Source organism: Pinus tabuliformis, chromosome 3_2, assembly GCF_031772625.1.
Source record: "Pinus tabuliformis cultivar Carrire ecotype Pingquan chromosome 3_2, CPIR1, whole genome shotgun sequence".
NCBI classification, from domain to species: Eukaryota; Viridiplantae; Streptophyta; class Pinopsida; order Pinales; family Pinaceae; genus Pinus; species Pinus tabuliformis.
Genome location: NC_142302.1, coordinates 1,255,610,382 through 1,255,682,470, shown reverse-complemented (window position 1 = coordinate 1,255,682,470; position 72,089 = coordinate 1,255,610,382). Strand labels below are relative to the sequence as shown.

The 72,089-nt window shown below is 39.2% G+C and overlaps 1 pseudogene; it reads left to right on the top strand.

Moving 5' to 3' along the window:
- The first annotated feature begins 23,377 nt into the window (after nucleotides 1-23,377).
- LOC149185292 (uncharacterized) lies at nucleotides 23,378-24,597 on the top strand (annotated as a pseudogene).
- The last annotated feature ends 47,492 nt before the right edge of the window (nucleotides 24,598-72,089 follow it).

The window sequence follows — 72,089 nt, the reverse complement described above, 5'->3', positions numbered from 1 at the left end:
AACAATTCTTGTTCTCCCTTGTTCAATGGCCTACCACAATCAAAGATGCACATCAATAGGCTTCACACTACTTCTTAGTAGCTCCACAACATTGTTCTTCCACTTCATTGGCTACTCATTCCAACTATCCACGACCTTATTCTAGTTGCACACTGGGTTTCCACTATTCCACTGTCTTCTAGAATTCAATCTTTGATTATAGATTACCACCCAATATATTTGCAAACTCCTCAATAATAAATAACGAGCATTATTACAATGCTTAAACTGCAACTCAAAATTGGTCTACGATCTCTCTTCATTATGACCCTCCATTTGCAAGGTGAACAATGTCATTACAAGAACTACCATTCTTATACTTGAAAGTGTGTTTGTTTACACCTCATATACGAATAACATAGTCATCAATAACAAATGTAAACATGTGGATTCATAGGATTCACATAGTTTACTATATCGAAGTGACTAGGCAAAAACAATTAAAAATTTTCCATTACCTTGGTGCCAAATGTATACATGTGAACCTTCACAACGAAAGAAAAATTGGCCTCTTACAGGACTCGACCTTGGGTCTCCAATAGAGCTATAACTTAGCCTTTAACTAGGGTTGCAACTCGACTTAACTAGCCGCAACTCCGCCTAACCAAGTTTGTAACATGGTCTAACCAGGTTTGTAACTCGAGTTAACCAAGTCTGAAACTCAGCCTAACAAGATCTACAACTCGCTCTGACCAGGTATTTAATTACCCCATAATTTGTGCTAGAAAAATGGGCCTCCAATATTGCTAGGGCATAGCCTCCTTAACTACATTCATCCTAAACAAAGTTACACCTCAAACAAGGATGGAAACTTGGCCTGAAACTCAACCTCAAAAAAGATCTGAACTTGGTCTTTCATCACACCAAAACTCGACAACCTCTGCATCCTAATTTTGGTCTTCAACAAGGGTTGAACTTAGCCTCAATAGAAGCAAAACCCTTCCCAAACAAATATGTGAAAAACTCTCCTTAACTAAGCTTCCTTCCTCAGTTTGAATCTATGGTCAGTCTCAGACACACATGTGTTTCCTTGCCTTCAAATGAGCCACACATGTGGCATATTTATAGTGTTTTTACGTCATCTTTTTGGGTCCAATTTCTCTTAGTGTTGCCTTGACAATGGCTGGGCCAACTTGGTCTCTGGTAGGGAAATTAATATATAAATTTTAAAAAATCATATCTCCTCAACTTTGAGGATTTAGAAGGAATGCCATATACTGTTGGAAAGTATCAAAATGTACTACTTGATTATGTGATATTTTCCTTCACTTGGACAACCTTTGACATCAATAACAACCATTTTCAACAATCTTCCCCTTTATTATTGATGGTGTTAGAATCCTATAAATATAGTGATCAATTGATGATTATCTAGATATTTATCCAATGGGATATTGTAATTTATTTTTCTTAACTCAAATTATTTTTAGTATTAAAAATGAAAAAGAAAAAAATGAAAAAATTGAAAGAGAAAAAAAATAATAATAAAGTGGAATAAAGAAAAAAATATTAAAAAAATAAATAAAAGCCCAAAGGGGTGCGCTAGTTCAAATGCCGCCAATTGTCAAATTATATTAAATTTTGTTTTGGAATAAAGGTGACTTGATGTTTTGTCGCTTTCCATAAAGCACTTTCATTTTTGAAGGGCTGATATCGTCCCTACTCGGATCAATGGTGGGGGACGATGTTCAGACTCCCTCAACCTTTCGGGGACTTAATGGGGGGCGGTCTCCGAAATGTTGTTTACAAAAAAACCACCCAAGATAACGTGGTGGCTCCACATTCATTTTGGGGGGTCCCTTTCCTTTACCGCCAAGCACTCCTACCCCCCCCCACCCCCCCCCCCCAAAAAAAGGAAGAAAACAACTGTTATTCGACGCTCTTTTCACCCGTTTTCTCCCGCTCCATCCTCGCCACCCGTCATCCATCGCTCCGTCCACGTCACCCATCCTCCACGTCATATAGTTTTTAGCTTTCAAATCCCTCGCCAACAGTCATGTAGTTGTTGGGCATTAAATTTTATCCTGCCAACGTATAAAATTCATAAATGCTACGCTCCAAAACGGTAACAATTTCATTAATCGCCCTCAATTCCTGTATAAAAATCATGTATCAACCTACATTATCCCGTTTTGCTAGTTATTTCATCCACGTATGCTCAGTTTGAAGATTTCTAAGTTCGTCAGTGCCCTCTGTAAAGTTTTCCCCTTCTGCAAACCAATCAAATTATGACCTGGTAACTTTGTTTTTCCAATTTTTCATTGAAATTAAAAATGTATTCTCACAAAGGAAAGGGAAAAATGACTGATGAGAATCCTATGGTAACTCTTGTCCCTGATTTAGATAGGTCCCCTTTGGTTGATACTGAGTACAAGATAGCAGAAACCTAATGCGAATTTGATTTGTATGAGCTTCAAAATTGGGCAAATAAAAAATTCTTGGATAAAAATGATGATCTGAGTATCTGGGAATTGCTCTTGCCTCAATTTATCTTTCCCCATATTCATTTTTTCCCATAATTCTCTACCTGGTGTCATCTCAGGTACCTCCCCAGCCAAAAAGCAGTAATTGCTCAAAACAATGAAATCCTATTCTCAATTACTCCAGAAGTTATTTGTCAAGTCCTTCAGATTAATACTCAAACCCATTTACATCCATTTTCTATTGATGCACTCATGGAGACATACAAAAATCTTACCTTCCCCCAATGAGCCCATATTTTTGAATGTTTTCTACTTGAAAATTCTGAATTGCCTAGAACAAATCCCCCTTACTCTGCTTCTATTTTTCCCAAGATGTCAAGGCAAGTCATCTCCATGGTTACTTGTCTATTAGGTTATCACAGACCAGGGGGTAGATGAGGTAGTGTTAGGGTTTTTATTAGTATTTTCAGTTGGTCAGAAGCCATCACTAATTTCCAATTTTAGTCAATACTTGTAAGATATTATTCGTGAGCAATTTCTGAAATTCAAGGCTGAAGGTGCATTCAAACGCCAACCAGTCTTAGTATATTTGATGTTATTTTATCAAGCAGACATGTTCAAGTTCCAGTTACAGAAGATGGATGATCAGGGAAGGCCATTATCAGTAATTCACTAGACTTCTTTAGTCAGAAGGAATTCATAAGATTATTCATTCAGTGATTTTGTGGATCAATTTTTACATACATCTTTGTGTTTTCTTAATAGCGTTGTTATACCTAGGATTTCACCAGAGATCAAGAAGGTTTTGCATCTTACATAACCGGCTAAAGTTGTAGATTGGTATCTCTACCAGAATTATATAGAGATTAAAATCTATGGGTGTGATATTCCTCCCTATAAATTGCTAGTGTGTGTGCCGGTGAGGATTTTTTCCTTGGAATACATTAGACAGATGCTAAACATGGATGACTTACATTTTGTATCAAGCAAAAATAAGGCACAATTCAAATTGAAATCACATATTGGGCCATACATTGTGAATACCAGAGCAACAACCAAGGAAGTGGATGAATTACTGAAACAAATGAAGTTTAAGCTCAACTTCACATGGTATTATGATCCATTTGGGATAATTTCAAAGCTGAGAGTTGAGAAGAAGACTACTCCATATGCACATACACCTAGACCGAAGATAAAGCAGTATGCCAATCAGGAGCAGTGGACAGAGAACACACTACAGGAGGCTGAAGAACAAATTTTTAGTCAATCATCTCTACAAACTCCTATTCCAAAGGACAAAGAAATCAAGAGACCAAGGGAAAGTATGTCCCCTATAGATTCAGAAGCTCAAGTTGCAGACTTTTGTGTTTTCAAGAGGAGAAAGAAGGATCCAAAGACTAATACTAAAAGTGATGATCAGATAATAAACATTCAAGAAGAATCATCAGAAGAGAAGGAGTCACAAGATCAAGCTACAATTGTTCTAACAGGTTTTCCAGTCACTCCTTTTTCAAATGTTGAAGATATAACACAATCACCTGCATCTTCTACATCTCAGATGGGAACACAACAGAATATTTTTTCCAGATACAAGGAGATCAAGAAGAAGAATGAAGCATTGAAGGCTTCAACATATTCAGAATTATGGAAACAGACTGCTACCACTCAACACAGGTTGTTGTCTGCATTTGACACAGAAAAGGGACAGTTTCAATTAGCTTTCCTAGAACCTATAGTTCCAGTCCCCAGAAGTGCAGAAGACTACAAAGCTTCAATATTTTCTATTGATACCAAAAAGGTTCATGCAATCGATCAAATCGATTTGCATAAGCAAGCAGGTGAGATGATTTATTCAACACTGACCAGTTCAGCCATGGATGCCTCAAAGTTACAAGCCTCTCTCAATAATATGCATTCACAACTGAAGATAGAACGAATGTCTTCTCTGGCGGAAGATACTAGAACTAAAGGTTTAGAAGATTTAATAATTAAAATAGGATATGCTCCTAGTAATGTCAAGGCAGTCGAGGAGATAATTAAGAATAAAAATGCAGATATTCAAGCCCTCGTGAAACAACTTAAGCTTCCAACCACAGAGCACCCTCAGGCCAAAGAAGTAACCAATCTGGAAATAGAGAAAGAAAATTTGTTCAAATTAATAGTTGAACAAAATGTTCAAATCCAAAAGATGGAACAAGACATGGAAGCAATGTTGAAGGAAAAGGAACAATTGGCAGCAACAGGAACATTAGCACAATAAGAAGTATGACAAACAACGCAAGCATCAACCTTAGATTCTTCTCAGAAGCTAGTCCAAGCTTTGGGAGAATTATCATTAACAAATAAGGAAAATGAGAAGTTAATAGTAGCACTCAAAGATGGAGGAAAACAAGATAAAAGCAGATAATGCATACCTAGCAGAGGTGCAAAAGAACTTCAAACTGACACAGCAAATTCAAAAGTATGAGAATCTGTCTCTAACAGGACAGATGTTGGCAGAGGCCAAAAGGAGTATATGGAATAATGTAAATGCAAATATCACAGAATTATGGTCATCCATTCAGATCATATTTGAGCAGGAGTTTGTGCAGAATGTCAAGGCAACAATTGAACAAACTAACATTGAAATAGAGCACAAGCCAGCAGAAGCAAATAGAATTATTAAAATGTTATATTCTAAAACTAAGGAAGAGCTTGAAGAACTCCAGACTCAAGACATAACAGACACAATGATGGAAGTAAAAAGAGTATTAACAAGAAGGACGTCATGATATAGTTGGAGACCAAGTGAAAAGAATTGGAGTTATAGGTAAAAAGATTTAACAAAAAATTTAATGTATTGTAGGAAAAGGGACTTCCAGCGCTAAAAGCCTCTAATGGAAAATTGGTTCCATTAGAGAACTATCAAGACCAGTTATGCAACATAGCTACAGATACTTCCAAATTCACCAAGGTTCGAGGGATGATAATTGAAGAGGCTTTCTTGGAAGGATGACAACACAACCTTTACATTCAGCATGAGGTCCACCGTCTATTTCTCAATAAGCCAACTTTTCAAACATATACAAAGGTAGATGAGAAATTTTGGAGCATGATAAATTTCTCCATTCCTAGTGAAGAGTGGTGGGATAAATTGTTGGAGCTAGTTGAATAAAGACAAACATAAATCCTACAGTTTTGGGAATAGACAAACAGAAGGAGCAGAAAAGTAGCTACAATCAGCAACAACTTTCCTCAAAAGTGTCAACAAAACAACCAAATTTGTCCATAATTCCTATTTCTTAGTTCTATTTTAGAAATATCTACATCTCCAGATAGATATTATTTTGTAATTGATTTCTTTTTGAGATATGAAGTTAGTTCCATGAGAATTCTATAAATATTTTGTAAAAATACTTAGTAAGGGTTGGATTATGTATGAAAAAAGAGCTCTACCTTGTTGTAAGTTGTGGATTTTACTTGAAGTAATCAATTTAAAAAATGCAGAGGCAGTTTTGTTCGGGGATTCTTGTGTCACATAAATGGTGATGTTTATCCTCATGTTGACTTGTTCTTCTTTCTAAGTTTTCATATGGATTTCCCTTCTTGATTGGTGCAAGAAGATTAAGAGTTGAATTTACTTATTGTAGTATGCTCTGGCTTGTTTAAATAGTCTTAATATTTTTCTTCATAGATTAAATATAAAATTCATTTGAGTATGCTTTATATTTAGTTGATCATCTGCTTTATCATCTTAGCCACACCATAAAATATCTTAAGATCCAGGAGTTTGCCTACCTCGCCTTGTTTTAGCTACTATGTTAAATTGTGATTGATTACCGATAATTTTAAATGACTCCATGCCCAATGGACTTTTCCTACATTTTACAACCAAAAGTTTGAAAAATATATCTCGAACATTAATATCTAGCCTAAGACCTTGAAAGCATAAATTAAATCATATAGAGAGAGCCCTTTATGAAGATGGAAGGGCTAGATCCGAGCTTTGAAAGTGGTTTTTGGTTACCTCTATAGTTTCTTCTTAAGCTAGGAAAACTACGGAGTGCTAACAGATGGCAACACTTAGATATTTTCTTCTTCCAATAGTTACTCTCCCTGTCTACATTCTCTTCATACTTATTGTAAGTTGCTCCCCTGTCTGCATTCTCTCCCCCTTTGACATCAATAAGAAAGGGTTCTCCCCTTGCCTACATCTTTTCAATGCTTCTTGACAAGCGCTCCCCCATATTTGTAACTTCTCCTCTATATTTGTCATATATCTTTTCAATGCTTATTGACAAGCGCTCCCCCTATTTGTAACTTCTCCTCTATATCCGTCATAAATGACTGCTTGTGCTCAAACCTAATGTCAAATGTGGAAGTTTAGCTCCATGGATCAAAACATTATATGAGTAAATTAGATGTAACCAACTTTACTACTATAATGAAATCCATGATTCCTTTGTTGTATAAATAAGTGAATTAGTTGTTTTGTCCTTTGTGATTTTGTGTGATGCAGCGAGGGTATCAGTGGTTAGAAATACCTTTGAAGGTAGAAATTGAATGGTGTCTAAAAATTATTGATATTGTGTGGGAGAAAAATTTCATACACGATTGTCATAAGTATGTAACTAAAGAATGGGGCATACTCTCGCGAACGAGGGTTTGGTGGTCTAACGGGGGTTTACGAATAAAATCCTGAAGCAAGATGATATGGTGGTGCACCGCAACCTTTAGCTAAGCGGGGCGGTGGTGGGTATGTAGGAGGTTTTGGGCCTACGAGGTATGTTGGGACTCCTGGCAGTTATGTGGTTGGCAGCCTTGGTGGCAAGTATGGTATGGGTGGGTTTGTTGGGGTCCCGGTGCCTCCTCTTAGTGGAGGTTATGGGGGTGGGAAGGCCCCGTTTTTGGCAGTTGGATTTGGTTATTCGCATGCTTCATGTCCCTAGAGCCAATGGGGGGGAGCCATAGTGGGTGTCATTGGTGTCAGGATGTATTTTGTCGAATTTGGCCCAAAGGGCCTAATGGGTACTGGTTGTGGTGGGCAAAGTCCCAATGGAGTGTCTAGTTGTGGAAATGGACCTGTGACGTCATATCCATTTGGCAATTGGGGTTTCAACTCTTGTGCCCCTGGTGGTTTCAGTGCAACATAAGATGCATCGGTCACGTCTTATAAAATGGGGTTGGATGTGTTAGGTTTTTATGGATATGGTAGCATCAGACAGGTGTTCTAGTCTATAAGGTGTCAGAGAAGATAAGGAACATGAGATCTTAAACCAAGAAAAGGTTTCAAAAGAAAACACTTGCAAACCTCTCAATTAAAATAATTGATCAAGAATGAAAAAGTTCCTAAGTCTAACTTTGGAAAATTGATTAATTAATGGATATTAATTGAGGGAATCAGTTTTGCTTTAGAGGCATCCGGAAAAGTAATTTGACATAGTCTAAGATGATTTGAGCCATCGATCATGATTAGATATTGGTTGTTCATGTTCCAATGATAGATTATAAGAGCAGGTCGAAGGTATTGGAGAAGACATAGTTTTACATCGAGTGAGCAAGGAAGTTTGAATCACCCAGTTGCAGGTATTCAACAGGGTATAGTTCGAGCCAAGGGAGAGATAGCAACAGGGGTTTGCAGCAACGAGAATTTCCGGAGAAATTCTTAGGAGGTTTTCCAGTGATCTAGAGTTAGGATATGAGGTTGAATTATCTAGCAAGGGAGGTTGTGTTATGCAATGTGATTTGCCCAAATTGCGAGTGTGAGTTTCTAGACGGAGGATCGATTCAATAGCTAGTGCCTGAATATAGTCCCAGGAGGTTGAGCGAATTGTTTCCAGAGGTAAAGGGAGGCAGGATAACTTAACTAGAAGGGTTTCCAAGGCATAATGAAATTCCCGGAAGGATGCAGTGTGCGTTTTTGGCCACTAGTGCAATTATTAGGGAGGAGTGTGAATGGCCAAGGAGAGGCTAGATCGATTTGCTAAGAGGGAAAATAATTTTCCCAATACATTTCCAGTTGAGATATATTGCGAGAGCTAAGACAAGAAGGCTCATAATTGTAATTCTCTATTTTTGTTGCATAAAATAAAACCCTCATCTATTGCACTGGTTTACAGGGACTATTGCCCAAAAACAACGATGTCATTTTATTGTGTTTGTGCATCTATTTCTCAGGTGCAGTTTTTATATTTCCATAATGTAATTTTTGTTGTGAAGAATTGCAGTGCGAATTACGTTATTTGCCATCATAATAATTACAAAAGAAAAATAAATTGTTATAGTTAGAAGAATAATATCTAGTTTTTGTAGTTGAAGGAATTTTCATAGGGTGGAGCCTTTAGAGCCTCTCTTGGGGCTCCTGGTAGGTTCCCAGTTTCAGTATGGAAAGATGGGGGGGGGTGATGCTTCCGGCGGTGCACCTATGGGCAGATATGCGATAATAAAGGCACTTACTAGATATGGAGGAGGTATCTTTGTCACAACTGAGCAATTAGGCCATATAGGTCCAAAATTGGTAACTTATTAACCTGATTTGTTGTGATGGGCCTATCGAAGCATCTCCATGCATTTTGCTAGTCAGAGTATCTTTCGACGTTGTTGTTTTCCTTTCCAGTCAAAGTAACTTCCATTTTATTTCTTGTCATTCAAAGTATCTTCCAACAATAACTTTGTAATGGGTGGGTTCCCATTGTTGGGCTATTTATGGTGATCCCTATGGGGTGCTTTGATGGGTTTGCATGCCTTGTTTCTTGTTTTTTTACAAAGTTTTGGTGCCTTAGGGCTCGTTGTTCTTAGGTTTTATGTATGATGTTGATTATTAGTCATATGTTATGGGGATATATTAGCACATATGTTATATGCATGATATATGTAAACAACTTTTTATTTAATAGAAAGTTGTTAGTTTTTTCTTTCTTTAAAAAAGAAATATTCCTTAGATCAAACTTACTACATTGATACCTATAGCATTTTATTCGATTTGCCACAAGGTTCTTTCACCTAAAATTTTCCAAAACCAGGAAAGGCTTTTGTTTTAGATCATTCTTCCATAATCCATAGATAAGAACTTAGGCACATTAGTATATTGGCATATAAATCCAACTTTGACTTCAACACTCATACTATTAGACCATATTTTTAATGCCATGATAACTTATGCATTCACATTTAGCTTTTTATTGTAGAAATTATATGTGCATCCTTGATCAGACAATAAGTTCACGGTTCACCATCATTTTGCCTTCCTGGAAAATAACCCTCTTGAGTTAAACAACCTATTATTTGAAGCCTTTCATAGTTCATGTTAAATCCGTTAGCATGCCCTTTATCTTTGATGTATATTCTCAATCCCAATATTGCTTTAACTTCGACAATGTACTCTATTCGTTCTCTTCAGTGGCACTAGTATCAAACAAAAGTCTGTGAATTAGTTTTTTACTATAAATTTCAACCATTAGATCTTTATCATTCACACACACAAAATTTTTATGAAGAACATTAGGGCAATATGCAACAAGCAATTTTGCACTTATGCTTCCTGCAACTCCAATGTTGTAGAATAACCAAAATGCATTATGTAGAACCCAATTGAAACACACATTCTCCATGTATTTCGAGTATTTTTCATGTAATCCAATAATCTAAATTCCAACTGTTCTTCCTACCCACATATATTTCCTCCTTCGTCTGTCTTTTGGCTTAAGGCTTTCTATTGTTGTTTAACTAGTGTTGTCCCTTCCATAGTTACATGTTCACCAAGGCTATTTGCTATGGGTTCCAAAGTTGAAGGTATTTTACAGAACATCCTAGACAATGTAGAAATATCATCTACCTTTTCTTCCTTCAACAAGCCATGGCAACTTGAACACTCTTTTTTCAAAATTTGTATCCCAAACTTAGAAGGGAGTGGATGTTGTATTTTCTTTAAGAGTTTCTTGCAGTTATATTGTGAGTATGGGTATAGAAATATTTGGGTAACTACATTCCTTCTCATGTTTCAAACATGAATCCACCTTAATCATATTAAATGGACAAGAATACTCCATAGATGATCCAAACTTAAACAAGAACACAAAAAAATACAGATATAACCATAAATACAAACATGTAGCAGAAATAACACTTCATTCATTAATATCAAATACTGAAATATTCTTACAAATAGAATGGAAATAAGACTAGCTCGGGCAATGGTAGCTTATCCCTGAGAAGAGATGTGGCAGCTACATGCCTAGGAACTATGTTATAATGAGGCTCAGACGCCTATTTATTATTGAGAAACAATGGAAAACCCTAAATATCCAAAAACCTAACCATAGGAGATGAAGTGCCAAAACTATGGGCCCTATTTAGGTAAATTGGTACATCAACTTCCTGAGGTCGTAACTTTGGTGAAGGGTCGCAAGATGTCATCCATCATCCTCATGAAGGTTGCGATGGCATTCGTCAATCCGAAAGGCATGACCATCCATTCATAAAGACCCTCCTTGGATTTGAAGGCAATCTTCCACACATCATAGGGTTCGATCAGTACCTAGTGATAACCAGACTTAAAGTAAATCTTGCTAAAATATTTAGCCATCTTAAGTTGGTCCAGAAGGTCATTAATCTATGGGATTGGATACCTATTCCATACAATGATCTTTTTCAACGCCCGATAGTCAATGCAAAGTCTCCAGGTCCCGTCCATCTTTTGTACCAACACGATTGGGCTCCCACAAGGTGATGAACTTGGCCTGATGTGCCCTTTTTGCAACAACTCTTGAATCTACCTCTTGATTTCATCATTCTCTAGAACAGAGCATCGATAGATCGATCCATTGGGTAACAACACACCCGTGGTGAGATCGATGGAGTGATTGACCTGATAGTTGTAGAAATTCCCACTATAGATCAACAGATTATGCAATATACTAAAGCAAAATACATGATCTACTTCTACAACAAACTTGTGGAAGCTTAATCGAATATGAGCAAGATCAATTAGAACACATATAACTGAGAATGAGAAATCAATCACACATGAACATAGAAGAATACTCTAGGGAAAGCCTCAACCAAAAAACCTGATCTCTGTATTATCATACAAGTGGAAATATGTCCGGATTACACAAATCTTTAGCTCACAAGCTATCTAGATCTCAGTACAATCCCTCTGTTGCTCATAGACAGTCAAAGGCTTCTCACAAACCTTCTCCTCTACCCTTCAAACCTCCTATTTCATTGCGTAGTTTTTCTTGGGGTCCAGTGCTTCCACTTGTGTGAATTCCCACCTCACACTACTCACTTGGCTCAGTAGTAACTGCGCAATCTTGAAGGAGATAATTCCTTTTGCATGGATGAGTTTCCTATATAGGAAAATTCCTCCAACTGATAGTACACTGTCCCTTCCTCTAATCTCAACTGGGTCTTTGACTGAACTGATATGCATGAGTTATTTATGACAGAATATTCAGTTATCTGAAGTGCAGCAGTTACATGCATGCATGCATTAACTAACTGAATTCACAATTAGTTCAACAAAATATTTGAACTAATATAACTGGACTTAACTCTGTTAACTGAGCTAACTAATTACAACTCAAAGTACAACTCATCCTGATCTCTTTTAATCAAGGGATAACTTCCTCAATCAATGGAGAAACTGTTGCATGTCTTCACATAGACTTCATGTTTGATTTTCTACAACTAATTAACTCAAGATGAATTAATTAATTATTTTACAAACAATTGCTAAGATCAAATTTGAATTTTACTTCTCAATTTTAGTTCAGGGACTAACTAAAACTGGAATTCATCCTGAAATGCTATTTATAGCAATGCTATTTTTAGCACTTCCATTTTTCATTCCTTGTTTCTATGTCCAACATTGGTACCTGAAATGCTATTTATAGCAATGCTATTTTTAGCATTTCTTGTTGCTATTTTCAACAATAGTCTAGAGGTACCCCTGTGGGTGAGGTGAATATGTTCCTATACTCCTCCACAACCTTTTCCATTTGTTGCTGTAATGCGGAGTAACCCTGTTGGAGGCCATGGCCACAATCCTCTTCTTTCCTTGAGGGAGAGTCATAAGGAAAACAAATTTCCCGGTCTAGGAAATGATCTTACTACATTGTTTTGCGATGATTAAAGAAATGACGGTAGGCAGTGCTACCTCCGGTATCGTGTAAAACTTATCACCCAAAGTAATAATAATAGTGCAAGGCCTAGACTCATACACTACATGTCGCTTCCACAAGTATGGTTGGCCTAATAATACATCACAAACTTCAAGAGGAGCAACATCAAATAATGACTCATCCGTGAAGTGCTTGATGTTGTAGGGGAGGCAACACTGTTGGATGATGCAAAGATCTCGCCCTTGGTGAAGCCACCCAATGGTGTACGACTGTGGATGTGGTGTGGTCGGTAGGACCAACTGCTTCGTGACCTCTACTGAAATGAGGTTCTTTTGGCTCTCGCTGTTGACAATGAACTGCAACAGAGAACTCTTCAACCACATCTATGAGTGGAAGAGTCACTCCCCCTTCTCTGGATCTTTGGGCTCATCCTTTTGGATCTTGGTGGTGGCAATGGTGGCACTAGGCTCTGCATCGATAATCTGCTTCCCTTTGTCATTCCCCTTGTCAGTTTCTGACTCAGAGTCAGAGCATGCATCTAATTCTAAAGCCCTCTGCTCGACCACTAGTGACTACTTGGCTCGACACTCACTTGTGTTGTGAGTGGGGCTCTTATGGAACTCACACCATTTCCCCATGTCCTTCTTTGTCTTCATGGTGTTTTCCTTCACTTGCAGCTTTGGTGGGTTGTCTTGGGTCACCCCATCTTGGCGTTGTCCTTTGTTCTGTGACATGGGGGCACCTTTCCCTTTCTTCGAATTCGAAGATCCAAAGTCTCACTTCTTCTGTTTAAATTTATGTTCGTTCTTTACAACACATCAATAAGCGGGGCCAAGCAAGGATATGTCTAGGAACTACATCACGTCCTTGATGTACTTATGTAGATAGTCGTTGTACTTGAGTACCAAATTGCGCTCAATATCCTTGATACCCAACTTCCTACAAAGGGTATGGAAAGCATTTGTGAACTCCGGCACATCTTGGTCCCTTCCCTGTCTCAGCGTGGTCCAATTTATGTATTTATCTTCATAGCTCCCAACAGGGTAATATTGTTCCTTGATGGCATCTCAGAAATAATTCCAAGTGGGTGCGACTAAAAACAATGAGGATTCCCTCTCGTCCTTTTATTCACAGTAGGTTTCCCACTAGTCCTTGACGTGTGGGGCGGTTTTGAGAAGTGTAAAAGTAATGTTTTCTTGATTGGAAAAGTCGTGAACTGAAAAATATCCTTCCAACAAATCTAACCATCTATCTACGATGTCTGCATCTACATGGCCCTCAAATATGGGAATATCAAAGTTAACTTGTATCTTAAAAGGAGTGGTGCCTCCAGAGTGGCTACTGAATGAAAATGCGTCACCTGTGGGTAGCCGTCAAAGGATCTGGGCAAAGTTATCCATCATCATGTTCCTCTGTCGCTCGAGGGCTTCCTCGAGCAATATTTTGAAAGAATCTCCTGCCTCCTAGTCTTTCATTTCTTCCACCATGGGAGGTTGTTGGGATTTGTGAGCCTGGTCTTGCAAATGTTCAACCAATTTGAGCCCTAATTCCTTATACCCTTACCTCATTAGGGACATGCAAAGAAAGATAATACCACTTTGATACCACTAATCCAGACTTATGCAGGAACACAACAAAATACATAAATACACATATACATAGAGATGCAATAGAAATAAAACTCCATTTCATTAATATCAAAGAACTGAAATATGCTTACATACAGAAATAGAAATAAACTAGCTCGGACGATGGTAGCTTATCTCTGAGAAGAGATATGGCAGCTACATGTCTCTGAACTATGTTACAATGAGGCTTGAAGGCCTATTTATTATTGACAAACAATGGAAAACCCTAAACATACAAAAACCTAACCCTAGGAGATGAAGCACCAAAACTATGGGCCCTGTTTGGGTAAATTGGTACATCAAGTTTTAAGGGTTGTAACTTTGGCATACGATCTTTGTTTGACACGCACAATACCTCATTAGAAACATCTATCATAGGAATACATCTTTTGATTAGCCAAAACTAGTCCATAAACATTGTTGGCCCCGATTTTCCCAAAAAACGTCGTTTAGGGCCTCAAAAGGGCTCCAGAAGTTCAGGAACAGAAAAATTGCCAAAAATAGTAAATTGTGCTACAATTAATGAAACTAAAAACTGAAAGAGACAGTGGTGGGGTGTCCTAGTGGAATAGGAAGGTAGCCACCAACATACACCTGGACCAGTCCTCCCCTCTTAGGAAGCAATGGTCCCCATTGTGTTGAGTGCGTCCATGAGATGGGGAAACTTTTGTTGAACTTGGTCCTTGGTGAGCCACCTGCCTTGGTGCAAGATTTGGCCATCTTTGACAACCCGATATAGTTGGATCTTCTGCTGGCGAATGTCCTTGACCTGTGTGTCCATAGTTCGATTAGTTGTGGCCTGTTGGTGTGAGTTGTTCTACAATGTTTGATATGTTCAATAATGGTGGGAAGTATGGTCAAAGTTAGTCCACATTGAACATTGGGTGCAGGCCAAGGAATGGGGGAATGCTGAGCTTAAAAGCATCATCTCTCGTAGCCGTGGTAATGGTGTAAGGACCATATCTGAGTGGTTTGAGCTTTTGATGGGCTCCAGTAAGGTGTTCTTTCTGCAAATGCAACCAAACTTTGTCGCCCACCTGAAACTTGTGTGGCACCCGATGTTGATCATGTCGCTTCTTGTACTTGGCATTTTCCATAATGGAGTGGCGATACATTGGTTGGTTGGGTAGAGGTGCTATGATATTTAGATCGAATGAATGCTTGACCTGACAATGCAAGGGTACCCTTGTGGGTGAGGAGAAGATGTCCCTATATTTTTCCACAACCATATCCACCCACTTTTACTGCGTGGAGGAACCATTCCCAGGGTCATGGATGTGGCTACGATCTTCCCCTTACTTTGAGAGTGAATTAGAAAGAAAACAAATTTCCCAGTATGGGAGATGATATTACTGCATTGCTTAGTAGAGATGAAAGGGATGGTGGTAGGCGGGGCTACCTCCGGTATCCTGTATAATGTATTACCTAAAGAAATAATAACAAATTGAGGTCTTGAATCATATACAACATGTCGCTTCCACAAGTATGGTTGTCCTAATAATACATCATAAACGTCAAGAGGAGCAACATCACACAATACCTCATCTGTGAAGGGCTTGACATTGTAGGGGAGGTGACACTACTGGCTAACTCAAAGATCTCGCCCTTGGTTAAGCCACCTGATGTTGTATGGCTGCAGATGTGGTGTGGTCAGTAGGCCCAACTGCTTCATGACCTCTACTGAAATGAGGTTCTTTTGGCTCCCACTGTCGACAATGAATTACAGCGGTGAACCCTTCACCCACATTTGTGAGTAGAAGAGACGCTCCCCCTCCTTTGGATCTTTAGGCTCATTCTTCTGGATCTTGGTGGTGGCAACAATGGCGCTAGGCTCTGCATTAATAATATGCTTCCCTTTGTCATTCCTCTTGTTGGGTTCTAACTTAGAGTTAGAACATGCATCTTATTCTGAAGCATTCAACTCGACCACCAGCGACTGCTTGGACTGACATTCGCTTGTGTTGTGAGTGGGGATCTTATAGAACTCACACCACTTTCCTGTGTCCTTCTTTGTCTTCGTGGTGTTGTTCTTTCTTGCAGCTTTGACGGGTTGTCTTGGGTCACCCCACCTTGGCTTTTCCTTTTGCTCTACAGTTTGGGGGCGCCTTTCCCCTGCTTCGGATTCATAGATCCAAAGTCTTGCTTTTTATGTTTAAACTTATGCTCAATCTTGACAGTGTATCGGTATGCCGTGTCGAGCGAGGATATGTTCAGGAACTCCATCTCATCCTGGATGTACTTGTGTACGTAGTCATAGTACACGAGTACCAAATGTTTCTCAGAATCCTTGATACCCAACTTCATGCGAAGGGTATGAAAAACATTGGTAAATGTTGGCACGTCTTGGTCCCTTCCCTGCCACAGCATGACCCACTTTATGTATTTATCCTCATAGCTCCTGACAGGTTAGTACTGCTCATTGATGGTGTCATCGAACGAATTCCAAGTGGGTGCAACCAAAAATAGTGATGGCATACTTTTGTCCTTCTTCTCATAGTATGTTTCCCACCAGTCCTTGACGTGAGGGGTGGCTTTGAGATGTGCAAAAGTAATATTTTCCCGGTTGGAAAAATCATGAACAAAAAAATATCCTTCTAGCAAATTTAACCATTTATCTACGGTGTCCACATCTATCTAACCCTCAAATATGGGGATGTCAAAGTTAACTTGTACCTTAAAGGGTGTGGCGCTTCCAAAGTAGCTGCTGGAAGGAGATGCATCGCCCTTGGATAACCGCTAAAGGATCTGAGCAAAGTTGTCCATCATCGGGTTCCTCCGTCGCTTGAGGGCTTCTTCAAGAAATATTTTGGAAGGATCTCCTGCCCCATCATATTTCTTCTCTTCCACCATGGGAGGTCATCAGGATTTGTGAGGTTGGTCTTGCAAAGGTTTGACCAGTTCGAGCCCTAACTCTTTATATCTAGACCTTGTTGGGGACATGCAAAGAAAAATAGAGAAAGAGCAAACCGCTTTGATACCATTAATCTGAACTTAAATAGAAATGCAATAAATTATAGATATAACCATAAATAAAGAGATGCAGCAGAAATAACAATTCATTTCATTAATATCAAATATTGAGATATGCTTACAAACAAAATGGAAATAAGACTAGCTCGAGCTATGGTAGCTTACCTATGAGAAGAGATGTGGAGGTTACATGCCTCTGAACTATGTTACAATGAGGCTAGGAGGCATATTTATTATTGATAAACAATGGAAAACCCTAAACATCCAAAAACCTAACCCTAGGAGATGAAGTGCCAAAACTATGGGCCCCGTTTAGGTAAATTGGTACATCAATTTCTCGAGGTCATAACTTTGGTATATGATCTTCGTTTGTTGCGCACAATACCTTGTTAGAAAGATATATCTAAGGACTACAACTTTTAACCAGCCAACACTAGTTAGAAACAATTATTATCCCTGGTTTTCCAAAAAAAAAAACGTCGTTTAAGGCCTCAAAACGACTTCGGAAGTTCAAGACCCGAAAAATTGCTAAAAATAGTAAATTGTGCTACAATTGAGGAAACTAAAAAATTGAAAGAGACACTGGTGGGGGGTCCAGTGGAATAGGCGAGTGGACACCAACATCCACCTGGATCAATAGACTACGAAGCAGCCCTTCAAGTATGCTACAATAGCTTCCACACGGTTTCTTCATAATCCTTATTTCCCCAAAATAATTATAGATATTTGATACCACTTGTTGGAATCATAATTTTCGTTACACCAAAACCCACAGGTTTTATTTTTTAATAGGTCAAATGAGTATTCAAAGCTAGTTCATGTTGTTCAATATGTGACTCTTCTTGTTTTCTTCTCCAAATCTTGGTGTATTTTTCTGTATTACCGGTAGAAATATCTTCTTCTGTGATTTGTTTAGGAGACCGTCTCGAGTTTCTTCTACAGTCACAAGAAGTTGGTACATCAACTACTCGTGGGAACAACTTTTGAATACCATCTCTATTTGGGGAAGACAATACCTCGTTGGAAAGAACTATTCAAGGAACACAATTTTTGATTGGGACTAAGGCATGTCATGGCAACCCTTAGCTCACTAAATTGCTTAAAAAGCATCATTTAGAGCCTCAAAATAACCCTAGAAGTTTGGGACGTAAAAAATAATAGAAGAACTACCAAGAATATAGAGAACCATTGAGTTAGTGGAAGAGGTGGGTGCCCCCTAATATCCATCGTGATCAGTCCCCCCCCTCCCCAAGGAAGTAGTGGTCTCCATCAGGTCTATTTTTGTCGTCAAATGGGAAGCTTTTACTGAGTTTGGCTCTTGGTGAGCCACTTCCCTTCATTAAGAAGTTACGCTGTTTTGGCATTTTGGTAGAATTGTATGTGCTACTTGCGAGTATCCTTTATCTTGGTGTCCAAGATTCAATCCACTATAGCCTATTCAATGTAGTTAGGATTGATTTCTACAGGGTCTAATTAATCAACTACCTTTGAGGTGTCCAACAAAGGTGGAAAATATGGTTAAAGCATCTCCACGTTAAATATTTGGTGCAAGCCAAGGAAAGAGGGGATACTTAATTCAAAATAATTTTCACTCACATCCTTTATGATCGTATAAGGCCCATATCATTATGGTAGGAGCTTCTTATGTGGGCCTATGTGTTACTCTTTCTATAAATGCAACTGCACCTTATTGCTAACTTGAAACTTGTGTGGAACCTTATGCTAGTCATGTCGTTGATTGTATTTTCCATTAGCTTTCTACAGGATATCATGAACCTGTTGTTGGATTTGTTGGATTCATTTAAAAAAAATTGGCTACTCTATTTTCATCAACGTGAGCATGGGAGGGCTCTGCCAATGAAGATGTAATGGGCATAACTACATCAATTGTGGTCAATGGCTAAAACCCCAATGGCCAATAGAGTTGTGGAGAGATTTTTTATAACTATGAGCATATGGAAGGCTTTCATCCCATGTACATAGATGCTTGGAGTTGTACATGTGAAATATATGCTCAACCATGATGTTGACCACTTATGTTTATCCATCTGTTTTGGGATGAAAGGTGGTTGGTTTCATCAACTTCGTATCCATTAAAGACCACAAGTTGGACTAGAAGGTACCGAGAAACCCGCTATCCTTATCTGAAATAATGGATCGAGATAGCTAGAAATGAACCCAAACATGCTCAAAGAAAAGTTTAACAGTGAATTCGACTGTGATACTCTTCTTACATGATGTCAAAATTCCCATCTTAGAGATTCATTCAACAACTACAAATACACAATCATTACCATGCTTGGTGGAGGGTAAATCTAATATGTCATCCATGGAGACTAATTCCCAGGGCTTGTTTAGGGAAGTAGAGGAGTGTACAACCCATATTTCTTTATGGTTGGTTTAGCAATGGCACGAGCAATGCGTAGGTTAATATAAATACCTCTAAAATAATAATACTATCTTCTCCAAACAAAAGTGCCCCATAACTTGATTGTAATGCTCCTCCTAGATCAACTTGATATGCTCACTTGAAAGAACAAAAGGGTGGCTTAGGTAGCACAAGAGCACATCTGAAAGGTGGAAGTTTGGAACTTGTTTACCTGCAATCAACATATAGTATGTGGCAGTGAAGTCAGATTCATTATTTTATAATTATGGTCGCTTGGAGGTGTTTAGTTCACAAGAGTTAAGAATTGTGGTTAGTGCCACAACCGGGGGTGGATTGAGGAAATCTACAACATGATCGGTGATATTGTTCCTATATTTGATATTCAAGTGGAATTGTTGCTGGAATGCGAAGCATTATTTTATGGTTAGCCATATTTACTTTCCTCATGTCTGCATGAATTTCAAATGCCTGCAATCAATGTGGATGATCGCCCCTTCCCCATAATATGATGCTTCCATTATTAACATGCCCAAATGATGGAGTGCATCTCCTTGTCGTATGTGGGATATCTCCAAACAATATCAGAGAGTGCTTCACTATTAAAGGCCACGAGATGTCTTTGTTGAGTGAAGGCTACATTGATAGCATAATTAGAGGCATTTATCTCAATCTCAAATGGCTATTGTAGTTTTAGTAGGGTGAGGACTAGAGTGAAGCAAAGGTGATGCTGCAAATCCTCAAATGCTTTTTGTTTTGGCTTATATTAGGAAATAATTTATTTAGCTCCGCCCTTGGTCACTTGAATTAAGGGCTAAGTGATATGAGAGAACCCTATAATGAACCTTCGATAGAAGTTAGCAAGGCCCAAGAAGCTATAGAGCTTTGTTAGAGTCGTTGGGGTTGGCCAATCCTAAATGACTTGGATATTGGCTGGGTCCAAATGCACCACATGCTCATCCACAATGTTTCCAAAATATCGAATTCTTTGCATGTCAAATGAGTATTTCTCCATTTTAAGAAATAGAAAGCCCCAAGCAAGTTGTTGTCTTAAGCTGTGTAGTGTCAGAAAACGGATAGTTGTTCCCTTTATGAAATGAGACTTTTCTCTAATTAGTATAGATTACACCAAGTTGTTACTCTTATCACTTGCTTCAGTGTGACGACCTGACAGAGGAGTTTCTCTCTAGTTTAGGGGAGTAGTTGTTCTCTCTAACTAGACGACCGATAGGGTGGAGTGTTATTTCCTATCCTGAGATTATTGAAAGGATAGGTTGAAGCTGAGCGTAAGCGTGTCAAAGCGTGAACAGGAAGCAAAGCGTTAGATGGCTTAAGCTAGCGTCAGCGATATGTACAGTTTTTTTTGCTGGGTCTAGCCAGCTCCCCGCACTCACCTAAGAGTATTGTATATTGATATAGCGATGTAGAGATTGATTCTAGATATTTAGAGAGATCTCTCTATAGGTGTAGAGATTCTAGTATCGATCGGTAGAGTATTGAGATAGAGATCGGTATCTATCGGTCTAGATAGATATAGAGTATCGGTATCTCGAAGTATCGGGTATTGGTAGAGAGAGGTATAGAGTTTGAGGGTAGAGGGTCCCAAGGATGAGTTTAAGCCTGAGGGTCAAAAGGCTAGTCCCCCAAGGATGGAGGGTAAGGATGATTGTTAGTAATCAATGCCCGGGGATACTCGGCCCCCAAAAAGATGATATTTTCATAGCCAAAACCCACCAATAATGATAAGGTTTTCGAGAATATGTTCCAAGTGGATTAGGCTCCTTTGATTAGGCCCCTGTAGCACACTATGCGTAGCTCTTGTGTAACCTCATCATCGGACCTCGTACGTGGTGTCTTCAATGTGAGACTCTCTAGCTCGACTTTGCAGCTATAAGTTCGGGAAGTTCGGGGTTCACAAACGGAATAGAAGCCATCGAATATGCATCAACTGAACATATGGATGGCTCCAGTAGTACTTGTCCTAATAAGGTATTAGATAGACTGCCAGAATTCGTTTATATTACGAAACTTCCCTGGTCTATCTTTAGCCCACATAGTAGAACCAATATTATCAGTTAGTCAGAGAGAGCATTTATTTCCACTTGTGCCCCCTGAGCTACAGCGAAGAATAAGGTATAGCCTTTCCATAGCAGTAAGCTCCATAGAGTGAAAGCACTATTGCCTTAAGCCATAGAGTGAAAGCCTTAGTTCCGTGTCTGAAGCTCCATGGAAATTAGCCTAAATAGACTAGCTCTAGTCTTAGCGCTATAGTCCCATGGCCTCTAGACTGGACTAGCTTCAGTCTTACCCTAAGGTCTTGCCTTAGCTTCAGTCTTAGTCACTTGCCCTCCTAACTAGATAGTGTGCCGCCTTAATCAAGCCTTAAAAAGACACTAGTACCCCACCCAAGCGCATAAGATCTTATCTAATAAGGCAGGGTGAAATCGAATATAAAAGCAAATAAAAAGACTAAGGGGTATAAGAAGGGGATATGAAGTTATGGTGTTATGTGATGTTGTGTGCGGTGGGCAGTAAGAAGGGTAAGGGGTAAGATTGTTTCATCCCGTCTTGATAAGAGAAGTGTCTATAGTGTTAGACTCCGTCTTATGTCAGTGTGAGATTGATTCTTCTTCACAACCCTGTTTTGAAGAAGAAATCATTAAATGTGTTGTTTTAGAATATGTAATTTATTCTCCAGCTCTTCAAATGGCGGCGACTTCAAGCTCCTATCCCTGCACAAGCACAATTCAGAATATCATCAGCAATCATAGACAAAGCAAAATCAAACAAAACATAGTTTTCCATCCAAATGCCAGAAATGGCCAAATATACAACACGCTCAGTTGTTGTAGGAGTTTGATGGTTATATAAAGGATGATGATGAGACATGGAGTCCTTTGAGTTTATCAGTTGGTGGGTTGCTAAAGAAAGGTTACGGATGTTTCCTGTTTCTTCTTTAGCAGTTGCAGAAAGAACTCTTGCCCAATTCAACGATTTGGTAGTTAATGTGGAATCGTTGGATCCTTTTGTGCGACGTGCTCTTGAGGCTGCTTCTGCTCTTCCGAACCTTCTTGGAATGTACGACAATATGCCTGATTACATGGAGAGTCAAATTCTGCCATTTCAACGTGATGGAGTAAGATTTGTTTTGGAGCATGGTGGACGAGCTCTCATAGCAGATGAAATGGGACTGGGAAAGACTTTGCAGGCTATTGCTGTTGCCTCATGTCTCAAAGATGCTTGGCCAGTTCTTGTTATTATTCCATCTGCATTGCGTTTACAGTGCGCATTGATGATTGAGCAATGGCTTCAGATCCGTTCATCTGAAATATTGGTGGTCATGTCACAGTGGGCAGGGTCAAACATTGGGAACTTCAATATTGTGCAGACATCTAGTAAACAGACTATTCAGTTGGATGGTGTTTTCAACATAATATCATATGAACTTGTATCGAAGCTACAAGAGATACAAATATAACAGGATAATGGAGGGCCTAAACATTCCAAGCGGTGCGCATCGTGTGCTTTTCAGAACACTCAACACTGATAGGTGTCTTATGTGGAAACGATAGTTTGATACAAGTTATGTTGGCTTTATGAAAGATGGAGCACAGTGGCTTGGGGATAATACTGACATTAAATTTGTCGGAATTGATTATCTGTCAGTTGCGGCACATGATAGATCTCTCTGGGCTAATACAAGTTCCTATGGCAAAATTTTCTTGTGTCGTCCGAACTTACTGTGGCGAACATACTTCTGGGATATACGAGATTATTATAGTAATAGTGCTACTGTGGATTGTAAGCTATATAGAGGCATCTCGAATACAACCAAATTTTGCGATTGCATGGTCGAACTTGGTTGGCCTGTTTATGGAAGCAGGGGATTTTCAAAAAGCCCTTGCATATTATAAGGAGGTAATCAGGTTGAAGCCTAATTTTGCAGATGCTCATTTAAACCAAGGAAATGTATTAAAGGCTGTGGGAAGGCCTCAAGATGCAATTTTGTGCTATCAGCGAGCAATCCAATTGCGTCCTGACTATGCAATTGCCTTTGGGAATTTAGCCAGTGTTTTTATGAACAAGGTCAATTGGATTTGGGAAAACGCATTACAAACAAGCTATTATCCTGGACTCTTCTTTTTTGGAGGCATACAATAACCTGGGCAACGCACTGAAAGATGCTGGGAGAGTGGAAGAGGCAATTTCTTGTTACCAGTCCTGCCTTCAACTTCAGACAAACCATCCTCAGGCTCTTACAAACCTTAGGAATATTTATACGGAATGGAATATGATGAATATGGCTGCAAACTTCTATAAAGCGACGATAGCAGTTACAACTGGTTTGTCTGCTCCATATAGCAATTTGGCAACAATATACAAACAACAGGGTCATTACATGGAAGCAATTGCTTGTTACAATGAAGTTCTCCGTATAGATCCTACGGCAACTGATGGTCTTGTTAATAGGGGCAATACACTTAAAGAGATGGGCCGAGTTAATGAAGCAATACAAGATTATATACGTGCAGTAACAATCAGGCCTGCCATGGCAGAAGGTCATGCCAACCTTGCTTCAGCCTACAAGGATAGTGGTCTTGTTGAAGCTGCTATTACTGCGTCTTGATTTTCCAGAAGCAATCTGCAACCTGTTGCGCACTTTGCAGTGTGTATGTGATTGGGAGGACCGTGACCATAAGTTTGTTGAAGTTGAGACAATTGTAAGGCGGCAGATAAAGATGTCAGTTCTTCCAAGCATGCAACCATTTCATGCAATTGCTTATCCCTTTGAACCAGTGTTGACTTTAGAAATCAGCCGGAAATATGCAGAGCATTGCCTTCTTGTTGCATCTTGTTTTGGACCTCAGTTTTTTGTACACCCTCCTCATTTGCCTGTGAAAGGTGAGGGTAGCAACAGCTGGCTCATGAATATGGCCACGAGCGCTATTCAAACGGAGCCAGAACAACAGAATAGGATTCGATTCCTATTTCCAGACTTTATTCAACGGGATCTGCGCTCCATGTGTCGGCCATCAGAGGATTTTTAGGGAGACGGTGTTTTATTTTAGAATAGAAGAAACGCTCTTTGCCATTTTTATAATTGCAGGTGAAACAACGCCCCCGTTTTGGGGGTCGATCTGTTGTTTTTTCTAAAATAGTTTATTTAATGTATTAAAATAATCATTTGTTTGAGAGGGGAGAGTTCTGAGAGTTGGAGAGTAGAGAGCTTACCATGTACAGTTTTTGGCAGAGAGTTTAATGAAAATACAGTTCTGACTTCTGAGATTCCTGTGGTATGATAATTTAGCATGAGTTTTTCTTGTGTTTCATATGTGATCTGTTATGTTTCATTTCACTTCATGATCATTTCTAATTGAACAAATGAAGTGTTAAGGTAGAATTCATCATTTGTATGCTCTGCCTTTAAGTTTGTTCAATATTCAATGTTTTCTTCTGTTTGACAAGGATTCATCTTCTATGCCCTTGTCAGCTCGTCAGTAGTCTTGCCATCTCATTTAATCTAAATTTCGTGTTAAATTTCTTGCCTACCATGCCTCAGGAGATAATCTATGTTTTGATTACATTTCTCTGTTCAAGCTGTTTCTTTACCCCATGCAGCCCAGAAAAACCCCATCATTTATTAAAAATCCTTTTTATCAGTTTACTAGCCTAAAATCAGTGTTACCCTATTGGTCATCTCACCCATTGAAAATCTTTACCGAGATAGACCGGAGAGAGCCCTCTCCTGCCCCGTAGGGCTAGCTACGAGGCTAAGTGGTTTGATGTTGCCTTGAGGTTTACCTTTCTCAGCCTGAGGTGAAATTTCAAGCGCTAACATATTGGCGACCATACTGGGGAGAACATTCAATTTGTTGATTGTCTTGTCCCAGTACATGCAATCAAGGTGCAGATCTGATGCTGATGGTGGACATCAGTCAGACACTTATGCAGGCTGAACCATTCACCTGGCGACTCCAACTCGATCCAGACATTCCAACGCTTGCTGATCCATTTATGCAATGGTGGGGTATGTGGCAAACCCTGCCCTGTGTGAAGCTCTAAACGAATTTAGAGAATGGTTAGTGGATATTGAAATTAATGAAGAATTTTTCAGTATCTTCCTTCGTTTGTTGAAATCTCCAAAGTTCCCTTGGTTTAAAACTAGTGTCTGTGAGTTAGTTGTTGATAGAATCGAAAAGGAGATTCAATGTTTAAATGAGCAAATCCAGTCATATGATTTCCAAGACCCTAAAAAGTTCTTGGAAATCCTTCCTCCTTCGAAACAAGAAACAACAGACTTGCCTACAGATGTATACATTGACAATGTGCAGCTGGAAATATGTATTGCAGAGTTGGGGCAGCCAACAGAGTATGGCTTCCGCGATCCAATGGAAACATATATGGACATGTTTTTTACTTTGATTGATAGATCAGACTGCCTTGTACGTGACCAGGCTCATTACGTGCATGAAGGGTTGCCAGCAACTGCATCTATGGCTTGGTGGAAGCATTCTCAAGCGGCATCATTTTCAGGTTTACTTGAATGGTTAATATGGCATTTTAGTATTACCTGATCTATTGTCTGTACAACAAAGTAGGGTAGTTTTTGTAAATAAATAAGCAGCTAAAAGGCAACATTTCGTTCTGAGTCTTATTCCAGTTTAGTTTGAAGTTAGTTTTTCAGTTATTTCAGTCTTGAGATTAAATCAGTTTGAGTTCAGTTTCAGTTTGAAAATTAAGTCAAGAGTTGTGTCGATGATGACTCCATTGCCCAATAGATAGAGGCACTGTCTGCTCTCCCAAAGTTCTGAGGTTCTTGACACCTCGAAGAAGCGGCAGCTGCCATCCCTAGTGGAGTCGATGTTAGACTCCGTCTTATGTCAGTGTGAGATTGATTCTTCTTCAAAACCCTGTTTTGAAGAAGAAATCATTAAATGTGTTGTTTTAGAATATGTAATTTATTCTCCAGCTCTTCAAATGGCGGCGACTTCAAGCTCCTATCCCTGCACAAGCACAATTCAGAATATCATCAGCAATCATAGACAAAGCGAAATCAAACAAAACATAGTTTTGCATCCAAATGCCAGAAATGCCAAATATACAACACGCTCAGTTGTTGTAGGAGTTTGATGGTTATATACAACACAAAGGATGATGATGAGACATGGATTCCTTTGAGTTTATCAGTTGGTGGGTTGCTAAAGAAAGGTTATGGATGTTTCCTGTTTCTTCTTTAGCAGTTGCAGAAAGAACTCTTGCCCAATTCAACGATTTGGTAGTTGATGTGGAATCGTTGGATCCTTTTGTGCGACGTGCTCTTGAGGCTGCTTCTGCTCTTCCGAACCTTCTTGGAATGTACGACAATATGCCTGATTACATGGAGAGTCAACTTCTGCCATTTCAACGTGATGGAGTAAGATTTGTTTTGGAGCATGGTGGACGAGCTCTCATAGCAGATGAAATGGGACTGGGAAAGACTTTGTAGGCTATTGCTGTTGCCTCATGTCTCAAAGATGCTTGGCCAGTTCTTGTTATTATTCCATCTGCATTGCGTTTACAGTACGCATTGATGATTGAGCAATGGCTTCAGATCCGTTCATCTGAAATATTGGTGGTCATGTTGTCTAGTCAATTTAACGTCTTAAATTGCTCTACATAAATTATCAATCCGGGTATCGTAAACTGATGAAGTGTGGTGCACTATATGTGCTTAGTTAACCTCTTTCTTACTTCGTTGTTTTATAAAGTTATAATGTTCAAATCTTCCTAACCCTCTGCTTCCAACATATAGTACTATGTTAAGCACGATTAAGAAGTAGTCAGAAATAAGTCCAAAAAGTAATCAAGCTCTAAGGTGACAAGTAAGAAAAACCACTTTAAAGACCAGTTATAATGTTCAACTCTTCCTAACTCTCTGCTTCCAACATATAGTACTATGTGAAACACGATTAAGAAGTAGTTAGAAATAAGTCTAAAAAGTAATCAAACTTTAAACTTGCAAAGAAAGAGCTTGAAAGAAATAACTTGAAATGAAACTGAAAGCAAAGCATAAAAACCACTTTCTAATGGCACTAGACACCATTCATGCTGCTGCAAATAAAAAGGTAAGAAAATCACTTTAAAAACCAATGATAATGTTTATCTCTTCCTAACTCTCTGCTTCCAACATATGGTACTATGTAAAACACGATTAGGAAGTAGCTAGAGATGAGTTTAAAAAGTGATCAAAAATGAGAAAAATCCACTTTAAAGACTAGTTATAATATTCAGCTCTTTCTAACTCTCTGCTTCTAACATATGGTACTATGTAAATCACGATTAGAAAGTAGTTAAAGATTAGTCTAAAAAGTACTCAAAGTCAACTGTAATTTATTAGTATTCTGATCTCTAAAAGATAAACAATTTATGATAAAGAGACCATCAATATGTTAACATACAACTTTGAGAAACTAAACTAGAAGTAAGCTAGAAAATCAAAGTAAAGGCATCAACTTTGAATCTGTCAACTGAAAATACCATCAGATATAAAGCAAATACAACAAAGACACACAATCCCGGGAGAAAATAAAATGCAGTAATTCAAACTGTACAAGGCAGGGGCCCCCTACTACCTATGAAATCAAAGCAAAATTAAACACACTTGCATAAATTAAAATTGCATGAATGAAAATCTAATCTACCTTACATTCTACAAAGCAATATTTACAAAATGAAATCTAATCTACTTACATCCTAATATGCTCCATGACATCTACTTCACATCTCCTTCTATGTTGAGAACATCAAAGCTTTATTCAATTTCTTCAAAAGTGCAAAGTACAACAAAGCTCTCCAAAGCTTTCAAAAGCCATGGGACTAACAAACTAAAAGTACTAAGAAAAGACTAAAGGAAAAGACTAGCAAATGAAGGAGAGAGATCTCCTATTTATACAAAAAGATGAGAGCCATCTCATTAATGATAGTGAATGGTTCAGCCTGCATAAGTGTCTGACTGCTGTCCACCATCAGCATCAGATCTGCACCTTGATTGCATGTACTGGGACAAGACAATCAACAAATTGAATGTTCTCCCCAGTATGGTCGCCAATATGTTAGCGCTTGAAATTTCACCTCAGGTTGAGAAAGGTAAACCTCAAGGCAACATCAAACCACTTAGCCTCGTAGCTAGCCCTACGGGGCAGGAGAGGGCTCTCTTCGGTCTATCTCGGTAAAGATTTTCAATGGGTGAGATGACCAATAGGGTAACACTGATTTTAGGCTAGTAAACTGATAAAAAAGGATTTTTAATAAATGATGGGGTTTTTCTGGGCTGCATGGGGTAAAGAAACAGCTTGAACAGAGAAATGTAATCAAAACATAGATTATCTCCTGAGGCAAGGTAGGCAAGAAATTTAACACCAAATTTAGATTAAATGAGATGGCAAGACTACTGAGGAGCTGACAAGGGCATAGAAGATGAATCCTTGTCAAACAGAAGAAAACATTGAATATTGAACAAACTTAAAGGCAGAGCATACAAATGATGAATTCTACCTTAACACTTCATTTGTTCAATTAGAAATGATCATGAAGTGAAATGAAACATAACAGATCACATATGAAACACAAGAAAAACTTATGCTAAATTATCATACCACAGGAATCTCAGAAGTCAGAGCTGTATTTTCATTAAACTCTCTGCCAAAAACTGTACATGGTAAGCTCTCTATTCTCCAGCTCTCAGAACTCTCCCTTCTCTAACAAATGATTATTTTAATACATTAAATAAACTATTTTAGAAAAAACATATAGCAGTCCCTACTAAGCGATTAATTAAGCAAGTGTCTAGGCCTGAACCATAAAAAGGTAAGCGACTGCGTGCCTCGTCCCATATTTTCCGGAACAGATTTGCTCGAAGTTCTCTCTGGGTAAAAAGAAAGGGCTGTTTATAGAGGTTCTAATTCTAAGTATGTCTAGCACTCCTTCCTTTATCGACCACGTTCGGCAAACAGTTCTGGTTCTAAGAGCAAGAATAAATAGCGTATATAAAGGCAATGCGCGAAAGCGGCTCGGCTTCGTGATAAGTCAAATCCAATAATAAGTCTACGGGTCTGAGACCGTAATCCATAAACCTTGTGGGCACTTGAATTCGATCGATGTCGTCAAAAGGAAAAGGAAGGGAGTATGGTAAGGGAGAAGACTGAAAACTAGGGCTGGTGAAAGGTAAACAGAAAAGAATACGCTAAGTTGTTTCATAAAAAAGCCCGGACACATGAACGTCCAATCCTAAGACGCCGTAGCATAGGTTTTTGAAAGCTAAAGCCTAGCCGCCTGCTATAAAGCTACGTTTAGGGACCATAATTTGGAGTGGGCCCGGACATAGCTCAGAGCTATAAAGCTACGGAGCTACAGACAGATAGTTGTTTAAAGCTTAAGCCAGACCTTAGCTGTGGTCCTGCCTTCCCTCCTTAGCTTAAGTCGGAGCTTGTCTTTCTCTCTTTTCTCTTCAGTCTTATTCCTTCCAACTACTACCTCTCCTTCTAAGCTTCTTAATTAGATGAGTGGGTAGATGAGTTCAACCTTCTTAGATAGTGGGTAAGGATAGGCTTATACTATACCTTCCCTATAAGCCTTCTAAGTAGGTAGGTGAGTGAAACCTTCTATGTGAGGCTGAATAAGTAGGTGAGTCTTCTTCCAACTACTACCTTCTTTTCCCAACCTTCTTAGCTTCTTAAGTAGGTGAATGAAACCTCCTCCTTTCCTCTTCTGCTGTCACCTATTGCCTATTGTAGCACCACATCTTCGAAATCACGGCAGTTCTGACACCTTTACCTCCATCACTTGATGCATCTGCTTTGCATCATTGCCCTTATTTCCCTTGGTCTTGCCACTTGGGTAAGGTCTTCTATAGGTGGGTTGGTTAACTAGGTCAACTTAAAGAAAGGCAATGCAGGGTAAAGGGCCCTTACTTCTTAGGGGTCACTCACTATTCATATGGTGAGGGTTCATAGCGATAAGGACATTCTTTATATATGTAATTTCCGTACTAGGGAACCTATTTCCGGGGAGGCTACACGGACCCTTCCATCCACGCATACCATCCCTCCTAGGGAAAGAAAGATAGGAGGGCAGGACACAGAAGTCGATAACCCTTGCTCCTTGGGCCTGGTAGGACTCCTATAAGGGTAAGGGCTTTGAAGGTAGGGCGTGTGGTAAGGCTTCTTGGGTGCGGTAGGTGCTGTTGATGGCGGGATGCAGGCCTTGAATCGGGTCAATCCATCCAGTCATAGGTAAACCAAAGTGCTCGGAATAGTGAGTCGATGGCGGCCTTTAGTCGAGAGTTCGGCAGGCTCACCCTCACCATATGAATAGTGAGCCCCCTAACGGGTCCTACCGGGCCTCTCCTTTAGTCGAGAGTTCGACAGGCTCACCCCCACCCAATAACGCGGAGCTTTTTGACATTAGCATCAAACGAGATTAGCCATTTGACCGTGGCGGAGGTTCTTCAACCTTGACTTCCTATCATATGGTGAGGCCCGGTAGGGACTCGACCGAGGTTACGAGGGAGAGGAAACTCACTCATTTCAACGAAGTGGATGCTCGTATATAATTAGTAGAAGCATATCCCTTCTGCAGAGGATCCAATCTTGTGCAACCACCTTGCCCTCAGAAGCGCAAGACCTCCGGACCTTCTTTGACTCGGCTATTTATACTTGCTTCAGGAAGCCCCTGTCTCCTTCATCTCACCTCTTGGTCGCTTTCCTTCCTTGGTCACCTTCCAAATGGTAAGTTCTTCCCTTGGTCATCGTTTCAAGTAGGGCTCGACTCGAGACGAAGACATCCCAGTGCGATCAACCATCATCTTATTCCTATGAGGCATTAGGTGCAGTTGTCGCATCCCATAGACTGTAGCTATGGGATCGCCCTCCCATCACACCTCTCATGTCTTCTGCCTCTCTCCTCTTGCCTTCTCTAGGTCTATCCTAGCATCACCACCTCTCTTCTCTTGCCTTCACTACATTCATCTTAGCATCACTTCCTCCCTTATCTTTCCTTCGCTAGGACCGTCGTCGCCACCTCCCTTTTTCCTTCCGGCCTGTCCTTTGCCCTTTCCGTTAGAGTTGGTGTCGCTATCTCCACCCCGATCGAGGAAAGATGATAACCTCTATGATGTAGGTACTCAGTTCATTCCAGCATGTGCCTACATTGTCAAATTTGGCCTATAGGTAGGTGCAGGTATCGCTCTCTTACCCTCACTACTCACTAGTGATTTCACTAGTCTAGTTGCTATTATTCTCGTTAGACTCACTCGTGCTTTATTACATGTTCTGGCTATTGTTTCACTAACATGATAATTATCACTTGCTTATTTAGAACCTCATAATTTAGCTATCATATAACTTACATGATAGTGAAATTGACTGCTCAATGCTTGTATTTCATAGTGGAATTGATATCTTTCTTAAATAGTAGTTCAGTTTGCTTGTTTCCCTATCTCGACATTCTTGCTTGTCATGCATCTCTTGCCTAATTGACTTTCCGAAAGGATTTGGATGCTTTGAAAGGCAGGATTCTACGACGACACGCTGGCTGTCGGTAGGAGCTCATCTCCCAGGCACAGGGATGGAGGTTTATAGGGCTGGGATCATCAAATGGAAGGGTGGAATGAGCCCTCGAAAGGGGAATTCTATTGGGGCAGGTAAAAACGCCCTGTGTGAAGTTAAGGTGGTGTGACTTACCACTTAACACGGTCGGAGGCGGTCGGTGGCCGGTTCCACGAGCGTGCCCAGACACGTCATGGGAAACAAGCAATGCGGTGCTGCTCCAGTTCTTACTCCTGTAGGTACAGTTTTCGCTCCTTCCCCGATGCTATCAAGGGCTAAACGCTCCTGTAACTGTTCTAGCTTAGCCTGTAGGTTTGCCATATTGTGCACCTGTTGTTTGTCGAGATCAAGACCCAGTTTCTATTGATGATCCATATCCAGATTAGGTTGATCCAGCAGTCAATCCAACCGCAGCAGCTTATCCAGTCCTAAAGTTTGGTTTGCACAGTATTATTCCTCAGCCTAGGTCTGTAAGGTCCTTTGATGGATAAGACCTCGGCTAACTATAATCGCATCCAGATTGTCTTATGGTCTATAGGATGGTTGCACTTATATGGTATAGGTTATGCTATTCATAAGGCTGGATGGGTGGGGTGAAAAAGAGAGATTCTATCGATCCATAATATAGTAAACAGAGCATGCCGATACAAGCTTGACACGAAGTGCTTCACGGGGCATTTGGGGGTGTTTCATTATTTTATTACCTTAACTCACCTACCCCAGCTTGAGTTTCATATAACCATATCAAGCAAGGTAGGTGGGACGGGAACCATAACCAACCCCTAAAGTCTGTATGCCGTTCAGCTTTCAAGCACTCGATCAAGCACTCGAGCCATTATGCCGTTCAGCCTTCTCTGTCTCGGTTGTTCTTGCCATCTGGTCACGAGCGAGCCTTCCATCTGTATGGCACTCGAGATTAGTACAAACCTGTATGCCGTTCAATCTTCTTTGTTACTATGGTAGCCATTCAATGTGCCCCTCCCGAGGTATGCGCCTTCTTGCCGTGACAAGCACTCATCAAGGATAATGACCCTCGTATCACGTATCTAATAGATGGTTATGGAGTTGGTGGGAGTGGAGTTTCGTCCTTGTATTCGATCGACCAATGTTGGATAGATACATCCTTTCTTCAGTCACGACAACCAACCATAGATCTCTTGATCGGTAACGGCAAGAATCACTGATCGGTCACGGCTTGCCCCCCCACCCAATAAGTAAAATGAAGGTGCGAAGCCTCTTGTCCCTCTGGGGGCAAGGAATTATATAAATTACCATAATTTCATAGATAAATAAAAGAAGGTGCGAAGCCGCTTGTCCCTTCGGGGGCAAGGAATAGAAATGATTTTCCCATAATATCAAATGAAAGGAATGAAATAGAAATTAGATCTGCCTTCGTACAATGTTCAATGCATAGCTTCGCTTACGTACGCTCAGATGAGATGAATAGATTGATTAGGTTAGGAGTGAATATCCACCTTCCTTCCAGTCACTCTTCATCTCTGGTAGGGATATCTTAAGGCTTACTCACCATCAGTAATATAGGTCAATACTATCATATAGGTTCATATGGGGGTATGTCCAGATAGATTTCCTTTTACTTTCTGTAGGGGCTTGCCTACATGAACATGAAAAAGCTTGCCTATAGGCTTACCTATAGGTCGTTGTATCATAGGTTTACCTACTCTGGTGAAGGCAACCTATAGAACGAGTCACTTGATGAATAATGCATAATTACATATGAAAGAATGACCAGTATGTTTCTGTTACAACGGGCAACATCAGCAGCATCAGTAGTTTAAGCACCAGCATAAGCAGCATATCTAGTAGCAGATCAAGATCGATACCCATAAGCATAGCTAGCAGCATATCCAGCACTAGTAGCATCATAGGTAGCATCTTATATAATAGATCCAGAAGCATAGGAAGCAACAAGCACAATAGCTAGATTAGTAGTATATGTCCCCAACCTAAACTAATCTAGTTGGGTACCTGAAGTAAAATGAGTGTAAAACCAGGTAGCTCCAAGTATAGGTGTTGTCGGCTGCCTGGATAGCTCCTCGTTCATTCTGTGGGCTGTCCTAAATTCAAATCGAATGGCCTAAACTTAAGCGGTCTCTTGGAACTTAACCAGGATCAAGTAGATGGATGCTCTGTCAAGGGACTATCCATAAGCTGACTTCCAGATATAAACAAAGGCTATAATAGTCCTCCCTCGAGCTGCTTGCCTTCCATAAGAAAGTATCCCAGGGAAAGAATCCAATTCCTGGTGATGTTTAGCAGTTGTTTTGGATGGATCTAATGGGCCTACAATTCTAATGCTTCTGAGCTAGCAGAGATAAAGCAGTAGGGTGGGTGCCTATCCTTCACCCCCAGGGAAGAAGAGATCTCAAATTGCGGATAGCTTTCCTCACCTTCCTAAGTTAGGTGAGCCATCCTTCCTTATGACTAGAAGAACATAAGAGTATCGATCTTTTCCCCATTATATATTGTATTACCAGACACTCACACTCACACTAAATCAATCCTGTCTTATGGTAAGGTCAGTTGTATTAATCATGAGCCCGTATAAGTCGTAGTATAAATAAGTCGTTGTGAGGGATATATATTCTGTATCCTTTCCTTATCACTTGCCCTATCCTTATCTCTAGATGCATGGCTTTTGGCAGCTTTACCCGCCTCACCGAAAGGGCAGAGCCAGTTACGAGATCCTTAACCAACTCCCTTCAAGTCAAGGGTTGAGTGCTTGCCTACTGAACTAGGTTCATCAAGTACTTATAGGGAGACAGGGAGACAAACTGGTCACTTATTAGGTCAAGTACTGAAACGTATATAAACTTTAGCCTTGAAATCAGATGTTGGTTTGGTTTTACTATTAGTTGTAAGGGGGATTTCAATATACCTATTGTTATCACAAAATCATGCCCCTGATAGGCTGCTGATCAGGAAGACTTTGAGTAACTATTTCAAACCAAACTTTTGGCTGAGGCTTAGCCTCCTCAGCCTGAGAGGGCTCTCTCAAAGGGTTAAAGATTTTGATTAAAGAATAAGATAGATGGATAACTCTATGGTTTGTGATTGTATATGTTTATAGGTTGAAAGATGAAGGTTGGCTACCATTGGGCTATGGAGTCAAAGTATGTTCAGTACCACAGCAAGATCAGCTTAACATGAAGTCAGGGCATAGAGAGTTTTTATACATCAACAAAACAAAGATACAATGCAAGGAAACACAATTTATAAATACATGAAGGAAGTTAGAGCATCATTGATGAATTCTAAGTAACATGTATTCATACCACTGCAAGTAAGTGAAAGAGGAAAGCCATGAGACAATAGGACATTAAAAACCCTCTTTGAATCCTGAGTAGTGAAGCCAAAACATTCTACCTAGCATGGAAGTCAAGGCATTATAGAGTTCAAGTGCAGAAATGCAAATATAAAACAGTGAAACACAGTTAGTTTATCTATGAAGGAAGTCAGAGCATCATTGATGAATTCTGAGTATCATAAGTAAACCTCACTGCAATGTAAGTATTGGAAGATGCCATCAAAACAAGAACATACAAGAACTCTTCATGAATCTTGAGTTGTCTAAGTAGAAATTCTGCATTAGGTTAAAAATATACACAGTTTGCACATAGAGCAGCAATTGAGCCAAAAAGTCTCCAACCTTTTGCTAATTCGACCTCTTGCTCTATATAAAGCATTTACAATTAGGATTCCATCATCCCTCCTCAAGAGAATTCGAATTTGCCATCAGTGACACCTATTCTAACCATAAAACAAACCATTAAATGTATTTGACACCTAACTAGTAGTCCTAGAGACCTAATACAACTAGGAGTGTAACTCCTTATTATGATTACAACAAACTTATCTAAACATTTAAAGCATTCTTTGACACCTAACACTCCATGAGTTCGAATTTCATGAAGCCTCCCACGTGGTCACCCAACTGCTGATGAGAAACCCTAGAAATTAGGGAACATGTTTCCCTGTTTTTAGGGTTAGTTCCTTGAAAATTGCAGAGCCTTTATCTCTTCATCCATGACACATTTTACGAAACTGAAGGAGGTTTTTGTAGCCCATGTTGTCCAGAACAAAAACCTCTCCTGGTTTTTGAAAATATCTCTCCAGCTGTCCAGAAAATGTCCTTGAAAAACACGTGGCAAACAGGGAAAAATCCGTTTTCTGAAATTAGGGTCTCAATGAAAGCTTCTTATCTCCCAACTGAAAACACATACGAATAAAGTGAGATAGGTTATTGTAGCTGGACATGTTATGAAGAGAAACCTCCTTCATAATTCTAAGATAGCCTTTCATGTGACCAGAAACTGATTTTGAAAAACACTACTAAAACCAGTAGACAAAGCTTGACTTTCTGCAGTTTCGTAGCGCAAGTTTAACTATAAATTCCTCCCACCTCAGAACGAATTTGAAGAAACTGAAAGAGGTTTTTGTAGTGCAGCATGTTATGAAGAAAAGCCTCTTTCAGTTTGCAAAATTAAGTTCTCATCTGCTCAGGAAAGCTTTTAGAAATTGAATAGTAAAAGCAGAAAACAGAGTTTCTTCAGCTGAAACAGACTGCTACAGGGGTTTCGCAGCGCGCTGCGAAATCACTGATTTCGTAGCGAAAAACAGGATTTTTACACTGTCTGCACTACGAAAACGTGGATTCGTAGCTGGTTTCAAAATTTCTCCTTATCCTCCTCAAAGCTCTGTCTTTCTTCTTGACTGCTGGCTGCCTTGTTTCTGTCATTCTTGTACATTGGTGATGGTTGTACTGATGATGATATTTTCCTTTCTTTTGACATTTTCTCCTTTGAAATTTCTTTAGACAAAACAACTTGGAAGAAAATACCTTGCTTAATTGAGGAGCTGCCTTGCTTGAATTTGATGAAGATTTCTACTCTCCTTTTCCTTTGAAATATTTTCAGTGATAACACCTATGTGTAGCCTAGCTTTCAAATTTGGAATATTGAGCAACGAATGAATGCATAATTACATATATAATGAATGAAATGAACAGATCCTCACCATCGGAATGGTGAGCCCCTACCGGTCCTCCTCTTTCTTTGACTTCCTACAAACTACTCTAACTTATCTTTCCTCTTAAAGACTTATATGACTCTCTATTTCCTGATACTAAGATTCTTAAGGAGTGAAGTGACAGTAGCACCGAGAGACTTTGATTCCCCAAAAAACACAACTCACCTTCTACTGGTCCTCTTAGAACCCAAGAGACGAGGAGCAATCTAGGTTCCCTTCTCTCTTGCGAACTGGTTTTCTAATTGAAATGACCCCCTACTGAAATAAGAGTTGAACCTAGACCACTACATCGACTAGCAAGCTAATTCAGGAGGTGTGCCCGTCAGAGGGAAACCACAAGAATTCACTCACAAACGTGATACACACAGGATAATGTGAACACTATACAACAAAAAGCTCCTTCTAATGTATCCAAAGCTCAGGCAGTAAACAAAGGTAACAAGCTTTGGGTGGCATCACAACAATCTTGCTATCACTACCCGGTATCGTCTCCCAATGGATGATGGCGGGAGAAGGTCAGCCAATCAAGGATCCCAACTACCAATAGATCATATTGTTAACCAATGATTCTCGTAAACAATCTCGTCATCAACCGGGGAAGCCGAGGAGAATCGATCACCTAGGGTTGGCTCACCAATGTGGGTGTTCGAGGGAGGTGAAACGCTACCTTGTCATATTTGATGGCGGGCCCTTGATGGTAGATACATGCCCACAACGCAGTTCCATTAGTTCCTTTGGTATGGAAGTAGTTGTTAGCTGGATCTCGTATATTTTCTGTGCTTTCCGCGCCCAGTGGGGGAACCGAGTCAAGGTAGTAAGCTACGAGTTTGACAAGCTAATAGTTTATGGTCAACTGAAAGTGAAAGGCCAATAATCATTGGGGCTAGACCCCCAGTAGGTATACTTAGAAATTTTTGAAGGTTGACTTGGCGATTGTTGAAAGGTGGCTGACCAGCCGTGAAATGCCGGACTAATTGGCTATGGAATTATTGGCTAATTTCTAATTTCTTATTATATGATTCATTGAGATGAGAAAACGATGGTGCGAAGCCGCTTGTCCCTCCGGGGGCATGGAATAATTTGAGAATTTCCGATATCAATTCGAAAGTCAAGAGTGAATAAGGGACTTGGCCCCTAGAGTTGTAGGATGGTAGAGTATTTGAGGTAGGTGAAAGGGGTCCTCGGCTACTTAAATAATAGAAATCTTTTGATATCTTTCTATTTATATGCCCTTTCCTTCTTCGCTTCCCTGGGCTGCTAAATGGTTTGGCTGGGCTGATGGAGGAAGGGAGGGTTTCAAGTAGGTGAATGAATCGTACCTCATGACTATTTCTTGGCACGCGTGATTCTATTTCATATTCGTGAATGTAGAGGAGTACAGGCATGTATTTCCTCTGTGTGTATAAAAGAGTAGTGGGAGGAAAAAGAAGTAATAAATGAGCATTGAGGGGTGGAGCCTCCCTCAAAAGGGGGAAAACCCCATCCCATGCCTTCCGATGGTACGGGTTACCTTTGTATTCCGTTCCTCAGTAAGGTAGGAGTAATCCCCGCCAGATCTGGGTAGTGGAGACTAGCTCTGAATTAGAATAGTGGTAGAAGTGTCGCTCCCCTATGGCTGGTTGTGAATGAAGGATATTATATAGGATGCGTAGTATGGGTAATGGTTTTTCTCGGTGTTTCGACGCGTGTGTGTCTTTTCTCGGCAGTGTGTAGTATTTGGGAAAGTAAAAGAATAGAATCTGCTGGTTGTGGCGTAGCCTATATATATTCTAAAAGTTGGCATGCCTAGGTAACAACCGATTAGTAAGGGTGAGTGAGCTCCGTAAGTCAAATGGTATTCGTGAGCATAGACCGGACCAATGCATTAGTAAGGTCTTAAAAACTAGGCCACTTCGCTGGGCAATCTAAGGACCTCCCTAGACCTTCCCACAACACCACCACTTATTCCACTGATCGGTTTAGGGTCGATCTCCTGTCGTTGTTAATATGGAAACTCGACTCGTTAATAATTCTCTAATCTCGATTTGGTTCATTGTAATCTAGTTTATCACCGCCAAATTGACCGAAGGGAATCCTATGTCGGCGAATTGCACAATGGGCCTAAGGGTACTATCCCCCCCTTTCTCTCTGTCCAGATAGTGCCTATGAAGCCCCTTCCCTCCTGGATGCCGCCACCCTCCGACTATAGAGGTTATTATTGGTCATTTGGAGGTCCGTTAGGGGAACTCCTCGTATATTTAGGCAAGGCTCTCTAGTCGTAGGTTCCATTAGTCATGTATCCTATCAGTCGGGTCACAGTATACCACCAATTTCTCCCAGTGAGAAACGCTACCCGCCCGGGAGATATCCTCCTGTCCTATCTCCGAGTTTCCTCTTTGATGCGCATTCGGTACAGGATTGTTACTTACGTGCATGTGCCATCACATTTTCGACAGTTAGGGAAATAAGTAGTGTAGCCCGAAAGAGCTGGTAACTACAGATAGGGGATAGGTGAGTTGGGTAAATTCCAACAGGGACTGGAATTACGGGCTATGCCTCTCGAAATGGGAGGGATGCTATCTTTGCTCCAATATTTCTTGCCTCTGTGGGATCTACTGATATTGGCTTTCGAACTGTTTATTTGACTTGATCAACATACTCTTAAATAGGTGAAACTGTTGCGATGCTGCAGGCCCCTAACACAGGATATGGGTATAGAAAAGGAAAGGATGCTACGGGCTATGGGCCTGTATCTCCAATGAGTGAGACTGCTGGATCGACTTCAATTGGTTCAAAGTAAACAGGTGCTTCAATTGGATAAATTGGATCAATAACTGGCTTTCGAACTAGCGGGGATGCTTATTGCTCTGTCCCAACCTATGCCTTCGCTTCTGCGGGGACCTCCACCGTTTCTTCCGGTCCTGGGACTGGATAAGCTTGTAATGGTACAGCCACTAACGGATCTATAACGGGCTATGCGGGCTATGCAATTAGTCCATAAACTGAGGCTGGTGGTTCAACCGGATCAACTGCTGCTTCTGTCCCTCCTTGTGCATTTGGATTTGCTACTGACCAGCTTTACAACGAGATCTGCTGCCTTAGCTACTGGGTCAGTTCGAACTATAACTGGACCAGGAGGATATGAATCTGCTTATGGCGCTGAACCCTTTCCTGGAACTGGATATGCATTATATATAATAGAATATATTTCCTTCGCTATTGGTGGTTCCGAGTAAACGGGCTCCGGGTCCATTCAATAAAAGGAATCCCGGACTGGAACTGGACGAAGGAAAGTTGAGACTAGACACTATACTATATGTATCTTTGCCCTGCCCTTTAGCCAATATGTGTTTCTTCCCACCTCTGTCATGTGCTTCCCTCTGCCCCCTGCCTATGTGTATTCCTACCGATTGATGATGCCGATCGACAATGTGTTATGACTGCTGTGTGCCCCTGCCCTGTGTATTTCCCTTGTTGATTCATGTGCTTTTCACCAATCGATGTGGAAAAAGATTTGATAACTTGAAATGCCACACAGCTCTGTTTTCGTTACTAAATTTTGTCTATTTTGATTCTCCCGCACACCTAGAATCCATCTTACCGGCCTCGGAGTGCCTCACCGCTTTAGAGCTCTGGGGCATCTATTTTCTTTAGATAGACATGAACACTCTTTATATTTATATACGTAATTTGCTGATTGGAATCACACTTGTTTGAAGATGCTGCTGGGTACCATTATCACTATTGTCCCAAGCGTTGCCCGGCCGGATCCCGATGAAGGATTACCAATTGCTTTAGAGTAAGATCCCTCACCATATGAATAGTGAGTGACTCCGTCCCTATTTCTATTTTTTATACCTACTTCTTATTTGGATACGACGCTCTTTCGACGACGCTCTTAGACCTGAACCTCTTCATATTAGGAGGGAAATTTTTGATATATGCTATACAAGGATCTTCCTTATTGCGCACCCGCCTTTTGTTTCTTATTCACTGCTGCGCACCTCTTTCTGCTGACACCTGCCAGATGGATGGGGTTGATTAGCAGCCGAGAGATAAGGTGGTGGTTTCCCTTTAACAGAAATCGTTGAACTGCCGGATTGGATTCATTACAGCCAGAAATCACTTCAGCTTATATCGTTGAACAACTGCCAGATGGCGGTCCATCAGAGAGCGAGCCTCGTTGGTATGGATGGATGTTCAGACAGGCTTCAGACTGCTAGGAGGGAGATGCCCACACAGCCAGGGGATGGTTTATCACACTTGCAGGAATCTTAGGAGGTTCGGGCACTTTCCTTGGGGCAACGCGCCATCTTTCACTCTTTCATTTCCCATATTGCCAGGTTAACATCTATCATCTTTATACGCCCACTTTGCTTACTGAAATTCCCACTTATTGTAAGGCTGGGGTCACGTAGGAGAACTCTTGATAGGCCACCTTTCAACTAGCGAATTGACCAGTTTCGTTAGGCCACCACCTTTCAGTGACACGCCATCTTTTTCCCACTTATTAGAAGGCCATGATTAGGCCCGGTAGGGACTCACTATTCATATAGTGAGGAAATAAACATTACCAGCTACTTGCATTGAGTACCTAGAATGCATGGACACACATTGGGATCGACTAGCGGCTACTTTCGGCTCTTGGATCGAGTGCATCGACTAGCAGCATTGAGTACTAGCAGCATTTACTGTCCCCAGCATCGACTACTCTTGGATTGGCTCTTAGATTGAGTGATCACCACCAGGATCGACTATCGGTCTGGATGGACAGGCGACATTCGAGTAAGCATATGAATAACTAAATTACGTATTCGTAATTTAGTTATTCATTTTAATCTAAGATTCTTCTTGATAAAAATCCGTTATACCTAAACATAGATTAAAGAATTATAAATAAACCTATTAATCCCGTTATACCTTGAGAAAAATAAATATAAATAAATAAAATTATAAATCGAATTAACTAACTATTTGAAAATTGTTATAATTTTCCTTTGTCTTTTATTTATATTCTATTAGAAATTGCTACATTCCCTATATAGTTAATTTTTTTATTAAGCTAGGAATTAGGTCGAAGAACTAACTAACTAATTAGGTTATTTGATTATTACTCATTTATTAGTTCTTCCGATTATTTAATATTAATATAAGTCTTTGAAGATTTAAATAAAAAAGTCCATTAGTTTAATCAAAACTAACTAATTAATTATTTAATAAACTAATTATAGGTCCCTAAATATAGTAAATTCCTTATTAAACTAAGAATTAAGTCGTAGAACTAACTAACTAATTAGGTTATTTGATTATTACTCATTTAATATTTCTTCCTATTGTTTCATACAATAATATTAATATAAGTCTTTGAATATATAAATAAGAAAAGTCCATTTCTTAGTCGAATTAAAACTAACTAATTAATTATTATCTTATTATAGGTCCCTTTCCATATCTCTTGGTCTTGTACGGTTACTCTGTCTAATGTAGTCCTTTCCTGGTCCAATATAGTTGTTTCTGTTCAAATATAGGCATTAGATAACATGCTCTCTCTATTTATACTGCAACCATGACCTGGTTCTTCAACTTGTCCTAACGATGAACCACACTGGTTGGTTCGAAACGTGTCGACAAATGAACTATGATGTGATTTCTGCCGAAAAATATTCTCAAAATATGTCTATATGATGTTATGCTTATGTTATACATGTATCACACTGATTTGATGATCTTGCAGACAAGGCATCCTCCTCGAATTATGCTAACGTATGTTGGTTTATTGTGATTTGGTTTAGCTAACATAATATCCATGGCAGGAAAGAGATCAGATGGCTATCAAGGTGGTAGACTACATAGAATCTCCCTATGCATCAAATGGGAAGCATGGTATGGGGCACTCTTCTAACTTGGAAGACATATTGAGAAGCCTAAAGGAAGAAATAAGGAGTTGCAAAGCAGACAATGACAATATCATGCAAACACAAGAGAAACAAGCAGAGGAATGCAATACTACTTAAGAGCTTTTCAGATTTGTAGTGATAGGGACCACTTCGGATCAGCCATGGATATGAGGACAAAACTAATGGGGCATATGGAAGTAGGTATACTAGTTGACATAGGTCGGATAGATCTAACACGATCAGAGATGGCATAATGTTGGATACTCCAGACAGGAGAGGTGATCAACACAGGTACTATTTCAGTTCTGGTTCTGATAGGCATCATGATCGTCATCGTTATCATCCTTACAGGAGGAGTGATATGGGATACTTTCCAAATGATTTTAAGAAGGAAAAGCACCTATATTTGATGGAGAGGTGAAGAAATCATAGGATGTAGAAGCATGGTTGCTCGGTATGAAGCAATTCTTCCGATTGCATGATTATTTAGAAAACAGGAAAGCAAAGATAGCCACTTTCAGTCTCAAAGGTAAAGCAGATATTTGGTGGGAAGACATGAAGAATGTCAAAGGTATACATGAGGAAGATTTGAATTGGCATGCATTTGAAATGCTCTTCAAGAAGAAGTACTTGTCAAAGAGGTACTATGATGACAAAGCTAATGATTTTTATGAGTTGCAGATGGGTTCTATGATAGATGATGAGTATACTAGCAGGTTCTTAGAGTGGTTGAGATATGTGCCTTACCTCAAGGAGGAGAAGGCCAAGATTTAGAGATTCATCAGTGGATCACCAGTTGCATACAAATACCATATTGAGTTTTATGAGCTTAGATCATTGGAGGAGGACATACGAAAGTTGAATCATTGTTATGAGCAGTTGAAGCACAAATTTGAGCTTAAGTATGACTTGAAAAGAAATGAGAAAGATAAAGGAAAATGGACACCAAAGAAAGGAAGACCTCAAGATGCAAGTGAGAAAGAAAATGCAGTTCCTTACAAGAGATTTAATACATCTAAGAAGGGACGTGGAGAGAAGCAAGCTAGAGGAAGTGGCAAGGAACCATTGCAGTGTTGGGTATGTGGTAAGGATCATCGTAATAGGGATTGTCCACAACATCAGAGTGGTGGTAGACCCCATATATAAAATGCTCAGGAGGCACATAAAATTGGTGATGTTGGTCATAGACTTCCTTGGATCTATGCAACTGTGGACAACATACAGGCAGATCATCAAGCATTGATCATTGAGATAGACAGTAAGATTTGTGATCAAGTTGTTTCTATTTTGATTGATCCTGGATCTAACTATAGTTATATTAATCCTGACCTGGTGGATAAGTGTGGTTTGAGAAAAGGAGTGCATGCATAATCTTTGTTGGTACAGTTGGCTACAGGTACGAAGAAAAGAGTTCATCATTGAGTGAGAGCTTGTGCATTTGAGTTAAATGGTATGCCTACAACAATACATTTGAATGTACTGCCATTGGGTTTGTATAGTATGCTTTTGGGTATGGATTGGCTATACCTTCACATAACCAAAGTGGATTTCTTTGACAAGGCCATTGAGTGTGTTGATGATAGTGTGGAAAAGATGACTTTGTAGGGGAAGAAGAAGCCTACATAAGTGAGGATGGTTTCCATTATGCAGGCTAAGTGTAGTCGCTGAAAAGGTTTTGTGATGTTTGCAGTACACATTTCCAGTAACAAGGGTATGGAGGTCGAGGATGAAGATGTGTTGAGCAGGTATCCAGTTTGGCAACAGTTTCAGGATGTATTCCGCGAGGACATTAAAGAGTTTCCACCTCAGAGGGAGGTATAATTTTCTATTGAGTTGGTGCTAAGGGAAACCCCAACATCAAAATCGCCTTATAGGATGAGCACACTTGAGTTGGTTGATTTAAAGTTGCAGCTGAAGGAAATGTTGGACGAGGAGTACATTAGGCCGAGTATATCATCTTGGGGTGCACCAGTGTTGCTCTTGAAGAAGAAATGTGGTACTCTTAGATTGTGCATTGACTACAGGAAGCTAAACAAGATAACTATCAAGAACATGTCCTGATTGCCGCGGATCGATGATTTGTTTGATTAATTGAAGGGAGAAACAATGTTCTTTAATCTTCAAGACTACATTCAGGACTAGGTATGGGCATTATGAGTTTGTTGTTGTTCTATTCGGTTTGACTAATACTCCAGCTAAATTCATGTGTTTGATGAATAGTTTGTTGCATCCTTATCTGGACAAGTTTGTTATTGTATTCATTGATGACATACTGATATATTCTAAGAATGAGGAAGAACATGCTGAGAATTTAGCAGCAAAGTTGAGATTGCTAAGAGACCATCATTTGTATGCTAAACTTAGCAAGTGAAACTTCGTTCAGACCGAGGTACATTACTTGGGGCATGTTGTATCCAAGGATGGAATAATAGTGGATTGAGAAAAGATAAGGGCTATCAAGGAGTGGGAAGCTCCTAAGAATGTGGATGAAGTGAGATTATTTATGGGATTTGTAGGTTACTACAGGAGGTACATCAGGAAATTCTCACACATTGCATATCCTATCACATCATTGCAACAGAAAGGTAAGAAATTCAAATAGACAAAGGAGTGTGAGGCTAGTTTTGAGAAGCTTAAGCAGTTGTTGATTCGGGCAAGGAGTTTGTAGTGTGCACATATGCTTGCAAGAGAGGACTTGGTGGAGTTATCATGCAAGAAAAATAGGTAGTGTGCTATGAGTCACGAAAACTGAATGAGCACGAGAAAAACTATCCAATGCACAATCTTGAGCTAGCAAGGATTATACATGCATTGAATATGTGGAGGCATTATCTTCTTGGTAGGAGGTTTACATTGATAATCGATCATAGTGAGTTGAGATATTTGTTTGATCAATCCAATCTAAATGCCAGGAAATCTAGATGGTTGGCTACCCTTAGTGATTTCACCTTAAATATCAGATACATCAAAGGGAAGGAGAATCAGGTTGCAGGTTCTCTTAGCAAGAAGGTACAGGTAAATCATATAACAACTATGAGCTCTTATGGGATAGAGTTACATGATATGATCTTGTAGGCAGGACAATGAGATTAAAAATATATGGATATCATGCACAGGTTGCAATAAAGCACAAGTACAGGTACATGTGTTCGGGATGTAGACTATCATCTCACGACAGATGGTTTGAGGGAGTTTCATGCCAAGCCATACTTGGGTCATCCAAGATATCAGAAAATGTTGACAACAATAAACAAGTTCTACTATTGGCCGAATCTGATGAAGGAAGTGGTAGAGTTCGTGGCTAGATTCCTAGATTGTCAGTAGGTCAAGGCGAAATGTAAGCATCCAGGTGGTTTACTATAACATATAGCGATTCCTGAATGGAAATGGGAGGTCATTTCCATGGATTTCATCACAGGTCTTCTGAGGACATTAAATTAGCATGACTCTATTATGGTCGCGGTCGACAAATTGAGCAAGGTAGCTCACTTCGTTCCAGTAAAGACTACATATTCAGCTAGTGAGGTAGCACGAATGTTCATCATAGAGATAATGAGACTGCATGGTGTTCCAAAGAAGATTGTGTCGGGCAGGGATGTGAAGTTCACTTCTAAGTTTTGGAAGGAGCTATTTGCAGGCTTGGGTACAGAGTTGGCCTTCAGTAGAGCTTATCATCCATAGATAGATGGACAAGCAAAGAGGGTGAACAAGATCTTTGAGGATATGTTAAGGATGTATGTGATGCACCAACAAAAGATATGGGAGGAGTATCTTCCATTGGTTGAGTTCATATACAATAATGGTTATCAGGAGTCATTGAGGATGAGTCCTTTCGAGGCATTGTATGGGCATATTTGCAACACTCCCATTAGTTGGAGTGATCAGGTGAACATGGTGCTTATTAGACCAAACATGTTGGAATACATGAAGTAGGAAATACAAGTTATAAAGAAGAATTTAAAGGCAGCATAGGATAAACAAAAGAGTTATGTAGATCAAAGCATAGTGTTTAAAGAGTTTTAGGTTGGGGAGCATGTGTATTTGCGCATCAAGCCGAAGAAAATCTCTTTGAGGATTGGTTCGTGTGCCAAGTTGGCACCACGATATTGTGGGCCTTTAGAGATCCTTGAGGGGATTAGACTAATGGCATGGTGACTTGCACAACCTTCGACAATGAAAGTTCGTGATGTTTTTTGTATTTCATTTCTTAAGAAGTATATAAAGGATGTTGATCATGATTGGTGAATCAATATTTATTATTTTTTGTTCTAATGATTGTCAAAAGCATATATAGATATGTATATGTATACACAGAACACAAAAATTGACAGCTGGAATAAATGCTTTTATTAAGACTCAATACAGTGCAATGAAATAAATACAATATAAGTATATCTGACTATGAATGGTTGCCAAGCTCCAACTTGGACTTCAGTGAGGCTCCAACCTCCAGAGCACCAACTCTGTTTTTCCAAGACACCAATCTTGGATTTTAGGAGCACCAACTCCCAAGGACTTCAATCCTGTTCAGTTCTGAGGCTCCAACCTCTTGGGCTCCAACCCAACCTTGGTATAAATTGGTTCTGCTGCTTCTGCCTCTACAGTCTCTGCTGCTTCTGTTGCCTCTGCAGTCTCTACTACTTCTATTGCCTCTGTACCCTCCCCTGGTTCAGTTGCCTATGAACCCTCCATTGGTTCAGTTGCCTATGCACCCTCCGCTAGTTCTGTTGCCTCTTCTTTGTTTTTTTCACCACAACAACCACGACCCAGTCCTTTGTGTTTTCTATTTTTATGCATTCCATGCCTCTGTCCATTCGTTTCCTCTTACACGCTGGATCTTTGGCTTCTTCCTCAGTGGCTATCGTTTCCTCTGACTCACTTGGTCTTCTATGATCGCTTGACACTTCAGCTTCCCAATCCATGGCTTCCTCTGTCTATCCGGGCGTTTCAATATTCACAAGACACATTCAAGGGAAAGAGAGGCCGCATACACACACTGACATGGCTTAACGAATAGCCACGTCCCAATCATAATCATTATCGCCATGAGTTAGTCTCCTGAGCTATCGGGATCCTTATCGAATGCATTTTTTCCTCAGAGGCGCGTGCAGGCCAAATATCAAATTACACAGGAAATATAAAAAAAAAACAGTCGATAGTGCTAAAGGGCAGACTTCAAGGGTCATAGCACCCGTATCTATAATATATCGGGTCCGCAGCATTCATCGCAATCGGCGATCGCAAAGGGCCGATGGCCGATGGGCCGATCCTCTTTATGGACGCGATATTGCATTGAACCGTATTTTATGTGCCTGCCGGGTCCGCTCCCTTATCGCAATCGGCAGTCGCCAATGGCCAATACACCACTGCTCTGATGAACCGGATGCGATATGATATTAAGCCATAATTTATATGCCCGTCGGGTCCGCATATATTGTCGCAATCGGGGGTTTCGGAAGTGACAACCCTTTAAGACCAGCGACATAGGCAGATGCGATATTACATTGGACCATGTTTTATATGCCCGTCGGGTCCGCATGCTTATCGCAATCGGCGATCGGGAGAGTGTCATGCCTTGGCGACGGATGCGATATGGTATTACACTATGGTTTATATTCTGCATCGGGTCCGCATTATTATCACAATCGGAGGTTTCAGTGGTGGCACATAGCTGAACCACCGATTAGCGATGTTGCCGATATCCATATATATGCCTTTATATATAAACTTCTCCGCCGATAGTGTTAAGGCATATGTATAGGGGTTTTCTCCTCCGATAGTTGTGAATGCATATATATAACCAAGTCTTAGCCTCTGTTTTCCCTTCGATAGTGTTTAAACACATATATGCATAGTTTTGCTCCCGATAGTTGTGAATGCATATATATATGGTTTTTAACCGCCGATAATGTTAAAGCATGCATTCATGGGTTTTACAAGCCCAATGACATATCTGTATGAGTTCTGCTCCCGATGGCTCCCGATAGGCTCCCGATAGCTGTGTATGCTCCTGATATCTGTTATCTGTGGCATATATGGCTCTGTTTGCTGCATTTGCTCCTCTGATGGCTCCTCTTGCTCCTCTTGCTCCGATAGCTCCTCTTCTTTGGTATATACATGGCATATAATGTTGCTCCTCTAGCTTGGTCTGCTCCTCTTGGCTCCATTTTCTCCCCTTGGCTCTGTCTCCTCCTCTTTGAATATTGCCATATTGACATCAATGACAATCTGTGTCCAACAATCTCCCCCTTTGTTATTGATGGCAATATTCTTCTGCTCTCTCCCCTTTGACATCAATGGCAAAGGAATGCATACGAACTCCCCCTGTCAAACTGCTCCCCCTGTCCTGCTGCGTCTTTATGAATGAACTTGAATGATGATAACGGAATAACCCCCATCTTTTGACGCAGATGTTCGAATGCTTCCCGAGGAAGAGGTTTTGTGAAAATATCAGTTATCTGCTCCTTAGTACTGATATATTCCAGAGCGATGTTTTGTTCAGCTACTTGCTCACGATTGCTTGGTATGTGTTTGGTTCTTGATTGCATCACTGGATTTTTGCTGAGACTGATAGCGCTGGTGTTGTCATAATAGACGATAATCGGTTGATCTGTACATATGTCGAGATCTTTTAGAGCTTCCTTCATCCATAGTATCTGAGAACAACAGTCTGCTGCAGTAATATACTCGGCTTCGGCTGTGGATAATGATATGGATGACTGTTTTTTGCTGAGCCAAGATACTAAACAATCTCCTAGGAAGAATGCATTTCCACTAGTACTCTTCCGATCATCTATACTTCCAGCCCAATCAGCATCGGTGTATGTAGTTACAGTCACTGTTGAGTCCTTTGGGTACCAAAGACCGAAATCAAAAGTTCCCTTCAGATATCTGAGAATTCTTTTTACAGCTAATAAATGGGATTGTTTGGGAGCAGATTGAAATCTTCCCACCATTCCTACTGCTCGCATTATGTCTGGTCGTGTAGCTGTTAAGTATAGAAGGGCTCCATCATTGACCTGTAATGAGTTGCATCTATTAGAGGGGAGTCATAATCTTTGCTCAATTTGTAGTTTGTGGTCATAGGTGCACTCACGGGTGCACAGTCCTCCATTCCATATTTTTTGAGTATGTCTTTTAGATATTTGGCTTGAGATATACACAATCCTGCTCTGGTTTGAGATACTTGAAGTCCAAGGAAGTGGGACAACTCTCCTATCATTGACATCTCAAACTCTTTTGCCATGCTTTGAGAAAATTCATGGCTCATTTCATCATTATTACTAGCAAAAATCAGATAATCGACATAAACTAGAGAAACTAGTAACTTACCTTGATCTGTCTTTATGTATAGATTTCTTCCAGCCACTCCCTTTTTGAAGCCTTGTTGTTGGAGATAGTTATCCAGTCTTGCATACCAAGCTCTAGGAGCTTGTTTCAATCCATAAAAAGCCTTTTTCAACTTACAGACTAGGTCCTTTCCTGCTGTCAGATCAAAACCTTCTGGCTGCTCCATGTAGACTTCCTCCTTGAGTTCCCCATTTAGAAATGTTGATTTCAAGTCCATTTGATAGATTTTGAATCCTTTTGAGCAAGCAAATGCCAAGAACATCCTGATAGCTTCGATACGGGCCACGGGTGCAAATGTCTCTTCAAAGTCAACCCCTTCAATTTGTGAATAGCCTTTGTAGACAAGTCTTGCCTTGTTTCTGATAACCTGTCCTTCCTCATTCATTTTAATTTTGAACACCCATTTGGTTCCTATTATGTTTTTGTCCTTTGGACGAGGTACCAGCTCCCATGTCTTGTTCTTCTCAATTTGGGACATTTCTTCTTCCATTGCTTTTACCCAGTGAGGATCGTTACTTGCTTCTGCAAATGTTTCTGGTTCTATCATAGATAGGAGGGCAATGACTTTTCTCTTGGGTGTAATTGATACCCTTCTTCGGGTCTGCACACCTTAATCTTTATCACCAATGATCTGCTCTTCTGGATGATATCTTTCAATATACTTCATCTTTGAAGGGGTATGAGGTGGTTCTCTTTTCTCTTCTTCTTCTTCATCATCTATCTTTTCTTCTTTAGGTTCTTCTTCTTCAAGGAGAAAGTCATCTTCATGTTCTTCAATTTCCTTTTCTGGAAGATTTTCATCAACATTTTCATCAATGCTTTTGCACTATTTTCTTCAGTTGAAAATTGTAGCACTTGTAAGCCTTGCTCCGTGGAGAGTATCCAAGAAATATCCCCTCATCACCGAGAATCAAACATTCCAGGTGAGCCATCATTTATTTTTATGAAGCACTTGCTTCCAAATATCTTTGTTTCCATAGCTCATAAGGAGTTTTGTCACAATTTGGTCTTAATTGAGTCCGATTCAGTGTATAGACAGCTGTCCCTACTGATTCCCTCCAGAATTTAGGCTGTAGGTCTGCTGCTAATAGCATGGTTCTTGCCATCTCTTGGACTGTTCGGTTTCGTCTTTCAACCACCCCATTTTGCTGAGGTGTTCTGGCAGCCGAGAATTCCCTTTTAATTTGATGAATATTACAGAACTTACTGAACTCGTTTGATGTGAATTCTCCTCCTTTGTCTGTTCTGAGGCACTTAATTTTTGAATCTTTTTCATTTTCTACAAGGGCTTTTAGATTCTTAAAACACTAAAAGGTTTCAGATTTATACTTTATGAAATATATCCACATTATTCTAGTATAATCATCAACAAATAACATAAAGTACCTTTCTCCTTGGAGTGCTTGATTTCTAGTTGGCCCACACACATCAGCATGGATGATCTCCAAGGGCTTTGATGTACAGTGTTCCTTCGTCTTGTGGCTAGTTCTGGTCTTCTTTCCATGTTGACATGGACCACACACTGCTTGATTTGGTTTGAACAGCCTTGGGATGTCTTGTACAACTTTGATCTTGCTGATATTGACCAGATTTTCGAAGCTGGTATGTCCAAGTCGCTTGTGCCACAGCCAACTCTCATATGTCTGACTCAAGTAGCATTTATTTTCCTGAATCTTGTTCAGAACGTAAATATTGTCTGGTGTTCTCACCTCTTTTTCCACAAGTTTCCCTGAGGCAGCATTCCTTATTTCACAGTCTTTGGTGCTGAAAACAACCTTATGTCCTTGATCACAGATTTTGCTGACACTCAGAAGGTTGTGTTTGAGTCCGTCAACCAGCAGAGCATCTTGAGCTTTTCCTTTTCCATTGATCAGAGTAACTATTCCTCTTCCTGTAATTTTTCCAGTTCCACTTCCAAAGGACACATTCCCTTCCTTTTTGCTCAGTGAGATAAATTTCCTTCTGTCTCTTGTCATGTGTCTGGAGCACCCACTATTCACAAACCACTGGTTTCCATTATTTTGCGCAAATAGAGCCAGGTCGCATTTGTCCATGTCAGATTTCTTGCTACTCGTCTTTCTTCCTTTGAGTGGGCAGTCTTGTTCATAGTATCCATTATTGTAGCAAAAAGAGAAAATCAGATCAAATTTGGTTAAGGGATCAAATGGATTGAAGGTTTTGATTTGTCCTTGCTTTTTGGGGGTATATGAGTTGATTACTCGGTCCTTTTGCGTTGTCTTTTCACTTCTGCGAGCCATATAGTGTCTAGCTTGGTGACCAAAGTTTTTACAGTGAAAGCAGTGTCCAAGAAAGATGGTTTTGAAGCAACCACGGTTTGAGTCGATTTCCTTCCTGGGAATTACTACTCCCTCATTCTTTGAATTTTGGATGGGCCCTTGGTGGAGTACATGTTTGAATTTACTGTAGTGTCCATGATTCGACTCCACATTCTTCTTTGGAGTAATTCTTTCTTCATTCTTGGAATCTGGGATGCACTTTTGATAACATACTTTTTCATCTTTTGGATTGTAGGAAAGTGCATCGGCATAGCTTTTCGCACTATTCTTAGTGCTTGAGGATTCTCCCTTGAAACCTATCCCAGACTTATCATGTTGAGGTTTTTGATTTTTCAGAATAGTCTCAAGTATTTGAGAGCTTTTACAACCCTTTTTAATTTTCTCCAACTCCTTTTTCAGAGATACTACTTCGGCCTCGCGTTCTTCACAAGTCTCTTCTTTTTCTTTAAGCTTTGCTTCCAAAAGATCTTCTCTCCTTCTTATTTCCTCGTTTTCCACTTTGAGAGAAATGATTTTGTTCCGTAGTTTCTCGTTTTCTTCAATGGCGCTTATTAACAGTTCATCTACATTCCCTTCTAGGCCCGAGTCATCATCATCTGTGAGTGCCATGAATAATGCTTCTTGGCTTTCATCATGATCACTTTCCTCATCTGATTTCCTTTTGATGACCATAAACTCATCCTCATCAGACTCATCTTGCTTGGAGAAGAAGTTTTTCTTATTGAACCCTTTCTTTTTATGTGCCATTCTTTTAGAATTTCCTTCATCATCACTGTCATATTTATGAGGACATTTTGCTACATAATGACCTATTTTACCACATTTAAAACATATAAGAGGATACTTGCCTTTAAGCTTAGATCCTCTCTTCAGCTTTTGTACATATTGAGCCAATTCTTATTCCACATCTGACTCATCACTACAGTCATTCCTTTCTTTCCCTTCCTTTGACTTTGAGGCCTTGAATGCTGCATCTTTGGAGCTAGGACCACCTTTCCTCATTTCATAGGCAGTGAGAATTCCATGGAGTTCATCCATTTTGAGGGTGTCAAGATCCTTTGATTATTCTATAGCACTTATTTTGGAGTCAAACCTGTCTGGAAGAGACCTTAATACCTTTTGAACGATGGTACTTTCTTCAAATTTTTCATCCAATCCTTTCAGGGAATTTACCACTTCAGCTACTCGGAGGAGGTATGCTGCAATGTCTTCTTCATCTTCCATCTTCAAACTTTCAAATTGTCTTCTGTGAGTTTGAAGCTTTGCCTTTTTGACTTTTGAGTCTCCATTGTACAAGCCAACTAGCTTCTCCCACATTTCTTTGGCAGAGTTACAGTGCATGATTTTTGTAAACTCGGAATCAGTGATTCCACTAGTGATAGAGTTCATGGCCTTTGCATTTGCAATGTAGGATTTCCTCTCGTCTTGGTCTGTTGGAAGAGTGGAAGTCACTTGATATTCAGTTTGACAAAAACGCGAGACTTACATTAAGTAGTAAGTCATTCTTTTCTTCCAAAACCCAAAGTTAGTGCCATCGAACAGAGGAGGTTTTCCTGATGCTTCATGATTTCTCATCATGGCTGCTGATCCTTCTTCAAGCTGCTAGGCTAGTATGAAGAAGCCGACTCTGATACCAATTGTTGGAAATACTGAGAGGGGGGGTGAATCAGTATTTATTATTTTTTGTTCTAATGATTGTCAAAAGCATATATAGACATGTATATGTATACACAGAACAAAAAAATCGACGGCTGGAATAAATGTTTTTTATTAAGACTCAATACAGTGTAATGAAATAAATACAATATAAGTATATCTGACTATGAATGGTTGCCAAGCTCCAACTTGGACTTCAATGAGGCTCCAACCTCCAGAGCACCAACTCTATTTTGCCAAGACACCAATCTTGGATTTTAGGAGCACCAACTCCCAAGGACTTCAATCCTGTTCAGTTCTGAGGCTCCAACCTCTTGGGCTCCAACCCAACCTTGGTATAAATTGGTTCTGCTGCTTCTGCCTCTACATTCTATGCTACTTCTGTTGCCTCTATAGTCTCTGTTGCTTCTATTGCCTCTGTACCCTCTCGTGGTTCAGTTGCCTATGCACCCTCCGCTGGTTCTCTCTATTTTTTTCACCACAACAACCACGACCCAGTCCCCTGTGTTTTCTGTTTTTATACATTCCATGCCTCTGTCCATTCGTTTCCTCTTACACGCTAGCTCTTTGGCTTCTTCCTCAGTGGCTATCGTTTCCTCTGACTCGCTTGGTCTTCTATGCTCGCTTGACACTTCAGCTTCCCAATCCATGGCTTCCTCTGTCTATCCGGGTGTTTCAATATTCACAAGACACGTTCAAGCGAAATAGAGGCTTCATACACACATTGACATGGCTTAACGAACAGCCACGTCCCAATCATAATCATTATCGCCATGAGTTAGTCTCCTGAGCTATCGGGATCCTTATCGAATGCATTTTTGCCTCAGAGGCACGCGCAGGCCAAATATAAAATTACACAGGAAATATATAAAAAAAACAGTCGACAGTGCTAAAGGGCGGACTTCAAGGGTCATAGCACCCGTATCTATAATATATCGGGTCCGCAGCATTCATCACAATCAGCGATCGCAAAGGGCCGATGGCCGATGGGCCGATCCTCTTTATGAACGCGATATTGCATTGAACCGTATTTTATGTGCCCGTTGGGTCCGCTCCCTTATCGCAATCGGCAGTTGCCAATGGCCAATACACCACTGCTCCGATGAACCGGATGCGATAAGATATTAAGCCATAATTTATATGCCCGTCGGGTCCGCATATATTGTCGCAATCGGGGGTTTCGGAAGTGACAACCCTTTGAGACCAGCGACATAGGCAGATGCGATATTACATTGGACCATGTTTTATATGCCCGTCGGGTCCGCATGCTTATCACAATTGGTGATCGGGAGAGTGTCATGCCTTGGCGACGATGTGATATGGTATTACACTATGGTTTATATTCTGCATCGGGTCCGCATTATTATCGCAATCGGAGGTTTCAGTGGTGGCACATAGCTGAACCGCTGATTAGCGATGTCGCCGATATCCATATATATGCCTTTATATATAAACTTCTCTGCTGATAGTGTGTTTGCAATATGTGCCCGCCGATAGTGTTAAGGCATATGTATAGGGGTTTTCTCCTCCGATAGTTGTGAATGCATATATATAACCAAGTCTTAGCCTCCGTTTGCCCTCCGATAGTGTTAAACACATATATGCATAGTTTTGCTCCCGATAGTTGTGAATGCATATATATATGGTTTTTAACCGCCGATAATGTTAAAGCATGCATTCATGGGTTTTACAAGCCCGATGACATATCTATATGAGTTCTGCTCCCGATGGCTCCCGATAGCTGTGTATGCTCCCGATATCTGTTATCTATGGCATATATGGCTCTGTTTGCTGCATTTGCTCCTCCGATGGCTCCTCTTGCTCCGATAGCTCCTCTTCTTTGGTATATACATGGCATATAATGTTGCTGCTCTGGCTTGGTCTGCTCCTCTTGGCTCTATCTCCTCCTCTTTGAATATTGCCATATTGACATCAATGACAATCTGTGTCCAACAGATTGGTCTGTATTGCAGGTGGAGCAAGAAGGAGAGTTCCAGCCGGAGCCTCAGTGCATATTGTAGCGTAAGCATCTCATGCTTAGGAACATAGCCATAGAGCAAGTTAAAGTGCAGTGGAAGCACTTTGGGTCTAAAGAAGCTACATGGGAGATGGCAGATCAAATGCACGCCCTGTATCCTTCATTTTTTTCTAGTTGAGGCAAAGCAGTTTTGGTTTGATGTTAGCATATGTTTGGCATATGTTTTTCTGATGTTTGGTATATGTATATATATGTATATGGATGTAAATATCACCATGAGATAAGTTATAAATCTCCAGTAAGAGGTAAGGGTTTCATGTTAATATGGTTGTTATATTTTCATGTTGTCATGATGTTTTTCTTTTGAGCAAGTCCTTCATTGTAAATACTGCAATGAGCTAAGTTATAAAGCTCCATGGGCAGTATGTTTGCTTTTCAGTGGTTTTGCCAAGGTCTTAGTGTGGTTTAACACTGAGGACAATTTTCCCCAAAGGGGAGGGTTCTATAACAACCCTGGTGAAAAGTTCATGTAATAAAAGTTAATAAAGGAAAAATAAGACCACGGTTAAGGGACACTTATTCCAAACTGAATGTTGGGCAAAGATATCCTAGTGGGCATCACTGGATGTGTGTTTTGGCTAAGGAAAATTGGAAAAGGCTAAGGAAAAGGAATTAAAAGGAAAAAAGGCATTTTTGGCACATTTTTTTTATGAAAATGAAGAAAATTAGGATAAAAGTAAGGTGAAAGGTCACAAGTTGCATGTGAGTAGGAAATTGAGGGAAAATAATGGAAAATGATGAAAATAGAGGCCTCATTAATAAAAAGGCTTCTGAGGACAAGTGGGAAAACTCTTGCTAACTTTTTGTCATTTCAAGTTTGGAGCTCTCTCATTATTCTCTCTCTCTCTCTCTCTCTCTCTCTCTCACTCTTGGTCAATTAGAGTTTTCTTGAATCACTCTAGCCTTGGATCAAGGAAGGAAAAGAAAGCAAAGGGAAAGGAAGGAATTCAAGGATCAAGGAAAGAAAAGAAGGATTCAAGAAACTTCAGAAGGAATACTTGCAGGTAACCTTTTGCATGTGTGATTTCCTAGTTGGTTTGGACATGCATGGCTTTGCATGTTGGTGTATGGTTCTCTTGCTGTCAATGGCATGGTTTCGCCGGGTTATGACAATGGTTTTCAACCTAGCCTTTTCTTTTTCTGGATGCCATGGTATGTTGGGATGTTTATCCTGGTTTTGAGTTTGGTTCGCTGGATGGATATCGAAATTCGGGGCGAAGGTGGTCTTAAGGTTCATTCCCAAAGGCCTAAGAATCCCTTGATCGATTTTGGAGGGATTGCGGTAAAGCATGAGAAATTGGTCTCGGTTTAGGGCCTAGTGATACAGGATTGGATTGCGGTAAAGCCTGATATACAAGGAGACAAAAAATTCCTCAAGGATAGTGATGGATTCCAGATGGCATTCCAAGTTCAATTCGGTTTTGATCGGAGCATAGGTTTTGGTTTGATCATGGTTTGGGGAGGATGGAGGTGGTTTAACCTCTGGATTCCTTTGATTGTTCTTGGATTATTTATTTTATGGGATCCCACATTCATGCTTGGAATATGGTACAGGGGTGACTGGCTGAAAGAGAGATTTGGTTCAGCCATATCTATTGTCAGGTGGTACGTGGAAGTCCTGAACCTCGTCGGATTTGCCTATGATTAATAAAAGATAATTTATATTACTTTTGCACTGGTTTATATGTGGATTTAATGGTTGTCATATCTCTAATATTTATATGGTTTTATGCTAGCTATACACATGATTAAATGACTGGTCCATGTCATGGTTATTTCATGTATTTACTTGTAACTGTTAAATGGATGGATGCAAGACCTAATTGAGGATATAATAGTTCAATGGAGAAGGAGGCGATCCTTCTGTTTATGTTTCATAAGTTATTTTAGTCATTTATGCCCTCTCTTGTATCCTAGATTGGTAGGTTGCATTGATGCCAAGTGTTTGACATAATGTCAGTGCTAGTTGGGGATGCTCAGACCTAGTCCTAAGGTTTATTTTTGATTTATCAACATTTTTATCATGTATTTGATGGATTTTAAAGGTTGTAGCAAGTTCTGGAAAGAGGCCAGGATTCGGGCTACAAAAGTTGCTCAAATCTCGGGGTAGCTGGCACAGGTTTGTAGATAAAAATCCATAGTCGTTGGTACATAGGCCTATGAGAGCGACTTTGGGTTGTTGGACGTTGTCATTCCTATAGAATGAGAGCTCATTTGAGTTAAAAGGCTTAAAAAATTAGTGGGACCCAGGGGTAGGATGTCTGAGTGGCTGACATGTCTCCTAGGGGTGCTGTTGATGATGTGGATGGGTTTGTTTGATGTGTTCTATAAATCCCATTTCCTTAAGGTTACCAAGGAGATTGAATCCCTTATAGTGGCCTCTCTCATCACATGTTTGCCCTGGCTGGGTTTCTTGGGTGAACCAAGGAGGAGGGGGTGTTACACCTGCAAAGAAAACGTGTTGTAGTTGCTGATCTTATTGTTCCCTTGCACTTTATTTCTTTTTATTTTCCTTATTGCTCCAAATCCAAGTGTGCAAAAAATCCTCCAAGAGTGCTCCAAGAAACTCTACGTGTGCAAGAGTATGAGAGAGAGAATAGAGAGAGAGAGAGCTCCAAAACTAGACTGACAAAAAATATTAAGCTGACAAAAGCTATGAACTCATCTTGAGAAGCCTTTTTATCATTGAAGCCTCATTTTCCATTATTTTCCTTCATTTTTCTCCTCACATGCGACCTGTGACCTTTCACCTTCCTTTTCACCTATTTTCCATTATTTTCATAAATAAAATGCCAATTATTGCCACTTTGCCTTTGTCATTGTCTTTCTCAATTTCCATAGCCATTAATTAATCACCAGTGATTCACTTCACTATGTTTTTTCCCATCATTCTTGGAATACATGTCCCATGATCTTGATTATTATTTTTCCTTTATTAACTTTATTACATGGATTTTTAACTAGGGTTGTTACACATTCTATTTGATGTGGAGAAAATGGCCTTAAGTATACAAAGGGACTCTAGAAATATTAAGAGCGATGTGTACCATCATACATTAGTGAAAATTCTTGTAGAAACTCACCTGAGAACCATTGGAGACAAATGAAAAAGTTTTATAGTTAGAAATCATTTCATAAAGGTACATGAAGAGGAAGAAGTGAAAGAGACCAAGAGGTGTCAACGTAGAAAATTTCAAAACCCTAACCTTAAATCCTCCTTAGAAGAAGAATAGGGGTTGATAGTCAATGCACCAATAGAGACAAAAATCACATCAGATGAAACAAAGGACTATGCTCCACTTAGCCATTTTTTGGAAAATGTTAAGTAGATAAATGATAAACAAAATGTTAGAAGAAATAAAGTCAATCAAAGTACTAAGAAACTAGAGACAATAAAGGAGACAAAGACAACAAACAAGAACCAAGGAAAAATGTAGAAACAAGGAAACAAAAGTAACATAATGCAGGGAACGATGGAGCCAGAAAAAAAGCTAAGAAGGAGCAAACAATTTTCCAAGTGCTCAAATGAACAAACATGATAAGAACCTCCAAAGACTGATGATCTTTATAAGGAATACACTAATGAGACAGAAGCAATGCCAAAGCCTCCATATTATCAAAGTCCAAATCCAACAAGAAAGACTCCTGAAATTGATCCTGCTCAAATACAAATTTATGATTACTTGGAGACATTAGAGTAGAGGGTGCAAGAAAAGGTAAATTCTCCTTTGCAAACTAAATTTTGTAAAGATTGTTTACATGATAATGTTCCTATGACCAATCTAGAAACCAATACCACTCCTCAAGCAGAGCAAGAAATTATTAATACTCTAAAACAAGACATCTATCAATTAGAAGTATTGAACAAACATATAAAATAAGAAAATGAGGCAGTAAGGACACATAATGAAATCTTGAAAGCTCAGAATGATACCATGTTGTTGAGGATGTGTTATTGGTATAAAAATACCAAGAAAGTTAAAATAACAAGATTCTCAAGAACAAAATCAAGGGACTGCAAGGAAAAATATTAATGAGGAAACCTAGATGGGCACTCAATGTCAAAAGAAAGGGATGATCCACAAATTTGGATGTCTTAATCCAAGTGTTAGAAACAGTTCAGTGACATGTTATTTCTGCAATTTTAAAATTTTGGTGCATGAGGACATGCAACATCCTCAACACGGGGGAATGTTGAGGTCCTAAATTGTCCTCATTTTGACACCATTTTTCCCTCTCCTCCATACATTTCATACATATTTTTGCTATATCTACAAGCCATAAGGTCATCTAGGTCATGATCATACATAATAAAAGGTATCATTCATTCATAGCTTGTAATCTATAGTTTCTTTGTGAAAATTGATTGAAGCATTACTATGGCTACCGAAAAGCACATATTTCGTAAGTTAATCAATGTTTATGTAGCTAAGTCCAAGGTTAAGCAGGTTCTCATAAGCTTGAATGTGAACAAGATAAATGGAGGGATGCCAAATGTCAAGCACATGGATATCCACCTATCATGCCTATCTGGAAGATCAAAGAGCTCGATAATTTGGGTGGTCAAATCATATGTCAACTCTAGTTATAAAGTCTATCCTCACGTAGAATCTTAAGGCATGTAGTTTCATCATTAAACAAGCGTGGAATCAAGTGAGCATGACATGGATTCATAACAAATCATGAGAAGCACATTTCCTATTTCGATTAGAATCTTTAATTGTCAATCAAAGAAATAGTTTCTCAACTTGTATTTCCTTAAATTTATTAGTCTAGAGATATTATAAATTGATTTTGAAAGAAAATACATGGGGAAATCATGCTAATATTGTAATTGTTGTTATCACTCGATACTTTTTTGTCAGTAATGAAATTACTCCGTTCTTAATAATATTGCACATGCGTTGGTGATTTGATTTGTTGATCCAAGTTTGAACTTTTCTCGCGCTCAACAGGAGGGCCCCCTGAAGGGTTGTGAGACTATATAGTTTTGTTAATTTTGTTCTTTTCTGAGAAATTATTTTACTCTGTTTTCCTTTTCCAATTAAATATTTCATGCTTAGATTATGCTTGGTTTATTTCATTATCGATTTGAATGCAACAGATTGAGTGCTCAATATTAAGAAAAACACCAAAACATATTTTCTTTTATTAGATTACACACTTGAAATTCTTGCTTAGTCTCAGATTTATGGTTTATGTCTGGATTGACTCTCATTAAGATTGGACACATTAGTAATTTGTGAAGATTTTCCCTTATTGCTTTCCAAGTCGATTTTTCTTTAATATTGGTTATTTCATAGAGGTAGAACATAATTGTTTCCTTTAACTTGTTTTCCATTATAGGGTTTCATTTATGTAAAAATAGCATAGGTTTTCAATTCTGTAAAAGTAATATAAAATTTCAATTCTGTAAAAGTAGCATAAGTTTTCAATTCTATAAGAGTATTATAGAATTTCAAGTTGAAAAAGTAATATAGATTCTTAATTCTTCTCATTAGAATAAAATTTTAATTTCATCTTGATAAAACATGCTTTAATTTCTTGCGTTCTAGTTTAGTTAATCTTGAAGGTGGTCTTACAAAAAGAACATGTGTTACTTGATAAGAGCTAGTCTTGAATAGTTGAATTTTTCTCTTTGGTTTTAGATGTAAGTCCTTAATCAAAGATAAACCGCCTAGTATATATTGTACACATACACTTCACAAGGATACGATCCTCGAGTTTGAAAATTTAATGACGTAACTTAACTAACAATTGAATTACCCAGCGATCTATACTATGTAAAACTAAAACTATTGTTAAATATACCTAAAACTACTAGTTAAACAATGAAATACAATTTATAGGTTAATAATTAATACAATTACAATAAATATAAGCTATTAATTACACGAGAAATATCAGTTAAAGTAATACTATACAGAAATCAAATAATTGTTAGCAAAAAAGTACATTAAAATTTGTACAAACATAATTATGATACATCAAAGTAAAGGCCAAGACCGAACGTAACTGGTACAAAAAAGGATTGAAATATAATTCTCTGTAGATACAATAAGAATATAATTCTTAATTTCGACTTATATATGAAATCATAAATCAAAATTGAAACGAGAAAGTAATCCTTAATGTGAAAGAAAAGACAGACAACTGCTAAAATGCAAGTCTCTTATCTTTTGAACAAATGCAGATCAAAATGTATATGTTCTTATTATTAACATAAAAAATCAATGCTCACGGGGTCAAATCTCCTCGACGCCCTTGGGGTTAGGCCTTGCTTGTTTGGTTGATGGGTAGATCCCTTCGGGTTGATCTGTCTGGATTTTTCCCGTGGAAGTAGCGACCATGAACCACCCTTAAAAAAATATCATAAATTTAAGTCCGCTTGGGGTAGCTCAATTGGGAATGGCTGTGTAAATGAAGTTTCATCGAACCAAAAGTCTTGGGTTCAAATCTTGTGCTATCCCCTCGATTAGGGTAAGAATTTGAACATGATGAAGATGTAGTCCTACCAAGCTTACAAAAAAAACATCAAAAATCAATGCAAAAGAGTCTAATTAATGCATTCTATTTTCTATTACTCAGCCGAGATATAAAGGGCTATTGTAACAATCTCATAAAAGGGATAGCCATCCAATTACTTGTTTATGAATCAAACCAATAAGAAAATAATCAAAATGAACATATAAACTTAGAAATCAATACAACATAAACATCAATTCAATTCATATGAGAAAGACAACATTATCTAATTTATAAATTTCTGGAATAAAACCACATGAAACTAGACCAGGTCTATGCCCAAGTCAATTATTGACCTCAGGACACAAGTCATTGGAGAGCGATAGTGATTGAAAATAAACTTATACAAAATGAATAAATTATAAAATAGAGAAGAAATGCGATAAATTGTTAACTGTTTATGAAATAAAATCACACAAACAATAATTGTTGTTTGTTGTATTACGAGAAGTCAAATTACACAGAATCCATCAGATAATAAATACCAATGTCTATCGAACGATTGAAGGCACAATAAGTAGTTGACTGAATAAAACCAAGCCTTAACATTCAGAGTGTAATTCAAAAATATTCCAGAGTCACATAAAGTTTAGAGAGCATTTATTTTCTCCAAAATTTCCCTCTATAGTACTAAAAGTACCTCTCCCTTTTACTATAGAAAATATAAAGTTTTTATACAGGTCAGGAGACCTCATAATAATTCAAAATGCTTCAAAATATTTTCTTACCCTCCTCATCGAATTGTAAAAGGTAAAGAAGAAATATAAATGAATGACAGGGCATGCATGCACAACTTGCAACAGGTACATGACAATCGAGCATATCCTTCTTCGTAGAATCCAAAGCCTATATTCAAAGAACATGAAGGACTTGTTGCAACAAACAAACCACTATTAAACATCATATATCGACAACAAGATAGAGTTGCTACAAAATCGAAGATTATGTAGCAATTCGTCTTTAAATTTAGTAAAATAAATCAAATAGACACATACCTCGAAAACTTCAAAAATCCCGATCATAGATAACAATAAAATCATTACATATTAGGACTAGATTCATCTATATCAGAAGATATAACTAATTTGACCTTTGATGACTTGATGATAATATGTGTATCTTTATCTTGAGATTTATTTTCAGTGTTGTAGGATTTTTGTTCCTTGTGTATTTCCCTAGCTCGACAGAAAGCCCTGAGTTGTTCATTCTCTTGAAATAATTGATTAATATGACCATTCAAGCATGGCACAATAAATAGGAATAATTGATGCTAGTATAGGTCCAACAAAGCGAGGTCAGAATTAGGACTTTGAGGAGTCCTATCGGTGTTTCTATTGACATCATGCTCAAACTTACTATGATCTACATAATGTTCAACCTAAGGTGTGGTTTTCCCAAATGAAGACTCAAGCAGAACTCCAAATCGACAAACTCTTCCTTTACAGGAGCCCTTGTATGCTTGTTTCTTCTTGCTCGAGAAATTTTCCTTTGAATTTGTTTTATTTTAACCTTAGATTAAGGATTTTCTTCTACTTGACTTATCTTTTTCTTCATGTGCAAGTTCTGTAGGTAAATGCTCAGGTTGAATACTTACTATGGAGAGTTTCACCTCTCTTTTTATCCTTTAATTCTCATTTTAATTCAATATGACAGACAATGGTACCTTTTTCCATGCTTCTAGTTAAGAAGACAAGAGTAGGTATGAGGGTTTCACCCCTATTTTCATCTGAAACACAAGGGTATGATTCATGAAATGATTATTTACAATCATTCTGTAATGAATGATGAGATGGTGACCAAACAAGACTGTCCAAAGGAGGGTTAGGTGTAGAGAGACCAAATCTTCAGGAAGTTGGGGTTTATTGAAACCATTTTGATCTAGGAAGCAATCCCATTCATCCCCTTCCTTTACCAACTGGTGTCTAACCAAAATCAAATGAGGTTGTGATGAAAGAGTGATATTTCAGAGTTCTTGCAACGTTATGAGTATGTGCGGAACATTTTAGTCAAGTTTTTATATAAATAAAAGGGAAAATTAAGTTTATGGCCAAGAAATGCCATTAACAACCTTATATGATAAATAAAAACCAAACTATCTCTCTCTCTTCACAAGTAACATGCCGACAAAACAAAAGCGGTTAATACTGCCATTTCGATTTCAAATAGGAAATTTACATACCTTTCACATGATATACGCAATCTTTATTGAAAAAAAGTTTCTTCCACAGAATGTCACATACTTCACAGTTTTTGCAACATTTCTCTCCCTCGACGGGAAGATGTGCAACCTCTGTAATGAAATCAACATCTACAACAATATCTAGATCACCCACTTGGGCTTTCTTCCTATCAAATGAAGAGGTGAAAGATGTGACAAACCATTTACTATAACCCTAAAGCAATTGAAGAAAATATCACTAGCCGACTTAGTAGAATAAATATGCACATTCATTATATGCCTCTACCATCTCAGACCCAATGACTTGCAAACGAATAATGTGTGCCATGGCTAGAATCTAAGAGAGTTTCAGACGAGAATCAAAGTTAAACAAAGGAGGGAAAGGAACAAGCAGGTGACCAAACCCTAGCTCGCAGAGGAGTGTGAGAAGTATGAGTGAAATACGTAATGACTATGAGTTGGTATCCTCGAAACCCTAAGATACTAACTAAGAAATTGACAGGAAGGAGGATAATACAGAGAGAATAATGGTTGCAAGGTACAAGTGACTATGAGAAGTGGATTTGGGACAATTGGCGCAAATGGGGATTAACATTGCTAACAAGAAAGCCAAATCACCCATAACAATGATACAGATCTCAAAATGATAACCCTTAGCCTAAGAACATCATTTATCATAATTGTAGATCCAAAATTTTTGAAATAAATATCACCATATACATGAATGCAAGCTGATAATCATAAGTTGATCATACAATTAATAATATATTAAAACAAGTCTCATATGGTAAAGTAATGGTATGGTGCAAATGGTAAATAAACCATTTGTAAGAGTAGTCGAGCACAAATTTAACACAGTTTATAATCCATAAAATGATAACCACCCATTAACTTAACCAACTATAGGTATGAAGGCATATATATATATATATATATATATATATATATATATATATATATATATATATATATATATATATATATATATATCAATCAAACATATGAAATGAAATGCTAGAAAGACATTATAATATACAAATTGAAATAAGATAGGGTTGCTATAGAATCAAGGATTCTTTAGTGGCCCTTTTTTGATCAAGATTTATATAGGAATGAAATGACATACATGCTTAAATAGAAACACAGAGCTACAACAAAAATTGAACTTCAATTCATTAATAACAATTACTAAAAATTGTTTACATGCAAAATGGAAATAAACTATCTAAGAAAATGGTAGTTATCTTTGAGTAGAGATGTGACAACTACATGCCTTTTGAACTGTGTTACAATGAGGTTTGAAGGCATTTTTATTATTGAGAAATAAGGAAAACCATAAACATCCAAAAAACTAACCCTGGGATATGAAGCACCAAAAGTTTGTTGGCCCCGTTGGGGTAATTGGATTGCCAACTTCCTGGGGTCGTAACTTTAGCATACGATCTCTGTTTGGCTTTCATAATACCTCATTTCAAAGATCTCGATGAGGCAAAAAGAGAAGATGTCAAATAAATTCTAGCACTTTTTTAGACTCTCCATTTTCCTATAAAATTCCTTTTTGGACCTCAAAATGGCTCTGTAAGTTTATGACCCAAAAAGACACCAAAAATATTAATTATGCTAGAAATCATAAACCAATTGGAATAGGTAGGTGGCCACCAATATCAACCTAGGTCATTCCTCCCCCCTTAGGAAGAAATGGTCCCCATTACATTGAGTGTCTCCATGAGATGGGGAAACTTCTGTTGAACTTGGTCCCTGGTGAGCCACTTGCCTTTGTGCAAGAGCCAAACAACTTTGACAACCCAATACAGATGGGTCCTTTATTGGTGAGTTTTCTTAACCTATGTGTCCATGATCTGGTTGGTTGTAGCTTGTTCCATGTAGTCTGGGTTGAGCTATGTTGGTGTCAGTTGTTCGACAATGTCTAATGTCTATAACAATTTTGGAAAGTATGACCAAATGTGGTCCACATTGAACACTGGGTGCATTCTAAGGAATGGGGAATGTTGAGCTCACAATGATTGTCACCCACAATCTTGGTGATGGTGTAAGGCTCATATCAGAGTGGTTAGAGATTCTGATGGGCTTTGGAAAGGTGTTCTTTCTTCAGATGCAACCAAAATTTGTCACCCACCTGAAACTTATGTGGCACCGGATGTTGATCATGTAGTTGTTTGTACTTAGCATTGGATTTATATAAGATGTCATGAACCTACTGACAGATGTGCTAGATGCATTCAATAAACCTAGTTTCTTTATCAGCCTCAGACTGTACATGTGCGAATTATGCCTATGTAGTAGCATGAGGCATGACAACATCATTAAGACACGAAGGTTAAAATCCCAGACCCACTTTAAAGGGGATGTGATCCATCGAGATATGGAGAGCTCTGTTATAGTTGTGTTGCACATAAGGAATACTCTCATCCCATTTTTGTGGATGCTTGGAGTTATACATGTGTAGTATGTGCATGATCATCTTGTTGATGAACTCTATCTAGACATCAATCTGGGGATGGAATGTTGTCAACTTGGTGAGGTTGGTGTCCAATAATGGCTAGAGGCTTGACCAGAATGTGCTCAGGAACCTGCTATCCTGATCTAATATAATGGTTTGCGAGATCTCGAAATGTACCCACAATCATTCAAAGAAGAGTTTGGCAATGTCCTCTTCTGTGATACTCTTCTTGCAGGATGCCAATATAGCCATCTTAGAAAATTTTTCCACGACCACAAATACATAGTCATTACCATGCTTGGTAGAAGGGAGGCTAGACAAATAGTTCATGGAGATGGATTCCCAGGGTAGGATGGGAGTAGGCAAAGGAGTGTATAGGCCTTGCTTCTTGATGGTTGGCTTCTCTATGGAACAGGCAGTGCATGATATGATATATTTTCCAACCTTGTCATATTTTTGTCTAGTAAAAATAATTTTGCAGTACTCTCATAGTTTTCTCCACACCAAATTGTATTGTGGCCCGAGTGTAGTGCGCCTCCCAAATCAGTTTGGCATGCTCACTTGAAGGAACACAAAGGTGGCCCGGGTAGCATAATAATTCGTCCTGGAGATGGAAGTATGGTACTTTCTTGCCATCCACTAGCATTTGATATGTGGTGGTGAACTCTATATCATTTTTGTATAGTTATAGCCATCTAGAGTTCTCGTGGCCACAAGAGTTGAGATCAATAGTCAGTGCAATAACTGGGGGATAACTGAGGCAATCTGCACAATGATTGTTGTTTCCCTTCTTGTATTTAATGTAAAATGGAATTGTTGCAGATATGTGGACCACACCTGATGGAGATCATTCTACAACTTCCCTTATGTCTATAAAAACTGAAGAGGTTGGCGATATATGTGGATTACAATCTCCTTCCCCAAAATGTATTTTTTCAATTTCCTACAAGCCTGCACAATGGAATACATCTCTTTATCATAGGTGGGGAGTTTTCAAATTGTATCAGAAAGTGTCTCACTATGCTAGGCCATCGAATACCCTTGTTGGGTGAGAACTACACCAATAACATAGTTGGAGGTTTCTGTCTCAATTTTAAATGTTTGTTGCAGATTTGGCAATTTGAGGACTAGTGCAGAGCAAAGGTAGAGCTTTAGCTCAACGAACACCTTATGTTGGGACTCAGACCAGAAAAAATTTGCTTTCACTCCGCCCTTAGTAACTTGACTCAAAGGCCAAGTGATATGAAATTGGAGGAGAGCTTATCCTTCCTAAACAATGACCATCCTTTGACGCTTTGCAAGTAAAAATGGGTCTTATGAAAAAAACAAGTTTTATGGTCTCTTCAAGGATAATGAGTTAGTTTTCATGTGAACTTTAAACAAGCAAAATATCATCACGAAACTCTTAAAATCAATCAAGAAGAGAGACAAAACATAATTTGGTGACGAAGTTCACCCTTCTTGGGCTACATCTCCCGGCCTACTAACACAATTAGACTGCTCCATAAATTTTAGTGATAAAAGAGTACATGCAATGTGTTGACAAATGAGTGCCTAGTTTCCCTTGTAAGGAAACATTCTCCTACAAAGAACTCTCACTCTAAAAACCATGAAAAATTACAGTTAGTCATGAAACATTCAACAACAATTCCACATTGAATTAATAAAAGAGAGCTTTCCTCAAAATGACATAATGATAAAAGACAAACATGAGCTGCACCATAGAAGTCACAACTATTGCAGATAACATATGAAGGCTAGAAAACCCCTACAAGGTCCTCTCCATGCTCAAAAGCCTTCAAAAACTACTGTAAACCACTGATTGTACCTAACACCCTATGACTCAAACCTGCCAAAATTCCTTCCAGAAGTGATCCAATCAATAAACAAAGGCTTCCATTGGATTCAGAATGTCTAAAAATCCCTATCTAAGTTCTTCTTGGGCTCAAAAAGACCAAAAACTCATCAAGTTATGGCTCTCCCAAGTTTCTTCTGTTATTCGTCCTCCAAATTATCCGAACTTGCAAAAAGAGCGACATTTTTTTTTATCCACTCGGGAGGCAACAAATTTTCCCGCATCCGGTGCAAATTGTTGCTTAGTTTAAATTCCCAATAACCCTTTGAGCACAAAAATATGGCCACATGCGCGCCATAAGGTTGAGGGCTGGGCCAACAGTTCGCCCTTGTTGGTCTTGGCCCCTTTTTCTCCGAGCTGTTGGTCGCATGCGATGATGTGGTTGACGACCAAGGCTAACTTCCCGCCCCTGCTGCGCTAGTCCTAAAAACATTTGTCATCGGTTCCGCATAAACAATGTGCCATGTTCCATGACCGAGGGCCAGGGCTTAATGCCTAGCCCCTCTCCTTTGTGCTGATGGTGGTCTTGTGGGGTAATACAACTGGGGATCGAGGCTCACTGCCCGAACCCTCTTTTAAACGCACCAACCATACAAACCTTAAATAGAAGAGAAGAACATATGGGTTAAGACCCACCATGTAGGAGAGTTGGTAAGGCTCGAACTTGGTAAGTGGCAGGCCCCCTGTTGGAACCTTGCCGAGGCCGCCGAGATCATAACAAAAGTTTTAGCCAATGTGGAGGCACCACGTGCCGACCTCCAATTGGTCCACGTGGCAGCCTCCCATTGGGCCACCAAACAAACTGTAACAAATTATATTCGGCCACCCGTGCCTTTACGATCCCAACACGTGGCAATTTGTGGTTGGTCTCGTATGCCCAGTCAACAGTCCAGCCAACACACCTGCAAATTGTTTTAGCTGTTGAGCCAAACAATCAGAACATCATAGATTTTTCATACGACATCGGATTGAGGCGATTCAAGTGTCGTTGGAATCAGAATGACGAAAAATATGACTTGACTCTGGTTTCAAAATATTATGAGAACTTTCATTTGTGAGAAATTTTTTTATCTCCAGATCATACTCCCCACTAGGAAATTTAGGACTCCAAAAGTTTATCTTCTCCTCTGCATGAAGTCCTCACCTTCTTGTTAAGAATCGGGTGACAATTCTTAAAATCATGTAGGAAAAAAAAACATCAATGGATGGAATATGAACATTCTCTCCCAAACTATCTTTTAAGGCTCAAACAAATTCATCTTGAAGTTCCCTTGTTGAAGACAAACTTGACTTTCCATATTGGAAATCAAAAGAAATTCAATGCTTTCCATGCAATTATTCAACTTCGCTTTACTGTCCTCAAACTGTGCTTGTACACAAAATTATTATGGCTACAAAAATTCAATGACACATTTGGCTTTGTCCACAAAAACATAGTCATTTCTTGTACAATCTTTATCAAATATTTTATTCACAACAAGCTTCATCTTGAAACACTTGTATCGGTGAGTACATGACATAACTATAGACATATTGGACGAAAAACATTGTTCATCCCAAAAAGTCCTCAAACAATTGGACTCATAAACAAGCCAACATAACATGACATGTCAATGAAAAACATACTTGTTGCAAATAGTGATTATTCTTGTTTCACTTTACAAAATACCTAAAACAGGTAATGAACAAATATTTAAAATTTACAAAGAAACAAACTAGACAAAATAGTCTAACCAATATTTGCCTCTCCTAGGCTTATGGGTTCTCTTTTGGCATCTATTCTACTTTGAAGGTTACCTTAGGAACTATGCTAGTATCTTATTTTCCACCTGTTTCTTTTCTTGCATTGGATTGCATGACCTCTTTATCCTTCTTGGGATGAAGTTCTGGATGAATTTTCTAACACCTTTCATTCCCATGCCCATTCATGTTACAATGGATACAAAAATAATATCTCTTTCCCACGACAAGGAAGTCTTCAAATTTGAGGGAGGTTCTTCATGCTTGATGCTAAGAATTTGGTCCATTATTTTGACCATCACTTTGCGTTTCTCACAATCAACCAAAAAATGGTCAGCTGCATTACAAAAAGTAAAAGGATACATGTCCCACAGATAATCAAAATTACCAACATTTGGAAAATTCCCATGACATTTGTACCTATCCCTTGGGTTGTAACTTTGATGATGAGGACTGGGTGATGACATGCTAAGTCTTTTAAAACATTCATCTCTCTCGGGAGACAAATTTCCATTATCACTACAATATTGGTGTGACATATCATCATCTCATGATTTCTTTTCCTTAGAAAGCTTAGAACACTCTCCAAAATCTCTATGACCATAACCCAATCCTTCATATCTTGGTATCTCCTTTACTTCAATAGGATTTGTGATACCTTGGCCATTGATTCTAAGGCCTCCTCCATCATAACCCATCCAAGCTAGAATCTTCATACCAATGCCTTTAGTATTCTATTCAAAGGTTGCAAAATATGTGTTATTAACATAAACTAAAGGATTTGAACTAGAGATGTTGATTACCTTAAATTTTCAACCCATCTTTTCTGCTTCAGATTCTGATGACGAATTTGAAGATGACTCAATCCACCCAATTTTACCAATAGGCATATAATGAGAATATTTGAGATGCTGACAAAAATCGCAACCA